At 45.0% G+C, this 64,888-nt stretch overlaps 2 long non-coding RNA genes across 2 annotated transcripts; both read right to left on the bottom strand.

Annotated features, from left to right (window-relative positions):
* Positions 1-4,390: 4,390 nt before the first annotated feature.
* On the bottom strand, positions 4,391-35,319 carry LOC143693748 (uncharacterized). The gene is made up of 11 exons (XR_013181689.1): positions 35,083-35,319; positions 33,625-33,898; positions 29,943-30,026; positions 25,731-25,815; positions 24,538-24,624; positions 21,152-21,233; positions 17,469-17,537; positions 16,005-16,175; positions 8,612-8,743; positions 7,114-7,231; positions 4,391-5,203 (listed from the first exon to the last, which is right to left on the bottom strand). It is a non-coding gene; the product is annotated as an uncharacterized LOC143693748 (long non-coding RNA).
* Positions 35,320-37,751: 2,432 nt separating this feature from the next.
* LOC143693747 (uncharacterized) lies at positions 37,752-45,292 on the bottom strand. The gene is made up of 5 exons (XR_013181688.1): positions 45,199-45,292; positions 44,056-44,194; positions 43,820-43,914; positions 40,232-40,326; positions 37,752-39,071 (listed from the first exon to the last, which is right to left on the bottom strand). It is a non-coding gene; the product is annotated as an uncharacterized LOC143693747 (long non-coding RNA).
* Positions 45,293-64,888: the final 19,596 nt, after the last annotated feature.

Raw genomic sequence — 64,888 nt, 5'->3', positions numbered from 1 at the left:
CCCAAAACAACCAGGAAGAAGAAAAAAATCCTCCTGCCTCTAACCTAATAGGATAAAAAAAAAAAAAAAAAAACAAAAACACCAAACCAAACCCAAACCCAACAATTTCTTTTAAAAAATATGGAAATATTTTTTAAAATAGTTTTTCATATTAATATTCACCTTTCTATTTATAATGCGTATTGATGTATATTTATACATTTCTATTTATAAATAAATTTCTATTCTATATTACATCTCTCCCTAGTACTTAAATTTATTTCTCTATTTTTATACATATTTTTACATAGTAAGTATATATTTGTTAGGATTTTTGCTTCTGTAACGTTTACATTATTTAAAATAATTCCCCTGCCCCTACCCGGATAAAAGCCAAAAAGAACCCCCTTTAATTTCGACTGCATTTAAATTTGTAAAAAAATTATTTTTTTTTCATCTTTATATCCACATTTATATTTCAAATGTATATTGATGTGTAATGTTTATTTTTACATTTATAATTTCCGATTTTTTATAAGTTTATATTCTATTTTACATCTGTTCCTATTTCTTCTATTTATTGACATCTTTTTATTCATATCTTTCTATATTTCATCTATATTTCTGTGTTAGGATTTTTACTTCTGTAACTCTTCCATTATTTAAAATAAAACCCCTGCCTCTACCCAAATTCAAGCCAAAAAGAACCCCTTTCTTTTCAACTCTATTTCAATCTTTTTTAAAATTGTATCTTTCAGGTTCATGTTCAGATTTACATTTAAACTGTATATCAATGTATACTCTTATTTGTATTCTATATTACATCCCTTCCTATTATTTCTATTTCCTTAGGTTTTATATTTATATCTTGATTATCTATCTCAATATTTAGAAACAGGTAAGAGTAATATCTATATTCATATTATTTCAAATAAAAACCCTGCCTCTAACCCAAGAAGAACCCAAAAAACCCCAACCCTTTCTTTTAGACAATATTTGAATAGATTTTACCCCTAGGTTTTCCTATTGATAGTCACATTTCTATTTATAATGTGTATTGCTTACTGATCCATTTCTCTTTATCAATGTCAATTTATAAATCAATTGATATTCTATATTCCATCTATTCCGAGGACTTATTTCTATATTTTTATACGTAGTTTGATTCATTGATTATCTATTTCTGCCTTCAGATTTTCACTTCTGGAACACTTGTATTATTTCAAATAAAACCCCTGCCTCTACTCAAACAAAAGCCAAAAAATTCCCTTTCTTTCCAACTATATTTACATCTTCTTCTATTTCTATTCCCATTTCTCATTTATATTGCCACATAAGGTCATTTCTATTCTATACTACAACTCTTCATATTACTGACATAGATTTAGATTTCAATTTCTATCCATAGTTTCGTCATTTCTCTTTCTAGACTTATGATAGATTTCTATCTTAAGATTCACATTTCTATAATACTTCTATTGTTTCAAATAAAACCCCTGCCTCTAACCAAACAAAAACCAAAGACACCCCTTTATCTAAACCATATTTAAAACTCTAAAAATCATCTCATTTTTCATCATTCTCTTCACATTTACTTTTATAATTTTTATTTATTACATTTGTAGGTATTATACATACTAGAGAGAATACCTTTTAATAGAATAATAGATATATAGTATTTTTATATCCTAGATATTCTTTTACTTCTATTTCTTTATATTAAATATTTAGAGAGATCGGTATATGCGTTATATATTTGGAGATCTGGATTTTTATTTTTATATTATTTCTATCTAGAAAAAAAACCCCAGCCTATAACCTAATAAAAAAATCCCAAAGAATCCCCAATTCCTTTTAACTCTATCTAAATATTTTTATATTTACAACCGATCTTTAGATATCTTTGTATACATATATAATAGACTATCGTTTCTATAGATTAGCATCTGTTACAATAATATACTATATAGTATAGTTTTATGTGTTTATCTATTTGTTTTCTATATTTATGTTTACCACTATCATTTTATATTTGGTTTTATATTGATATTTATTTCTACTTTAATTAATCTATATATTAGACCGTATCAATTCATTAACCCAACGCATCAGAACCACACAAATACCGCACCTTCGGCAGCACCGGTACGCAGCCCACGCTCATCCCATCGCAGCGTATCCAAACCAAACCTATTTCTAGGACTAACAGAACAAAGACCCCACAACATTTAACCCTAAGAAAAACTCAAATCAACCGAACTGTCAAGACATTTGAAATCCCACTATAACTAGCCCAAAAGCTCCGTACATTCTCATCATAAACTTCCTCCTCAACCAATGGCTCAAAACCCCAAAAAACTCAGATACACATGGAAAATGACAGAACTGCTAGTCAAAACAAACACCCGTGAAAAATTCAATCCAACCAACTCACTAAACTCAAAACCCTACAACTGACCCTAAACATTACTAAAAAAAGCCCCCAAAGCTCTACCTTGAGGCTAACTCACAAATAATAACCAATCATCTAGAAAGGTTATCTTCCAAATTTTAAAACAACTCATTAAAAGCATGAAAATAAAAAAAATCGAAACTATTAAAATACTAAAAAATATCACTACCCAAATTGAAAGACACATTGCCTCTAGAAACCCACCGTCTACAAACGCCCCTGTCCCCCAAAAGAAAACCAGAAACAAAACAGCAAAGCAGAAAGAAATCGGAACTTAGGAACGCTAAAACCAGAACGTTCAAGAAGTTCCACCATATCCCTGATCGTACACCAACTACAAACAACGTGAAACGATACAAACAATTCTTAAAGACCGCCTTAAAACCACTACATTAAAAACCCTTTCAACAATTCAAAACTGCATTGAACAAAAGCCATCTCATAAATTAACACCCAAAACTCCAGCAGCCCAGATGGCCCTACCAAATCTCTCTGTTGATACACACAGTAAACAAAACCAAAATCCCAGGAATACCTATCAGAAGTCTAGGAAAGAAACCTCTTGAAATTTATCCTACCTCAAATACAAACCAACCCGTCCAGAAAGTTAGCTTCACTCAAAAAAACTATTTACACAGAGGTAATAAGACCAAGAAATAAAACAACACACCATATAACGAACCACCAACGAATACAACAGCGAAGGAAAAAAAAAACCCACGTTTTTTTCTTTTTTTTTATTTCAACTAACTTGCTTTATTAGCTAGAACCAAAGATTTTGCCAGGGCTGTAATAACAACAACAACTTCTTTTTCTTCTTCTCCTTCTGAAATGTCCCTTCTCCTTCCCAAATTCCTTACAACTTCCGAGTTTGAATCCAAGCCAAAAGCAAAATTCGTGCACTTGTGAGTCCGGTGCTCCTGTCAGATTCTCTGTCTCCCTCCACATCTTCTTACACTTTCAGTCTGAACGCTGTCCTGCCCTGATGAGTTTGACAGAAGAATTGGCACATGTTAAGAGAGCATTTCCCTCCCTCCCTCCCTCCCTCCCCAGAGCTGGTTTCCTTAGCGCATTTCAATCGATCCCAAGCCCGCAATGATGCGCGCTCTGCCGGAAAGGGGAAACACGTGCTAGTGAACGGCAGCTCAGAAACAATTCTTTTCTAATGTTACCTGCTCTACTTGACTGCTCGCTAACACAAGTCTCATTTTACCATTGCAGGGAGAAGGCTGTAGGAAAATGTCTGATGAGCAGCCACAAAAGGCCTCACTCCCTGCTACACAGCCTGCAACAACCTCGGCAGAGCGGAGCAGCCAAATCACCGCGCTCTCCTTGCCGTGGGCAAGGGTAGAAGATGACTGGGGGAGGCACATAAAAAGAAGGGAAACGCTCCTATAAATGCACAGCCATTTGCTTTCAGAAGCCCAGAGTTCAGGATCTTCTCTAGGAAGCCAGACGTGACATGATATTTCTAAGATTTTCTTCTTCATCGAAGGAAATGTACGTACATACACACTCTTACAAATGTACCTACGGTTTTGGGTTTTTTTTTCTTCTGAAGCTCCAAGAATGATTTCCCACCTTGATTCATTCAGAAGAAACGGCCCCTGTGACTCAGGTCAGAAGGGCGGCCTGCGTTTTTGATCATGACAGCTTTTGGCTTTACCCTGTGAGCAGGAGCAGCAAGAGCTGAGGCTCAGCAGAGGCTGACCCCGGCCAGCCCCTTCCTCCCTTCCCCGTGTCACAATGACTTCCAGGCAGAAGGATGCAAAGCAGGTTTGTGTCTTTTCTCTTCAGTGCCAAGAGGTAAAAGATGTAGGCTTTGAAATAACTAATGACCCTCTCTTGGAACTCTCCCAAGGACAGTTTGAAAGCAAAGATAGAAGATTGCTGCTAAATCCATATGGGATAAGGATGAGAGCAGCAAGGATCCGAGGCCAGCAGCGTTGCCAGGCAGTGTCACGTCCCTGCCACCTTGTGACAAGGCACACAGCTGCAAAGCCCCAAAGCCTGCAAGCCCTGCAGCTGCCGCACGGATGGACCTGGTTCCCTTCCCAGGTGCCCAGAGGGACACCTGAGGGCAGGTGTCGTCCCCCGCCCCCCGAGGGCGCACCCAGAGCCCCGGGCAGGGACGGAGTCACTGACGGCTCTCTGGGGACGAGACCCTCCCTGCAGGTGACACCGGCTTGTCCTCTCCCTGTGGCACAGGGACCTCCAGGCTCTAGGACCAGCCTCATTTTGTCAGCATCCAGGTGCTGTGCTAGAGCCAGAGGGGTCAAGGCTTTCCGGAACCATAGGATCCGTAGCATCCTTGCGGTTGGAAAAGCCTTCTAAGGACATCGAGCCCAGCTGCTGCCCCCCCCCAAATCAGGTCCCTAAACACCACATCTTGACATCCTTGACATGTCTCCAGGCATGGGGACTTCCCTGGGCAGCCTGCTCCTACGCCTCAGCACCCTTTCAGTGAAGAAATTTTCCCTCCAATCCAATCTAAGCCTTCCCTGCTGCAAGTTGAGGCCATTTCCTTTGGCCGTGTCACTTCTTACCTGGGAGACCTCGGTACTTCAACCTTACCTGCTCCTTCCCTAGGCGGTCTCTGGCTTGGCCGGAGGAGAGGAGGAACACTCCCACCACAGGAATGGCAGCTCAGGAGGTCCCACACCAAGGCCAGGGGGAGCAGCCGTCCTCGCCAGAGCTCGCACGTCCCTTCTTCTCAGAGATTGGCTCTGCTTTTCCTCCCGGGCAGGTCTCTGCTGAGTGCTTCACAATTGCCTGTTTGGAGGAGGGGGGGAAAAGAGGTTAGCCAAGTTTTTTATCCAGACTTAGCTGCTGGCTTTGCCTCCTCCTGACTTCCTTCTGCTAAGAAAACAGCTGCCTTTGGACTTCTAGGGGCAACTTGCACGTCATGCCTGAAAAGGAACTACAGAAAAGCGCCTCATTTATAAAGCCTCAGCCAAGAAGACAGATGCAGCTGCAGCTTCGCCATGCCCACTGCCTGCAGAGCCGGCAGGCACCAGGCCAGCTCTGCTCCTCCTTCAAGTTGTTCCCAAAGCTGCTGGAAGAACTGAAGGCTACTTTGCTCGGCTTGTCCCGAGAAAGAGCTTTGAGTGTTGTTACCCCTCCAGAAAGGAAGGGCCTTTCTGTCTCACACGCTCGGTGACACAAGGCTACGCAGCCTCTGCTCCAGGTGGGAAGGGCTTCCTTCCTCCTCTGGCACCTGGCTGGCACAGGGCACAGGTTGCTCAGAGGTCCTGGGGCTGCCCCATCGCTGCAAGTGCTCAAGGCCCGTCGGTGCTCTGCGATGAGGCTCTGAGCAAGCTGCTCGATGGAAGCACGTCCCTGCCCACGGCGGCAGCAGCCTTGGAATGAGGTGATCTTTAGAGCCCCTTGCAACCTGAATTCTTCCATGATTCTGGGAACTGAAAAAACTGCAGAAAGAAATCTGTAAAGGTCACTAAATGCATAAAAGCACATCCCCATCAGCATATTTTTGAATGAAAAGTGTATTTACAAAGAGGGAAAAGTATTCTATGTATCTGCTCTTGCTACCTTTCAGGTGTAATTTTAGCTATCACGTCAAGTTTTAAAATATTTTCTTTTGAAATAATAAGCAGTGTTCAAATTTTACCATTTTTACACTATTGCAGAAGTAAAAATTGCTGACAGTCAGGCCATGTCATTCTTTATGGAGCAGAGCCATAATGATAGAATTTCTGGGACAGCAATTTTACAGGATATCATGCCACAGAGAGCACCAAATTCCAGATCAGTTGGCAGTTCAGCTCCTCCACATCAAAAAGCTAAACTAGGACAAGACAGCCTCGGGGTTCACGAATGGCAAGGCAGTAAGAGCCACACCTTAATAATATCATGACAATTGCCACAGATCTGTCACCTGATCTGTGGCAGCACAGCACCCTGGCCAAGGGGAAGGTGTCCCTGCCCAGGAACCAGGTCGTTTTTAAGGTCCCTTCCAACCCAAACCATTCCATGGTGTGACCCAACAGGAGAGTTGTAAGGGAGAAAAATGCTGAATTCCTTTGGAAGGATAATGTTTTGGCTCTCTAGTAGCAGGCTTGTGTTGGCAGGATGGTTTTGCTCTTGCACTGACCTCGGCTGAAGGCGTCTCACCGTGCAGAGAGCGGTAACAGCCGGGTGCACACGCTGTTCTTGGGCAGATCACACGGGGCCAGAGAGCCCCCAGCAGTTCCAGCAGTGACAGGAGCGGGTGCTCCTCCCCACATCTGGAAATATCCATCGGGGATTTTTCCAGCAGATGGCAACAGCAGACCAGTGTGTACTGCAAGGCCAGGCTTTGCAGGCTGCCTCAAGCCTGCCTGGGCTGTACCCAAAGCAGCTCTCGGGTCTGCTTCTCCTGCTCCTGCTATTGAGCCTAGCTGGTACCCCGGGGCATGGTCACTGGAATATAGGAATAAATCAGCGCTGCAGGAAACTGCACCACAAACTCTGCAGCTCTCGCTGTGTTTGCAGGGCTTAAAACACACCTGGTGCATTTGAAACAGATGAAAACTATGGCTCCCCCTAAATAAACATGATTTCTTCCCCTAGATATCATTTTGAAAAATAATACTTCAAGGGGTGATCAGAATGGGAGCACAGACAAACACAAAGAATAAAAATGACAGTCTTTGATGCTTTATCAAAAGGTGTGTCTGCCCTACCATGTCTGGGAGCTGGACCCAACTTTGCAGCACATTCTTGTCATTGCTTCTGAGCCATCTTCACCAGCCGCTCTCGTGGCATTTGCCATGCCATTTGCAAAGTACAATACCAGTGAACCTGGAAGACAAAACACAAGATCAATTTACAGCTGGACGTTCAAATCTTTTTCTCCAAAATGCAATCAATGTGCAGCTTTCCCCTTAAGCTGAAGTACGAGCCAAATTCATAGAATTATTCAGGTCAGAAAAGCCCTTCAGGCAGTGAAAATGAGCATTTAGGTGTGGTATGAAGCTTGGGTAGACTGAAGAGGCCGTAAAAGTCGCTTTGGAAATTACAAATAAAAAATGGAAGCAATTAATTAACAATGAATCCTGCGGAATTAACAATCTGCATTATTAATAATTAATTAATAATTAACAATCCCCTGCGGAAACACCACAAGGGACAGCTTGCAGGGGAGATGCCTGACAGCCAAAGCTGTGCTTCAGTGGCATCTAAGGTGGCAATTTTGCAGAGTGCCTGTACACAAGGTTGTTGTCACTGTGATCAGTGAGCGGTGGCCACCCCAGAGCAGGAGGTGTTGTGGCTCACAAGAGCTGGCTGTAAAAAACACAGGTTACTGTCCCCAGGCACATCCCAGCGGTGTGGCAAAGGTGACGCTGGTTGACATTACTGTTGGGTTTGCTGAAGGGGGCAGCTGCTCAGTCCTCCTCACTTCACTGATGCTCCCAGTTGTGGTGCAGGTGAATGGCACCGCTGGGCTGTGCTTCACCTCCCTGGCTATTTTCTGTGCAGGGAACTGCAATGCCATTGCAACTTTTCTGCTCTCGCATAATTCTTCCAGAAAAAAACAGGACCTTGAGGGGGAAAGTGTCTTGTCCCTGTCCCAAATCGTTTGTCACTTGTGGCACGCTTCCTGTACGTGTTATCTTCACGTTAACTCTGTTTACAAGTGCTATGAATAAACCCAAATCCAACTGAGAAAGTTCCTCTTTGCTCACATTTCAGTACAAGGCTGGAACTATCACCTTGCAAAGAACTTTCCTCTACCAGTGCTGGATGCAAAAGCAAAAAGCCAGCCTAGGAATGCCTGCCATACTCCAGCACACAAAGCTGCTGCTGCTGCTTTTAATGGCTTAGGCTGAGGGCTTTTCTGTTCTTCTTTTGCTCTGCTAATGAGAAGGACTGTGAGACCTCTTTGAACTAGCTACAGATATGAAAGATTTAGTAAACATGTATTCTTCATCCCATTTCTCTTAAGAGTTAGTCCTGACAGATGTCTTCTCCCTCCTGAGGTTTAGACTATAGTTTGATTTTTTTTTTGTTTTCCCCTTTTTTTACCCCTTTAGCCCCTGAAGCATTTCCCACCATGCTGGGCAAAGGCCCAGCAGTAATTAGACTGACTGAACACTGGAAATGTAGACAAAAGAAAAGGCTGGAAGTTACTGTTGCTCTCCAAGCTGGCACTGCCATGACAGCCTACGTTTCTGAGAGTACCTGTGCACTCTGGGTGTGTGCAGACCGTGGGTGCTGCAGCAGCCTGGAGCTGCAGGCTCAGATATCCACAGCGAGCTCCTGGATCCTGCAGGACAAACCCACCTCTCTCTCCCTGCTGCTCCCGTGCTGTGCCTGTGGAGCAGGGAGGGAAGGAGAGGTACACAGGTTAACACAGTGGCAGTGCACAAGCTGCCAGGTGTCACCCATCTGACCTGCAACAAAGAGGAAATCTTATTTTTCAAAACTTCCCATCATGCCACACAAAACACTGAATCTTTCCAAATCTGGAAGGGAGAGCCTGGCATGATGCCCCCCAGGTCATATCTTGCATAAAGAGTTCTTTTTCTCCTGCACAAGGCTCCATATTCTACTTCTACAGATAAAGAAATATCTATAGAAACTATAGCTATTCACTAAGCAACCTTCAATCCTAGCAGCCAGGCCTCTGGATGACTGTGCTTAACTCCTGCTTAGCTCAGGCCCTCTCCCCATTCCTCAGGCTCCAGAAACCACTGAAACTCCCACGTTTTCCTGGTGGCTGCCTGCTTGCAGCTGCCCTCCTCTCAGACACGGGGTCACTGCCAGGCTCCCTAGTGCACAGGGTGCAGCAGCCTCCACGGGAGCACTCCTTTGGTTGAGAGTGATTAAAAGCCTGGGGGAACACAAGGTGAGCGATACCGTGGCTCTGAAGGTGCAAGAACCATTGCCCTGGAGATGTGGCGGTCACCTGGCTCATGCTGAGCACGCTCCCTGGCCGCCTCACCGGCGTGTTCAGTTGGAGAGATCCATTCCCACGCGCGGGCTTGGTCCATCTCTGCCCCTGCTGTGAGAAGGGGCTCTGGGGGGATGCCCCTGCCTGCTCAGCACAGGCTTCACACACTCTGCCATCAGCAGGGGCAGCCTTTGGGGCCACACCAGCCTGGCACAGGGTGAGTGAGCCATTCTCACAGTATTAGCATCACCACTGATGAATCCTCAACTTGAACCCCACATTTCACCAGAGCAGTTCTTCCCAAATTTTCTGCTAACAGCTGTACAGTGCAGCTCCTCTGCTGTTTCCCAGCTACAGATGTGTGCCAGCACAGAAATAGCAGTGTATTTTTTCCTCAACATCTCTCCAATAAACACCTTTTGGCTGTAATATTGACATTGTCGTGACTATTAAGTCATTGGAGACTCATCCATGCTAAAATGAAATAAACCCCCTACTTTGAAGCACTCAATTCTCTACCAAAGCAAGTGTTTTACTGCTGTGTACTTGGGCATTCTGGGCAGCTTATTTTCATTCAGAAAAATCAAATGAGCTTTCCCAGTAGAAAACCCCTCTCCAGCAGCAGAGGATATGCTGGCACTAGTGTAATTAGAGACATCAGGAATCAGGTAACACCACCAACACCGCTTTATCTTTATCAACTGAAAAAAACCCCAGTTAAGTAAATGCCTTAAAAAAGTTAAAGCTGCTGAGGTTAATGCATTGTGGGGGTTGAGTGCACTTTGTGTGGTAAATTTATTTGCCAGGTACAGCATGAGCACAGTAAACCATGATGTTTGTCTGGAATTCATGAATATTCAGTTCTGGGCAGCTCTAAGAACCAGACTGAGTTAGAACACAGTACATGGTAGTATAATTTGTTGGAATAAGCTTGTCTGCTGGAGAAAAACGTTTTGAAAGATTTTGGATGTTTGAGTAAAGAGCTGGCAAAGTCTGCAATCCAATTCCCATCATGAGGTAACCTATCATCACACACTGGCTCCCAGAACAAAATCTGGCAGATCTGGAGTTTACCACATTATGTCTCCCAGTCTGCTCTCGTAGCCTTTCCCTTCCTCAGCCTCGGAGGCTGTGTGGTGTTTTCCGGGCAATGCTGAGAAAACAGAACGCTTTGCCGGCGCGCTCCTTACTTTTGGTTATTTTTAAATCTCCACAAAAGCTCCTGCTTTCTTCTGTAGCCAATGCCTCTTGTTTATGGAAGCAGTTCCAATTTATTTTCTATAAGGAAAAAAAATCTGCTGCCTCGAAAGCACTGCAATATCCACATTGTTCTCCTGCATTGTTTTCCTTATAAAAAAGGAATTCTTTGGAGCTGCAGAGGCATTGAGTCGCCTTCACTCACTCTTTGTTAACCCCTCCCAGCTCTCAAACAGTGCCTTTCAGGCAGTGACCTTTCCTTTTGGTGAAGGCCAGCCTGTTATTTTGGGTTGGATTTCCCTGCCGATTGTTCTGCGCTTCCTCCTGCGCTGCTCCGCGGCCCGGCCGCTGCCCTGTCCCCGCTCCCAGGGGGATACCCAGGGTGAGCACCACCCTGTGCTCCTCCCTCCAGCCCTGCTGCGCTTGGGGCCTGGCTGTAACCACAGGGAGAGCCCTGGCAGCCTTTCCCATCTCCACACTTCTGATAACAGCCACGAATGATAAAGCCCTGGCAGCAGTGGCCATTTGGACACGTGGCTACAGCATAACCATCCTTCAGGAGCTCAGAAATGTACAGCAGCTTCCTAGAACTGCTCTCGAGGAGCTTTGCCCATGGCTGTCATGGGAGGACACACATAAACCCCTGACCTTTCCTGGTGAAACAGCTGATCCACTTCTCTGCATGGGAATAAACACCTCGTTCATATTCTGTGACAGGAATTACTTGTCACCCAGTATATTCTCCTTCTTGTAACAAGCTTTTCCTTAACGTTACAAACCTCTGGGAAGGACATGCAGAACCCATCCCTTTTCTCATAGTACCTCTGCAGGATCTGAACCACTTTGGGTCACTGTAAAATGCTGAACCCACAAGCAAAAAGCATGAGACGCAAGTAGGATTCAGGATGAGACTTGAAATCAGCCAAAACCTCGAACGTAATCTTTAAATGGAATCTTGGCTACCTGAAGGAGAGAGGTGCAAAGTCCACCCACTCCAGGGTTTTTTTGAAACAGCCAAGATGCAAAATCCAGATTCACTGTGCTGAAGGATCTCATCTCGATTTCTAGATGCTGCTGACGCTGAGCCTGGCACCAAGTCCTGTCAAAAATAAACTGGGACATCTCAAATACACTCAGCAGAATGTATTTCCTTTCCATGTCCATCTTGAGGACTGCTGCAGGCCTAGGAATCTGGAGCTCTGAGCAGACAGGCTTTGTTTTTAGGAGCAACATGTTCTGCTGCATTCATAAGAAAATGTTCTCAGAAATTCCAGCTCAGCAGCTCCTTGTTTTGGCCTGATTTTGGGATGGAACCTGAGGGGAAGAGATAAGGTTTCTCGGTGGCTCGTGAACTTGAAGTGCTGCTTTTCAGCCAAAGCCCGTCTAGACCCTGCCCTCAACTTGCATGTACAAGGCACAGAGACAATAAGTGGAGTTTTCCAAATACTCATGTAATTTTCAAGTTGTTTATATTTCAGAATTCAAACTGAGACAAATTGTATTTCTTTACCCAAAATATTTGTAAAATTTTTCACTTCTGTTTCTTTCCCAGTAATAGTTTCCATCTGCCACTGACTGCATGGAAAACTTCAATATCAAAATTTTAAGAAATGCTTATCTATTTTTACATCTATTTAGTAATTTTACAAACTTCAGATAAAGGAGAAAAAAAGATGATTCTAATATAATCTTTTTTCTTGTACTTATTTCATTGAGAGGTGTGATAGGAAGCTGAGATCCTGTGCTAGCCAAACTTTTAATGCACTACACTAACAATATAGGTAAAGCCTTGAATAATTTGAAAAATAATAAAATAAGTGGGCACAAAAAGGAGAAAATGACCCTCCCACCAAACCCTTCAACACTGGCAAACACCTACTGTCTTCAGAAAACAGAGTGTGAGACAGAAGGAAGGTGACAAAAAGGAGAAAAAACAACATCTAAAATTTCAAAATGTTTCCTGAAGATTGAAACAAGATGAAAATTTATACTTAAGGAAAATATTTTGATGCACCAAATATTTTTCATACAAAAGTCTCTGTTTTGCAGGATAAATGTCTAAGACACAAATGCTGGCCATCTGTAAGAGCAGCAATGAGTGAGGCAGCAAGATGGACAAGGTGTGGTGGCAAACTGCCTTGGCACCCTCTGGAGGGCTGCACTGCAGGGAGCTGGCCCTGGGCCCAGAAGCAGCAATGCCACGTTTGTGTTGTGAGAAATGCAAGGTGCTCAGGCCTGGGAAAAGCCCTCTTCTGGTGTCCACACCGCCTGCTCCAGAACTGCTTCAACCCCACATTTCTCACTGCAGCCAGGATGAAACATTTCCTCATCTCTATTTCTGCTTAGAGGGAAATCACTTTCTCCTCCTTGTGAGTAATTTGGGCTACAAATGCAGCAATGAATATGCTACCTAGTAGGAAAAAGGGAAATAAATATGTATAAGTGGCTCTCCTGCTCTTTGTGTGGGCTCGTGTGTGCCTGAGCACAGGCACACATAAATACACACATATCTTATGCCTACAGAATATCTGTGTGTGTTCAGTGGCTCGGTTCCAGTGCAGCTACAAACACCCGTGCTCGTTAGAGGAAACTGTGTGCTTCTTACTTGAAACCTCTCTGAAACCTCTAAAAACATAAAGGCACTTGCCTCACACAAAGCACCTCCCCTGAGCTGTTTTATCAAGCACTGTTTATACTTGGAGTGTACGTGACACCGCTCACTTGAGACACCATCATCCCAAAGTCCTCCAAAGCTTATTCCAAACTATCTGAAAAAGACTATTAACATTCTTCTTCAACCAGTCTTTTAGCCAGTTCTGAACACATCTCCTCACCCACTCTCCGATCCCTCTCCCCAGAGCACGTCTATTCATCCCACTTACGAGAAGCAGATTGACCTCTGTCATCTCACCTTCCACTGCCTCGGTGATGCACGGCGTGCTCAGAGGGGGGACAGCCACCTGTGCTGGCAGGGACAGAGGCAGGACAGCCACCTGTGCTGGCAGTGACAGAGGGGGGACAGTGACCCTGTGCTGGCAGGGACGGAGGGGGGACAGTGACCCTGTGCTGGCAGTGACAGAGGCAAGACAGCCACCTGTGCTGGCAGGGACAGAGGCAGGACAGCCACCTGTGCTGGCAGGGACAGAGGGGGGACAGTGACCCTGTGCTGGCAGGGACAGAGGCAGGACAGCCACCTGTGCTGGCAGTGACAGAGGGGGGACAGTGACCCTGTGCTGGCAGGGACAGAGGCAGGACAGCCACCTGTGCTGGCAGGGACAGAGGCAGGACAGTCACCTGTGCTGGCAGGGACAGAGGGGGGACAGTGACCCTGTGCTGGCAGTGACAGAGGGAGGACAGTCACCTGTGCTGGCAGTGACAGAGGGGGGACAGCCATCTGTGCTGGCAGGGACAGAGGGGGGGACAGCCACCTGTGCTGGCAGTGACAGAGGGGGGACAGTGACCCTGTGCTGGCAGGGACAGAGGGGGGACAGTGACCCTGTGCTGGCAGGGACAGAGAAGCTCAGGCAGAGGACACAGATGCTGTGGCTTGAAAGGAAGTTGGGGCTATTCTGATTTACACAGATCTTTAATGCTGAGGACTTTTTGAGAACTAAAGCTGAATTACAAACTGCTCAGAGCTCCCCAGCAGCCGTCTCTTTGTTCTAAAATGAACGACTGTCTTTACAGAATCTGAGATACCTGCTGAGTGATTGCATACCCACACACATGGCACAAGATCTGCCCCTTCCCTGCACCCCTGGCAGTGTCAGTGCCATTCTCATGCCCAGCCACCTCCGTGGGCCCACTCCAGACGTGAGCTGTGAGAAATGCAGCTGTTGAATGACAGGAAAGTGAAGGAAGTGATGTGGGGGGCACCTCTTTCCAGCACTTCAAACACTGTTCAAACAGTTCTGCTTCTTCTGCCTGTCTGTCCCTCTCTCTTTTTATTTTTTTTCACATTTAGGCTTTAGTGTCTCTCTCTTTTCCCAGGGGTACATGTTAAAGGAAGTTCAAACAATCATCAGGCCATATGTTATATCAGGCCATTTCCATGGTATTCCAGCCTTACTTGAAGAGATGATGTATTTGATAGCTTTTAGCTAGGCTCTATCACTCTAAATTTCCCCCTTTTTTCCACTTTGCACTTATGATTTGTGATGGGCAGATCTCAAAAGATGAGAAACTTGGCTTGGATAAGCAACCCTCTGTTTGAAGTTTGCATTTCAATTTGCAGCGATGGGGGTCAATGCAACCAGCCTATGAATGACCTGCCTGAGATTCATGGAATTTGAATGACCAGAGACTTTGGCATATTTAAGAAGAGGAACAAGCTGTTAGCTGTATTTCCAGCTAGCAGAGCTACCTTGCCCCAGAATCAAACAGACTAAGGGCATTTATTGATTTTCACTCGCATTAGGGGAAATAAATCAGAGCTGAAGGCATCAGAGGATGGTTTGACTTTGGAGCAGGACTCAAATGCTGTATCCCATGTAAAGGCCTTCGGATGCTCTGGCCAGACAAGGGGCAGGGCAGAGATGAAAGCTGTGAATGCTTTACAGGTGCTGTCCTTTGAGACAGTGAAACGTGTGTACTGCCCAGCTGTACCAGTGACTGCAAGGACAGCCCAGTGCTGTCCTCTGGGCTGCAGAGTGCACTCTTGGCTCACCCTCCCTGGGAGACTCTGTCATTGTTACTGGGAAAACCTTAACTGCTCTTCACTGACATTTGGCACCACTTTGGAATCAACTTTCCACAGAGATAGATCAACTACAAAATTGGCCTTGACTGGATTTTCTCACTGAGAATGCAGACAGTAGATGAAAATCAAAGTCTAATCCTGTTGCCTGCAGTAGCAAAGCACAAAACAATGCCTATCTGGGATGTAGCATCTCTCTTTTTATTTATCTATTGTATGTCTGTGTCTGAGACAAGTATGTTCTTGCTCTGTTTCCAAGCAGAAAAGCAGCACAGCAAATACCTCTGATGAACAAAACAAATGTATCTACTTTTTTTGGTAAGGTTTTACATCAGCTAAAAAGAAATCTGGTTACAGACAACAGGAGGGTCTGACTGAAACTGGGTGGAGGGTTGATGGAATTTTGATTTGTCAAAAAAAGTTCTCATCAGGGAGCTCTGAGGGTTATAAGCAGGAGACAAAGCAGTTCACAAGTTTTTTAGCTCAATTTTTGCAGACCTGACAAGTCTAGCTGTAAGCATTTTGGGGCAGGAGCTGGGTGAACATGACTGATACTGGCCACAGGTATCTAAAATGGCAACACAAAGGAAATAATTTCTCCAGTGCCAGCAAAATGGGCGCTGAGCTCTTTGGAAGGTCTGGCCTGAGAGAGTGGTACAATGAAAAAACAGAATGGTTTCCTCCAATGGGTGGTACGAGGCTTGGGGCAGGAATGTTTGTGGAGCACTCAGCCCTGGGATGAAAAGGTGCTGTAAAAGTTCAAAGTGTTATTGTCATGGCATACTTACTCAGCAAGGCAGGATATCAAAGGCTTGCTCCTCCCAGCTGGCTCGGCCTTATCTCAGGGAACGGCTGGCGGGTGCTGGTGGCTCCCAGGGACTGCTGCTGACAGAGGAGTGAGGGCGCTCCTGCCAAGGCTCCAGCTCCTCCATCCATGCTGCTTGGTTCCCAGAGAAAGCCTGGAATGAAAACACAGAGCTCTGGCACCTGGCTAATGGAGGCACTCAGTAAGGCTTCCACTCACGATGGCAGCAGTGGGAAATAATTGATACAAATTGCTCCAGGCATTCAAGGCTGCTGGTCCCCCTTCCCACAGGCTATTTCTAGGCCCAATTAGGCAGATGAAGTGACACCAGAATTAACTTGGGTAAGTTAATTCTGATGTCAAATGTGTGGGCTTGCCTTTTTTTCTTTTCTTTTTTTTAATGCTTTTCTTTAGATATATGGCAAATTTCTGAATTACAAAAAGCAAATAAAGGGATTTTTTTCTTTTCCCCCTCCTCTACTAAGTGATGCTCAGGCACTGAAAGACTTGCTCACTGCAAAACCACTTTGGGCTGATTGCTGGGGAATTTCCTCTCAACACCTTAAACACAGAGCAAATAACAGAATATGAAATAACACATGTTCTTGGCATCAGGCTGCACCACAGCTCCTCCGGGTCTGTCGCAAAGCAAAGCCTACCAACCCACTCACCAGAAGATCAAATACAATTAACTAATTCATGATATAAATATTTTGGGTGGGGAGATATGAATTGGCTTATCTCTATTATTGTTATCATTATTATTAGCTGCTGTTTGCTGAGACGGAGTTTTTCAAAGCCTTCTTTCACGTTAAGGAGCCCAAATTCCCAAGTTAAATCCCACCCTAAATTTTATGGTGATAGCTTTTGCAAGCTACTGGGGAGCACAGGCAGGGAGGGAGGTATAACTGGTGAGATAATATTCATGGCTGTTATTACCAGAATTTATGGACAAGCTACTCCTGTGCTATTTGAATGTAATTCATACATTTAGGCTAAGGGGAGATCTGTGAATGTTCTCCAGCAAAGCCCCAACCTGTGCAATGTTTTCCCAGATAAGGAGCTGCTGCAACTACCATGGAAAAAGTAATTAATGCTTTCCAATAATAAATTACAAATCCGGGGCAGAAAAACCTAAAATATCATCAGCTTCTCAATATTGAACTGCTCCAAGTTGCATTTATTTTAGACAATCCAGGCTGTAACCTTACCTCAAAATACTGAGTCATAAAAACTATTTACATGAGCAGAAGTCCCAATCCCTTGAGAAAGTCCTTTGAAGTGTAGTTTTTAGACATAAAGTCTTCATAAGGTGCTTGCCCTGTCAGCTCCCCTGGCAGGGTTTGGAGCTCCTGTGAATTCCTGCCTCCTCGCCCACTTGCCTGGCTCACATCTAAGCACCATAGCCACCTTTTTATCTCCAGCTGTGCTTTGCAGTCCATCTCACCATGGCACCTCTTGAAGCAGTACCAGCTGATGGTGCTGAGTGAGACCCACTAACCAAAAGATCTTCAGTCTGTAAAAAGCAAAAAAACAGAACAAAACACAATATGTGTTAATAATGCATTTACAGAGACTTAAGGGAAACTTTAGCAACTGCTCTCCACCAAGACAACAAGCCATGAGGAAAACACTGAGCTTCCAAAATGGCAAAAATGATACTCTCACAGGCACAACATCAAGGGAGATTTGTCCTCTGTCCTTTCCTGTAGCACAGATAATGGATTCTTCAAATCCCTGTCTCAGCAGCTTCATAGCAGGACATCCCTGCAAGGTCACTAAAAGCTCAGTCTCACAGAGAAAAGTCACTTCTCCACAGTCTTTCAAGAAGTCTTTGTAAAAAGGGACAATGCAGCAGAGGAGGGAAAGGAAACTGCTATAAATATCTGAAAGGGTCAAAATGAAAAGAAAGTTGGAGTTTATCTACAATGTCTTTGTGTTGACACTAGATATTCAAATTTTCCTGACTCTTCTAATAGAAATTACTCCAAAGAAGTAAATGCTTTGCTTCAGTCTCATTTTGTCATGCCCATAAACATACCAGAGACGAGAGGCACCTGGCTGAATTTGGATAAAAATAGATGGGATTTTGAAAAGCGGGAAGAAATGCCTGGGAAAAGTCACCTACATATGGTCTTAATCATGCCAATGGATAACCCCCACATTACCCTTTAAAGGTCATCTGATAAACATCAACATCGGGCTTTTCTCACAAACCCAACACCTCAAATGGCTTCAGGCTACTGTAATATGGCATGAGAAGTTAAATTGGAAGCATATATTTGGTAATAGCACCTCTGAGAGGGAGTCTTCAAAAGCCTGTGCCCCCATTAAAGGATTAAAGTCAGCACACATATCAGCAACTGCTCTCCATGCAAAGGGAAACAGAACAGGAGACAGAAATCAGCATTTTGTTCTGATTAGCTTCTTTGATTGATCTAATGGCTTAATTACCTTTTATTTTCAGACATTGCTGCAAGCCTGCCACTGAGGGAAGTACCATAAAGAATCCCACTATGAAGCAGAGATTTCAAGCTCTCCCTTATGTCTCGTGGGTCTGGTAGTGACCTTTCCAGAGCATCTGGTGGTGACACACACAGAATTACACAGTCTCCAAGCAGCTGGTACTCTTGGGTCCAATTGTTTTCAGCGGTACCCAATATCCTAGTTACAGACTTCGAGGTAAAATCATTCAAGAATAAGAATGGGGTCATTAAACACTCCTGGAAATGTGCTAATTCTGTATGGAACAGTGCAAGATATATTAAAAAGAAGCAGGGATAATTAGTCAGTACATTCAAAAGCACTTCCTTGTTGTTTGGGCAAATTTCCCTTCTGGAAGCAAATCTATTCAATTTTCCCTGACTGCCAACATTTGGAGGTTATCTGCCCCAAAGGCAAAGAGATCAGGTTGTCCAAGAAATAAGGATGAAGGCAAAGGGCACACCCTAAGGACTGAAGACTGGCTGAGAAATTGGAGAGTTTAAGGGAACAGAAACTCTCTGTCTCAAGGTCACTGATGATTTTAGGATGTATTTAAATGGGGAAGAACACTCCTAACAACAGTTTTTTATACTTTTGGTTCTTCTCTTGCTCCTGACTCAAAGATCAGGGCATCTCTCCACTTTCCAAGTAGAGCTCTGAGTTATGCTCTGGCACTTGTGGGTTTTAAGAAAGGACAGATGGAAGTAAAATTTTGCTCCGATTTTGAAAGCCTCTTGCAGCCAGTCAGAAAATCCTCTGCACATGGGTTTTCATGGAATTCCCTATTTGTTCCATCCCAAATTCATCTTTTCGGTTCACAAATCAGGAAACAAAATTTCCTCAGTGCTGGCTGTACAATTCTTGTCCAAGAAGTGGTGATCAGGCTCTGCACTCCTTTTAGCAGATTTCAGGATTTGTACAGCCTTAATTTCTGAATCTGTCAGAGGTGAGCAAGGCATGACAGAAGCGGCCTTGCCTTCAAACAGGCACAGTGACTTTGAACTCCTAAATTTTCTCTCTCTAAAGTCCTAAATTATCCTCATGGGGTTTCTCTCCTGGATTCATGAGAGCAGTAGAGTAGCTAATTGAATTTTCTTTCCCACCTCCCACTGAAGAGGGACATTTCTGAGCCCTTTTCTCAGCATTTCTGTGTTTAACAGGTCCCACCCCCACAGACTCCTATCTCAAGAGCATACAAGCAGGAGCAGGCTGCTGCAGCAGGAATCCAGAAGCTGGAGCTGTCAAGCAGAGCCTTAGTAGATACCAAAGGGGCTAATAAAAGAAAGGGTGTTTGCTGTATTTCTGGCAGGGATGGCTGCTGAAAAGCCTGGAGAGAAAGATCCGAGACACCTCAGCCCCAAGTTCCGATGGGTGTATTTCCAGTTGATCACTCTGTCCTGAGCTACTTCCCACTTGAGGCCTCTGACAGCTGGACAAAGCAGGCTTGAGCCGTGCCTTGCTCTGAGTGAGTGTGGAGAGATGGTTTCAGTCTGACCTTGCCAGGGCAGGCCCAGCCTCGGGGCGCTTGCTGGGCTCCAGGGAGGATTTTCCCCCTGAATCGCAAGCGGCACAAACGATTGCTGCAGAGACAAGGGCTGGGGAGACAGGAACCCACCTTGTGATCTGCAGGGCCTGGAGCTTCAGAAAGCACAGGAAAATACTTGTGTGTGCTGATTTGGTGGGGGGCGTGGGGGATTGTTAACAGCTAATTACAATCTGAGAAACAGAAGCAATATATTTAAGCACACAGTGGACATATTCATGATTATCCTTCTATATTAAAGAGATAAAATTTGGCAAGAGCAAATGTGGGCTTTGTTTGGCTTTTTGTTCTCAAGTTCTCATATTTTCTTGAAGACCATCAGATGATGAGATGCAGAAGCACACATACAGATATAACATGGTGCACCAATGAACAGAATATAATACCAGGCAGGAAAAGCAAATCTTCTACATTTGAATACTTTTGTGCATTTTTCCTCTCTACTTTTTTCTCCTGTTCTTAAAACAATTAAAAACCCAATTCAAATAATGGCAAACTCCCTTCAGGATTTCACCCAGGATTTCCATGCCATACAACAATAGTTCCCCTCCCTCACTTGTTACCCTGCCCTCTGTTTCTTCCCTCTAGTCAGAATGGTTGCAGTGCTAAATAGTTAAAATGTCACTGGCCTTTTCCTGATCACTTTTCACACCTAGGACTGTTTTATTCCATAGATTTTCCTGAGTATTTTTACTTTCCTGAGAAAATATTTTGCATGAGTGTGTCATATGTTAATGATAAATACAGTGGCTGGTATTTCATAGAGTAAATAATGGGCCTTTTAAGATATTGCAGAGAATTTCTGTTCTGCTTTTAAATAGCAATCTTTCCATAATTATAATGATGACAACAACAGCAGCAGCAACAACAAAACAACAACAACAACAACAATAATAATAATATTCTCAGTCCTCTACCAAGTGTATCAACTTGTGTCAGAGATGGAGAGGGATTAATTCATCATATTCATGTTCTCCTTTCTCTACAGGAGTAGAAAAAGTGTGACAACAAATCATGCTTCAAGACCTGCTCCTGAACCCTCTTTTCAGCTGGCCATAGCTCATATTTGGGACTAAAGCAGGGCAAGCAGCCAGGCACCTTACCTTGTACTGCTCAGTACCAGTCTGGCTCCACATTTCTGCATTTCCTGGTAATGCTCAATCAGGCACGATTGCAGAGGGGAGCCTGCAATGAGTAAGAGAAAAATGAGATGTCAAATCTTACATTTAGAGGATTTAGCAAAGCATGTAAATAAGTTATGGCATTGATATCCTGACAGATTGCTCAGCCAGAGGACTGGAAATGGAAAATGAAAAGTCTATTGATTAAATAAATTAATTTTGAAACCTAAAAGTGGTTTTAGTAGATTAATATCCTCTTACACGGAATCCAAATTTTTCTCCCTTAGGTAAACTTATACATATGCTCAAGTTCTCCACCTCAGCCAGTCAAGCCTTTTTTGCCTTACACAGGGGGAAGCTGTGATGGTGATTTCAAGAAGCACAGCATGTGCCAAAGGCCGGGAATCCCAGATGATCCTACACAAGCCCGTTCCCAAAGTCCCTCCTGGCACACTGAACATGTTCAACCAGGGCACGGCAGGGAAAGCCAAAGGAGCCCTTGCTGGGTGAGCACACCCATCCATGTTCTCCCAGCACACCCCTCTGCTGGCCCAGAGAGCTGCACATGGGACTGGCAGAAACCTGCTGCCCCACACAGGGCTGCCTCACTAGATTTCTGTTAGGGAGCAGGAAACTGCAGCCCTTTCCGGGACTGCTCTCTGCAGCAGATAACTCTGACCAGCCTTCAGCAGGTGGAATGTGGGCTCAGAAGGTGCAGGTTCCAGGTGCAGGCCTGTTGCTGGCCTCCTGAACAACATCAGACAGGTCATTTCATGCCTCTGTATATTGCACATAATGATACTCAACTCTGTGAAGTGCTCTGAGTCTCACTGGGAGAAAAAGTCTGTAACACGCCCCCCCAATATTTCATGAATAATGAATTGCAGGGATGATGGTACATGAAATGTGTAACAAAAACTCATTTAAAATCTCAGTGCATGGCAAGTTAACAAAACATGGGTGAACTGGAGGCTCAATTCTCATAATTCTCTCACTTGTCTAATAAAATGGCTTTTTGAAGTCTGGACAAGTGAAAATGGACTTACTAATTGCATCGTGCTCATTTCTAGATGGGAAGATTAGCCACGGGAGCCAGGTAGGGGCTTTTTTGGCTCTTGACTGATTTAGTCTAAGTGGTCAGGGACATTAGTAGGATGTATTAGTGGGAATCACTCAGCAATACCAGGTCTGTCTGAATCAGATAAGAAAAAATTAGTTCTTTGCTCTTTCTGGGCTTGATCCTTTTGCAGGTTCAACTCTTTCAAATGTAGATCAGGTTGATCCTAAATCCACTATGCTGTTTTACTCTGGAGCCACTTTTCCTACCTGATGACTTGAGACTTGGGAGTGGGTCTGTCTGCCTGCTCAAATCCGAGGTGGGAGAGAAGGGGCTGCTGTGCTGGGATTCTCCAGGTGCTGAGCAATCCCAGCAGTGCTGTGCTCCATGGCTGTGTGTGCTCCATGGCTGTGTGCAGGGTGCCTCTCAGAGAAGGGGCTGCTGTGCTGGGATTCTCCATGGCTCTGAGCAATCCCAGCAGTGCTGTGCTCCATGGCTGTGTGTGCTATCCCAGCAGTGCTGTGCTCCATGGCTGTGTGTGTGCAGGGTGCCTCTCAGAGCAGGGACTGCTGTGCTGGGACTCTCCAGGTGCTGAGCTATCCCAGCAAACACGCAGAGCCCGAGTGCTGTGTGTGTGATCTGGCTGTGTGCAGGGTGCCTCTCAGCGTGCTTTTACATGTGGTTTGGCCATGCTGAGGCTGTTTCACAGCTTGCTTTTACATGTGGTTTGGCTGCAGCCAGGCTGATTACTGAGAGCCTTTACATGGAGCTTGGCTGTGTTGTACTGAGCTTGGCATGTTTGGGATTTTACTACTCCTGCACTAAGACAGGGCAGGTCTCAGTTCTGGAGAACAATTTAGATAAAGTGAGGAGTCAAACCCAGCCTGGCACTGCTCCCTGCAGCCCCACAATAAAAATCCTCAAGCACTGTAATGCCCTAGTCTCCCCACCACAACCAAAGCACTGCTGCCTGGCTCCTGAAGTCGAATGTTTTCTGTTTTAGATGCAGGGGATTAGATGTAAATCCTTCCCTCCATTTCAGAGCTGGAATCCAAGTGAGATGGCTTTCAGCCACGTCAGCTGCTCCACCTTGGTGTGGGTTAAATGTATAGTCAATAATATATTACATAAAGAATGAGAATTATTAAACTTTTTCATAACCAGCAATCTATAATCAATATTTCTCCAGGCAGTTTTAGCTGTATATTTTTTAAAGTGACAAAATTCCCTGAAATTGTTATTCCTAATCCACACAAAACATGCTGGCAAACCTTAATGAGTAACTCTGAGCTATAGAGATGGAAGTGTTATTTTGATGCAAAGATTCAGGCCTGACTTTTGTCTATCATTAGCTCCTTTTGAAACATTTGTCCACAGAATGGCCCTTTACAAACTCTAAAAACTTTTGTCAGTGTAGTATTAATCAAGCTAATTCCTTTCAGAGAAATAGGATTATTCACTAATTTTTCAGTCTTGCTCTTCTTTCCCTGTACATCTCTGGTTTTCATTGCCTGGATCAAAACTCCCATTACCTGCAATTTTCTTGTTTTATGCTTCCAATGGAAGATGGAACAAAAACCTTCCAGGTTTCCTATCACACAGCTGCCAGTGCTGTTCTAATATTGATTTTCCTTCCTTTTATGTGCAGTGACTTAGATTTACATGGACACAGGTTTATATCAATTATCTCACAACTTGTCTTTACTTTTGCCTATCAGGTCTCAGAGGAGATAAGGCTGGGAAGGAAAGTAAAGGGGTAATTACAGTTATAGTGAATTCACATCCAAGAATCCACCTAGAGAGACAGATATAATGTCCAGGTGCTATTGCAGGACTTAGCAACTTAACAGGGCATTAGATGTCACTTAAAACTTCTCATCTCATACCAGGGAGTGAGCTGCAAAAAGACTCCAACAAGCAGAATACTGTAATAAAGCACAGCAAATGCTACTCAATGAGCAAGTTTTCTAGAAACAAACATGCTCAGCAGGTGAATTAGAAAAGGCAGAACAAATCCTTTCACCTTTGGTCAGTTCTTGAAACAGTAATCTTAGTGAGTCATCAGAAGGAACAAATATTTTCTCAGTGAAAATGTGAAGGAAACATTCCAGCCATTAATGCTTTGACACAGAGAGAGCATTTGATATTAAAAAAATTTTAAAGGTTTGTCAGTAGTTGCTTTTTGCAAATTTGGCCTTTTGGTGAAAGTGTTCTGCGTCCAGTCCCACTGCTGTGACCTGAATGAGAGCAGCATCTTCCAAGGAAGTTGAGTGACTGAGCACAGCATTGTCTGGATGCCACTGTATTTTACCTTTTGTATTTTCTCTCAGCTCAGAAAACCTGATAGAACCTCCCTTTCCTGAGTTCAGAGGGGATTTGCAGAATTCCCTCTCCCAGACTGGAAGAAAAATGAAAAAAAAAAAAATTAGAGGAACATCTTACTTAATTCCATCAAATAAAATTTTTGATGATCTAAATGCATCTCTTTTGGTTTCAGAACTGAGATTTTTTTTTCCAGTTAGCATTTATAGAACAATTTACAATTTCAGTTCAGTTTTCATAAACAGGTACAAAAAATCACAGTAAAAAGTATTTTCATTCAAATGATGATATGCTTTTAGCAGAAGAGATGCCCTTCAGATCACTTTGCAGGTTTTTTTTGTTGGGTAGAGCTCATGCCGTGTGATGAGGGGACACTGGAATTGAACAGCTTTAGCCATGTTTAATTTATCTTTGGGATCATGCTGTAAACAACCCACATGGAGATACCCGGGCCTCACATGGACTCATCAAACACAGCAAGTAACACTGCTGAGGAAACCTGTGCAGTCCTCTCAGACCAAATTCCTGCTCAAGCCTCTCAAGGTAAGAGTCAAATTAAGCTGTTTCCTCTGCTAAAAAATGTACTGGCACCACTGGAGGCAGAAAGGCTCAGTATTCCCTGGGGGCTCCAGCTGTGAGTTAATGCTTCCCAAACCCCTCCACGGGTTGGCTGGAATGAAGCCAGGCTTTCTTCACCACTGTTATCATATCAGTTTTAATCAGAGTCCAGCATCTGAAGTACAAGGATTTGTTTTCAAATTAACCACATACTGCATCTCTTTGATCGGAAATTTTTACTGCCACTCGTTCATTGGATCCTCAGGAGATGGGTTTGGAAGTTTAAGGAGTTCAAAATCAAGAGTTTGAGAGTTCTCTGCCAAAACCGAGAACTTCTCATTGTGAGGTTTGTCTCCCACCTAAGAAAAGATAGAAGCCCTTTTAATGTATTTTGGAAAAAAAGTCATGACTTTTCCCTCAAGAACATCATTCCAATCTACACTTGCAGGAGAGCTGCTGGCAGCAAGCTTGGGATACAGCAGAGGAGCTGCCTAAAACAGAAGCAATGTTCCTTCAGTTTTGCACCTTTTGTGGGTTCTGGTCTTTTCCTTGTAGGTTTCAGAGATAATGAATGAAAACTTGGCCCCTTGTCCTTGGAGTGGACATGACCTCAGCTGCACTTACCAACACCTGGGATCAGGGCTCTGCCATGCCGTGTCTTTGCTGGGGAGGGATGCAGGGAACAAGGGTACCACAGGTAATGCTGGATCTGCCAACAAGGAAAGGAAAAGAAGATGAGAATGAAGAGCAAATTCAGCCTTGGGAGAATGGACACCCCTAATCCCTGACAGAAATAAATGAGGATGGTGCCTGTCCATGCCCTGACCTGAGACACAGGCTGGAGTGGCTGAAATGAGGATGGTGCCTGTCCATGGCCTGCTGTGAGACACAGGCTGGAGTGGCTGAAATGAAGATGGTGCCTGTCCATGCCCTGACCTGAGACACAGGCTGGAGTGGCTGAAATGAGGATGGTGCCTGTCCATGGCCTGCTGTGAGACACAGGCTGGAGTGGCTGAAATGAGGATGGTGCCTGTCCATGCCCTGACCTGAGACACAGGCTGGAGTGGCTGAAATGAGGATGGTGCCTGTCCATGGCCTGCTGTGAGACACAGGCTGGAGTGGCTGAAATGAGGATGGTGCGTGTCCATGGCCTGCTGTGAGACACAGGCTGGAGTGGCTGAAATGAGGATGGTGCGTGTCCATGGCCTGCTGTGAGACACAGGCTGGAGTGGCTGAAATGAGGATGGTGCCTGTCCATGGCCTGCTGTGAGACACAGGCTGGAGTGGCTGAAATGAGGATGGTGCCTGTCCATGGCCTGCTGTGAGACACAGGCTGGAGTGGCTGAAATGAGGATGGTGCGTGTCCATGGCCTGCTGTGAGACACAGGCTGGAGTGGCTGAAATGAGGATGGTGCGTGTCCATGGCCTGCTGTGAGACACAGGCTGGAGTGGCTGAAATGAGGATGGTGCGTGTCCATGGCCTGCTGTGAGACACAGGCTGGAGTGGCTGAAATGAGGATGGTGCGTGTCCATGGCCTGCTGTGAGACACAGGCTGGAGTGGCTGAAATGAGGATGGTGCGTGTCCATGGCCTGCTGTGAGACACAGGCTGGAGTGGCTGAAATGAGGATGGTGCGTGTCCATGGCCTGCTGTGAGACACAGGCTGGAGTGGCTGCCCCGGCATTGCTCCAGCAGCCACTGCTCCACAAATAACAAACCAATGCAGGCAGGGGGAGCCACTTATGGAAACCTACCAGAAGCACAAAAAGATTATGTTTGCCTCTCCTTCTACCCAGCCAAGCCTTCTGCTGGACACAACAGCTCTGCACACCCCACACAAATACACGTTGCTGCTGGGAGAATGTATCACTGAATTCCAATAACCCAATGTGCCCAGAAGAGCAGCTCACCATGAGCTGCTGTTTTGCACTGACCACTTCAAATGCTATAAAGATACTGAATCCCAGGAGCTCAGGGGAACAAAACCCCAAAGGTGACATGTCAGTAGATGAACTCAAACTTTAAGAGCTTTTCCTATTATTTTTCTACTCATTAATGATAGATTCAGTCTGTATAGAAATGACTTCTTTCTTAAGTGCAGAAACACTGGGGCCTGCCTAACCTAGCTGGAAAACTCCTGAGGCAAAGGAAAGAGGGAATCTCAGTGAAAAAACCTGCCTGTGGCACTATATCCCATTGGAAAATTCAGGTTTCACATCTGCCTTGGTTGGCTTATAAATAAAACAATAAAAACAATTCAACAGTTTGCTCTCCTAGTCTTACCCAGTTACTTGTGTTAGAAATTTAGCAGCATTAATAGAGAGGTTTTTTTGACTGCTGAAGAAAATTTCCCATGACTTATGCTGGTGTACACTCAAACAAGAACTCTGAACATAGTCCATGTTTGAGGCAAAGAGAAAAATGTAAGTGCTTTAAATCACAGCCATGCTTTGATTTAAAATTCATGTATAGATGGATTTTTAATTTGTGAAAGCCCTAGACAAGATGCAACATGACCCTCCACAGAATTCTTCCCAGGCCTCAGTGGTGAGCTCCTGATTACTATGGTTCCCATGTTGCATCCAATTTCATTGTAGTTTTGAGTGTGGCCTTCCAGCAAAAATCACCATCTCAGCAGGTTATCCTGAAATACATCTTAATAAATCACAGCCAGTATTGAGACTAAAAGGGGGAAGAGAAAACTTCTCACCAAGCTGTAAGCAGTAGCCTTGAAAATGAAATATTCCTGCTAAATTCCCACTAAATTTTCTCCTGTGAGCAGGCTACATTGAGTAGATAAGGGAGTCATTGCTTCAACTGGATTAAACAGTTGCCTCAAATTTGAGTTACATTCCGAAGAGCTAAAGAAAATAGCTGTTTTTTTCATTAGCCATACAACAAGCAGATTTCTCAGCTGGATGTCCTACATTTCTCACTCCTCAACAATTTAGTCCTAATATATTGTCCTTTCCTCCTACTTAGATATTATTTCAATAATTTATCAATTTAATTACTAATTGGTTGATAATTGTCCATATAATCTCTGTATGGAGACAGTCAACCCTCTTCTGAAATCTGGTTTTAGGCTTTACCATAGCCTTGGAGGATTTGGGGTTTTTCCCCCTCCCAAGAAGCAGGAGTACTTTTTCTGTCACTGTGGAAGTGAATAAATGCACAAAGGTTTAAAAATGTCCCCTTTTGGTCATTGAGGGGTTTATCAATGCAACATTTAACACTGTAATAGAGGATCTGAGACAGCTCAGTTTTGGGCCCATCAGACTTATGGGGACTAGTTAGCATTGGCACTGGATGGATTTGGGTCAGGGAAAGCTTGGGAAAAGCCAAAGCCTGCATTCACAGAAAGGTGAAAGGAGCACCTTTTTCTCTTTCCCCCTTTTCTTCACTTTACAACCTTCTCTAGATTCATATGCAGAAGTGTATAAGTTGTAGATTCTTTTGCCTTGCCAAAATCTCTTAACAGAGGTCTATTGTGTGTGTAAATATCCCATCTTTTAAGATATACTATTCAAAATTTCCAGGAGGTAAAGAAAGGAAAAGAAAAAGGTTGCTTTTCACAAGCAAGGCCTGGAAGACATAAAATCAATTGCCAATGTTAAGTAGAGGTGAGTGCACATAAGTATGATGGCCCAGCCCTAGGGGTAGGTCACAATTCCCACATTTTAGGGTTAAAAGGTTGCATTGATAAGCAGCTCCATATATATATATAGTTAGGAGGTAAATGACAAAAAAAAATCCTTGGAATTTCTAGTTCCTGGGCCAGGACAGAGTCCAGGCTGTCAAAAAGATTCATGATACCAGCCCAGTCTGGATTTTACAGCCCAAACTGGGTCTGTTAACTTGGATCCAGAGAAAACAGTACAGGCCAGGGTACGTAGGTGGCCTGTTCTGATGGAAACATTTTCCCCACTTCTGCCACATTAACAATCTGTTCCTGAGTCAGACAGAAATCTGCCACCCTCCCTGACCCATCCAGTCTCCTGGACAGAACTGTCCTTGGCATATTCCTTGCTGCCCACCCTCCCTGATTTCCTCCATGCTATCCTGTGGGATTCTCAAGAACCCTGGGAAATTAAGGCAAGGACTCAACGGGAGACAATTTTGCTGACTACAGTGAGCTTTTATAGCCCGAGAAACAGGTCAGGTTAAGGCTTTTTTTCTTTCTCCCTCCCTGGACACAAGCCACTGCAGAGCTTGTATCTGAGTATTTGGTTCTCATGTCTATTTATTTACTTAGGAGTGGCATTCCTGTTTTTATAGCTTTGAGTTTTTAATTTTCTCGTTAGCAGCATTAACAGGGTTCATGGCATATAAAGCGAGCTGTGGCATTTAAAAAATGTTGGTCTAATGTAACACCAGCCTTTTTTTATATACATGTTCAATGGCAAACTCCTACTGACAGGCAGAATGCATTTCTATGTCTGGGCAAGTTTATAGATGGTGTTCCCACCTCTGGGCCATAAGGTCACAAATTTGTTTCTGATTCTATTAAAGAAACACTCAGCAATGGTAAGTCTGTGTGCTTCTTTTCTTTCTTTCTCTTTCTTTTTTTAATGAGGGGGACTGTTTTATAAGATCCACAATCTTTAAGATACTCCAAGGAATCTGTTAACTGCTGGGCTTTTCACCCCTATGCCCTGGCCAAATAGCGCTGACTGGAGATTTGAAAAGCTTTGTCTGTTAGCAGCCAGATAAGACAGATTTTGGAGAAATCTTGCACGACTGAAAAAAGAACAGGCATTGGCCCTGTTTCAGTGGGGTTCCATGGGATTTACCTCTGCACCGAAGGGATGTGCAGAAATTACAGATTCACAGTACCTGTTGTTGCTCCTCTTTGCTCAGCAGATCCTCGCTGTGACTCTGAGCACGTCCCCAAAGGCTTTGCTGCCTGGCCCTGCACACCTGTGGGATGGAGGGAACAACATTCCTCCCTTCCCTGCCTCTGTCTCTTTGCAGGGGTTTAGAGGCAAGGCAGGGAGAGATCCATAAAGGCCTTTGCAGCACACACAAGAATAAGGATATTTACTGAACTCATGGCCAGGACGAGCAGAAAGGTGAATGAGAGGCACCCTAGGAAGCAGCAGCCCCGATTTTTGTGGGAGTTAGTTGAGGTGTGCTCCCCGTTACGCCGTGCGGCGGCTCCAGCCGCAGCTCCTCAGCACAAGTGTTCAGTGTGTCACACCCACTCTGCCTCGTTCAGCAGGGAGGAGTCCCAGTCCCGCCTGGCTGCAGCCGTGAAATCCCTCCGTGCTGGGACACACGCTCTGGGCTTTGTGGCTACGAACATCCAGAGCAAGGGCCAGCAGAAAGACTGAGCTGACACGGTGAAATCAAGAGCATGGGAGAGAGGGAATGCTGGCGAGTTTGGAGGAGGGAGGGAGGATAAACTCAAGTGTCTGCTGAAAGAATTCCATTGGAATTCCATTGGAGCATCATCCATTACTGTCCAGAAGGCAGTCACAAAGAAGCAGAAGGGCAAGAAGTACAGCCTTTGCTGTGGGATTCTTTGGCTTATGGTGGTTTGGAGGATCAAGGCTGGGTATCACATGCCTCCACTGAAGGGAGATGCCCTGGAATGAAGCGAGGAATTTCTAGGCTAGGGAAAAGGCTGACCATGTTGAAACTGAGCACAGGAAAGAGAATTTGGCTGCAGAGGCTGACTGGAGGACTTCTAGCTACATGAGAGGACTCCAGGTCTATTATTTCTCTAATTTCCTTATGCCTCCAAGGAAGCTTTTGCTGGAAATTTGCTTCCATTTATGGTAGGACTGGAAGAAAGAGGGCCAGACTGTGACTGAGCATCTGGCAATCAGAAATAGGGTTCAAAGGAGAGGAAACTGCTCAAGCAGGATCTGACAGTGCTATTCTGCACTGAAAATTGACCCCTGCAAGCGACAGGCTGCCACTGCTGGTCATTCCACGTGGGTATTTCTGCAAAGGGACAGTTCAGGAAACTCTCTGCAGCCTGGCTCCTGTAAGCTGACCTTGCTCTCTGAAAATTGTCATCACCACAGATTCCTGAGGCCCAGCCAACTCCTAACTGATATTGTGTGCAGTATCACCTGCCTCAGATTCTCTCCTCTGTGATAAGGATGGGTCTGGCTACCAACAACCACAAAACCATTACTGAACATCTTTGCCCAGAGGAGACATTTCTTCCTAACTAGTACTTGCATTTTTCTATGCTGTATTTGGTCACCTGAAATATAATTGTTTATGATCACCATGAAAAACCTTTACTGAAACAGGTTTCAAGTCATCTTGCTTCTCCCGAGAAAGGCAAGTTTTCTTTGGCTTTGGAGAAACCTGCAATCTTCTTAAGCTTTTAAAGAATCCTGACAGAAAATTGGTTAAAATAAAGATGTACAGGTATGGAGCAGGTATGTATCTCCCACGAAGCACAGGCAGCTCTCCATTAGAACAATCTACTTCAGTTCCTGTGAACTCTATTAATTTGGTTACTGTTGCAAACCACCTGGACAGTTTACAGCATCAATTCTGTGAGAAAAGCAGAAGCGGGTTTATTGTGTTTGCATTTTGGTTAGAAAAGAATCCAAACCAGCCAGGGTGGCTTGTCCATGAGAGACAGGATTAATAAGCAAGCAATGATCAACTACTCTGCCCCACATTTAGGCTTTCTACCTTATTAAACAATACAGACATTGTGATTGTTCCAGAAATGCTGGTGAAACGGATTCAAGGTAACAAAGAGCCTGTGGCTTTTTCTGGGTTTGGTTGGCACCATGACACCAAGAAAGAAGTTGATCACAGTTTTCTATATAGAAAACCAGCAGATGTTTACCTTTCATGTTTATCCCCACCCACAAGAGGTAATTTTCCATGAATGCTCTGTACCATTAGGCATTTTTAACAAAAATGTCCTGCATATGTGAGCCCAGTGCTCAAACAACAAAGTACAGTGACAAGCACTGTTACTCTTTACTCCCAGCAGCATTCCCTACAAAGCACAGTTTATCTGGCAGTGCTGCAACACTTGGGGCTTGCTTCTGGGAGACAAGGATGAGCCCCAGGGCTGCTGTGCACAGCTGGTTTGGGCTGGCTCCATCAGCTCCCACAGCACACACTGCAAACCCCACAGAAGTGGCTGCTCTGCAGCACAGTAGCAGACCTGGGGTGTGCCCTGGACCAGATCCTCGAGGGGTATAAATCAAAAGAGCTGCACTGCAATCAGCCCAGCTGCTGCTGTTTGTGTCACCCCTGGTGTGGGACTCCCACAGTCACCCTCCATGGCTTCCTTAGGGACAGCCACAAACATGCCACACACCTCCAGCCCCTCCAGGAGCCACCCCCTGTGCTCTCAGGGACTCTGCCCCTTCCCTCTGCCTTTTCTTCCCTCCAAAACTGGCATCACTCAAAATTTTGGCCAGGAGACCAATTCTCCAAGCTGAAAACATCAAAGCCTATCTCTGGTTAGATCTCATCCCAACCCTCCGAGTCTGTTGACTTGGAAAGTGAATAACTAATAAGGCAGCATGCCATTGTTTTCTGTTTGTGATAATGGAAATAAATTGTTGGCTCCAACTCAGGCACTGATTGTTCCTTTGATATCACTGCCAGGAAGCAAAATAAAATGGATTTTTAAAAGTCACCTTTCACAGAGTGCCACAGGCATTTGAAAGATGAGCCTTTTTCCATGTCAAAGGCTCTACCGCAAGTGCCAAATACAGGAGAAGAAAAAGATCCAAATCCTTCACTATTAAAAAACCAACAAAACCAAAAGCACAGGAGGGCGTGTGAGAGCAGGATGGCCTGGGCAGCAGGATGGCCTGGGCAGCAGGATGGCCTGGGCAGCAGGATGGCCTGGGCGGGCTGGCACACCACAGGTGTCCTGAGGGTGCTCACGAGGGAGCAGCACGGCTGCCTCCATGCTGAGGAGCACTTCCTGAGGAATACAGAACCCATCCTTTGCATTCTCTCCCCCAGTAAAAAAAGCACAGGTAGGCTGGATGAATTACTCTGTCTGCCTGGCAGAGTCTCTTAAACTAATAATAAGAGACTTTAGGAACCAAAAAGGCAGGGGAGTGCTTTGCCCCAGGACTTGAACCACTCATAAATCTTGCTCATTTGTTTCTTTCGTGGCTTGGGGGTTTTCTCAAGCTACATGAAGCAGCAATTTCATTGTGCATCCAATTCTTCCCAGCCTTTTGGTACCTTCCCATGGAATTTTAGGGGCAGGCATTCAGGCATTTGGATTTTTCTCAGGGTGCTACCACTCCTACCTACCATGTCAGGCATTGGCAGCACTGTGACACACACACACACACACACACACGCACAGGGAGGAGGCTCCTCTCGGAGTTTGGATGCAGATCTTACACCATCAGAGCACGGCGCTGTTTGCTTTACATGATGTGCTGCAGTTTGATTTGGCTCGGAGTGGAGGATGGAGCACAGAGCCAGATTCAGATCTCAGGCCAGACACGGATTTTGGGTTTCAGCTACCAAACTGCATCATGGTTTGGCAAAGCTGTGCTCTCACCTGCTCACATCACGTGGAGAGCACCTGTGATGCGCTGGAAAGGAGGTTGCTCGTGCTGTGAGAAGCTCCCAGCAGGAACGCCCGGCTACGAGAGCCTGCTCTGGCTGGCCCCAGCTGCTGCAGAGACACTGGAACATGCTCAGAGGAAAATGCTGCTCTGAAGAGAAGCTGTCAGGAGCAGAGTACAGCTTTGGGCCTTTCCTTGGTGTCACAGCTCTCTGAACCTTTTCATTTCTAGCACTGGCACTCAGATGCACAGCAGCAGCAGCACGACCTGAGAGCAGACCAGGAGAAGTAAGAACTATATCACTTTCTACAAAAGCCTGCTTTTGAAATAATTCCCCACACTGCCTCCAGCCAGCGTTCTTGGCCATCATTTTTGGAAGAACATGCTAAAGGACCCTTTTTTTCCAAAGCTCAAACCAATACCACAACTTGAATGGCGAAAGATCTGTGTGACAAACAGCGTGGCCTGCTAAATATGAAGGCTGTTGGACGTGGATTTTAGGCCCGTGCTTGGCTCCAAGTACATCCTTATTCTGCAAAGCATTTTAGCAAATGATTGCCTTCAAGGCTGTAGACGAGAATGGAGCAATTTAACTGGGACTTTATGAAGTCCTTATGACATAGGTACTGTTCTGAACATAAAGGTTTGAAGGGCTCCCACCAAAGTACCCTGGAATAAAATAAAGACTTTCGATTGGCTTCAGCAAATATTCTACCAGGTCCTAATTTTTATACTTATTGCTAGCTTACAACAGGATATTTAGAAAGAAAAAAGAAGGAACTTTTTTCTCCAGATAATACCATCTACTCTATTTCTGGAAATTAAGGGTGTGATTACTGACCCATAAGTACTTTATGATCACACTTTGGTTTGAACTTTTATGAGTGTATGTAGGTTTACTGACTCTAGCACTGCCCAGTAATTTATTTCCCAGGTGGGCTACGAAAGTCATCTGGAAGAAGGCAAACAGTGTCTAAGGGCTTGCTGTGCAAAGGGGTGATTGTGCTAGCTGGATTTGTGCATGGGTGTTTTTGGAAACAGTTTTCAGAGGAGAGACTAAGTTTTCTAATAAAATAAAACCTTTTCCTTTAACCCAGAAGCAGTGCTTCAAACTTACTTATTTCATTGAAAGATTGATGATTGCTATCTGCTGCTCTTTTGAGGACAGAAACTAGGTTCAAAGGCAGCAGAGAGCTATTCAGACTCCAAAAGCTGCTGTGACAGAAGTGTGAAGGAGCTGAATGCCTCTGCAACTCTGTCACCCTTCTTTCCCCAGAAGAAAATCAGACTCAGGGGCTTGCCCAAACTTTCATGCTTTCATGCACTGAACAGTGTGACCCAGAGCTGTGGCACCCCCAAGGGCAGCACAAAAGTTTCAGGTGCCAAAGGCAGCTCCTCTGCGCTCAGGGATTGCCCCTTTGCTGGTGGGAAAAGCTGTCGGTGATGCTCACCTGAGGCAGCTGCGGATGCTGTGGCACTCAGCAGGGCGACTCCGTAGTGCTGCGGGAATCCCAGAGCACCGGGCTTTGGATGGCAGCAGCTGGCACACCTGTAAATCCCTTGTGAGCATTGATCTGCCTTGGCTGAAGAGACAGAAATGAAACGTCAGACCTGAAAATGCAGTCAGCATCCATGTTCTGGCACATGAACTACTGGGGATATTTACAGCTCCCTGGAGACCAAGGAAGTATTACACTGTGCCATGCAAATCCAATATTAAATGAAATTTCTGCTTCTGCAGCTGATGTGGCCTCTACTCATTCCACCCAGCAAGTTCCTGGGAATACTTCAATGCAAAGAAAAATCGACTTTGTTCTCTTAAAAAATCTCTCTTTGGCAATATCTATGAAACTTCAGGAAAGCGATTCCCAAGGCATCACCTCCTGGACACAGCACAGTTCAGATTGCTGCGACACTCATGCTAAAGTTATCTTGGTTCAACTTGAAAGCAGCACCTCCCTGAGGACTCCTCAATTTTGGAATGAGCAATGCCTTTCTGTGTTCTGGATTATTTTTAATCTTCTGGACATGTTACAAAGATCAATTTATAGTCTCACAGAGATGGTAAGGACAAGGGTTTGCAGGCAGACAGAATGGGGGTTGGATGTTGTTGAGTAGTGAATATTATTATTTCTGATTTTTCAAGGCAACTTTGACTTCCTTGCCCTGCTTGCTTCATTTCAGGAAAAAAAGTGGTGGGAACTGGCTCAGATGCTTGGACTGCAATGCAGCCGTGCTCTCTTAGCCCTACACAGAGTTTGATCCATACCTTACGAGCTGTGCAAGTCCTCCCAGCTCTGGACACGTGCTGTGCACTACAAACACACAGAGGATAATAACAGCAAAGCTTCCTTTGACTCCCTCTGTCACCATTTTATATATACCATAATGAATTATGCCAATGTCATTGTTCCCAAATTACTTCAACATGGAAGAGCACCTTGCTTGTAATTTTGAGACATGCAGCTTGATAGCATTTCCCATATTATGCAAGGCTTCCAATGGAAATAGCAAGGACAGAGTTTGAGCAAAACTACAGCATGTGCCTCCCATAATATGCAGCTCGGTACATTTTAAAATTCTCTATTCATTCATGTTACAGACCCAGCAGTTCAAACATGTATGACAGAATACTGCACAGACATGCAGACTGAATCTGTATACATTTCAGAAGCCATAAAAAACAGTGAGCAGAATTTTCTCCAGTTCTACTAAAATCTCCCTTGAACCTTAATTAGTAAATTGCAATTCCTGACACTTAAAGGGACCTTAGTACAATTGTTCCCTTAATTCTGGCAGATGAAAAGCAAGAACTACAGAGTTTTTTGTTATTTCCAACTAAAAGAATCAAATGGCCTAGGTTTGCCCAAAGTTTCACAAACACTTCTGCAAGAAAGCATGGCAGGGCACTTTTACAAAATGCTGGTAATGCCCACAGTTCCACACTCCTGAATTAAAAGCTCTGCCACTTTTTTTTTTTTTTTAAACTTCCACCATGATTGTTTTCATATCTTTGTAAGCATGGCCAGACTTTTTAGACTGGATCACTTTCCAGGAATTACAACAAAGAATTTCAACTGGTGGCAAGTCCCTCAGCTGCCATTTCAAAGCACACAGGTCCCCTTCAGTCCTTAGAGAGGCCTCAGTGACACATCGAGACATTTATAAGTGTGGCACGTCGCCGGGTTATGCTGGAATTTCTGTGGGGATTTGCTCAGGTTCTCCAGCTCCACCTTGCCTGTTTGTGTCCCCATGGAGAAGCCCAGAGTCTGGGGTGGGGGGACAAGGCTGTGCCCGGCCTGGCCTGTGAGCCCAGGCACTGTGAGCAGGAGGGCCAGCAGGGCCATTTCCAAGCTTGCTCCTGGATCTGAACCATGGACCAGAATGGAAATGCTCATGGGGGGGCACCCTCAGTGGGGAGATCTGCTACAAACACACAACAGATGATGGAGGCTCGAGAAACACACACAAAGAATAAAAGTGACACTTTCAAAACCAGGGTCAAAGCAGGAGCCAAACCAGGATTTTAGCTAGACTACTGCTACTTCTTGAACTTAATCTTAAATCTTGAAAATTCATAGCTTTTCCTGGACATCTTTTATGCCATGGTTAGTACTCTGTAATGTTAGAGGTTTGACTGTTACAATAAACGTCCCAGCTACAGACATCAGTGAAACGGTGAAGTTCTATTCCCTGAGCATCTGCAAAGCTTTCATTTTCCCTCTCCAACAAAACCAAGATGACCTTCTCTTCCCCTTCCCCTGAGACTTCTCTTCCTAGGGCCCATGGGGCTTTCTTGGCCTGTCCTAGCCCCAAATCAGAAGGCAGATGGATTTTCAATATCAGCTTTATGGTTACAAGTACCCCCTTCCCACTAAAATACTGAGGATTTCTGTGGTAATTCTGCTTCCAGAATTGTCAAAAGCATGCAAAAGCCAGGCTTGTAACACGTGAACACAATTTAAAGGGATAAAAATCCAGAAGGGAGTTTTGTCACAAAGGCAGAGTTTTACTGAGATATGGTATAGTCCACAATTGGACCCTCCTATAAACTTGAGCGTTTTCCCTTGTGGAGGTCAGTCTGTTCTTCAGACACTAAAAACAGCAGCCCTTACTCTCTTACCCCATCTCTAATAGCTCAAATACTGCCAGTGCCATTTCAATTCCCTCAAGAAGAGCTCTGACAAGAGCACCAAGCTTTGACTTCAGCTTGGCCCAGAGATCTTCCCTGAGATGATCTTTTACACATTTCACAGCCTGGGCATTGCAAGCATCTGTGTCTGCATCAAAGAGGTGCAGACCTCTGTTCATCTATGAGAGTGAGAATCCCAGTTCCCCAAGCTGACACTTGTCACTCAGAACCTTGCTGGTCTCTTTCAGAAGAATCATTCTTCGCCCAGAGCATCAGAAAAGTAACGATGGCTCAAGAGTGCAGAGATGGTGGCTGGAGCCCGTCCACAATGAGGCCCTGTAGCCCATCTCCAGCTGGTCCTGCTGGCTCCCCAGGGTGGAGGCTGGCCCTGCTTCACACTCTTGCCGTGTTTGCAGCAGCTGTGCTCGTGCATTGCCTGCACCGGGGTCCCTTGTCCCGGGCCTCAGCTGGGGACAGCCCTGCTCCTGCTGCTCCCTGGCAGCAGGGCTCAGGCATACCCTTGAGAAAGGCTGTTTGGGATTCTGGCTGCAAAAACAATCCTTGTGCCTTCAGTCCTGGCAGTGCTGCTGCTCTCCATGCGCTGTAATTTTCTTATAAAGCAAGCACACTTCATTTTACCCCTGACAGCAGGCAATCCAGGGCCAGCAAACCACTGGCAAATGCCTCCTATATTCATCTCTTCAAGTGTTTTGGCTTTTCTTTACTTTCAATTTGCCTGGAGGCAGACATTTGAGATAACAGCTGTTATGGTGATATTATCAGTCAATCTTTGTGTCTGAGGATGCCAGGAAAATGCCTGTGGAGAGGACCTCTTGGGTTCTTTGGTTTGAACTGCTCTGGGGCAAATCCACTCCTTTGTCAACGCTCTGCTCCAAACATGAGAAGAGAACATAATGGGACTGCTTTCTGCTATGGGATGATGAAGAAATGCCTTTTCCTGCTGACAGAGCACAGGTTCCCTTGCTGCTCGTTGACCATCCGGAGCAGTCCTTTGGCAGACCATGGCACAGCTTTTTCTTGCTGTTGAGCAGTGTCAGAGCACGTCTGCCACCGGCACCATGCCCGTGATTCTCTGGTGATTTGCTTGCTGCAGAATAATGGGGGAGAGCCCAAGAAACCCCATTAGAAGGGATCTCTACCCTCCCGTGGAAGACTGCAGGGCTTTCTCGGGTCCGGTTACAGTGTTTGCTGGGGAGGAAAGTTTCTTGGCTTCCTGAGGTGGAGGGCTCAGTGTCAAGAACCATCAACAAATATGTCTGGAACTCCCTCTGGACAAAGCTGAGCCATCTGCAAGAGGGCCAAAAAGATTTATTGGTTCTTTAGAGAAGATGGCATGACACCACCAGGAAGGTGTTGGCTTGGGAATTATTGCTCTGCACTTAATTTTTTCTTTCCACAGAAATACAAGATGACAACCAAAACTTTGTAGCTTTGGAAACAAACTGGGCTGTGCCCCTATTTGGTGCATTAATGACAATAAGCCAGTTTTTCCTGTTAGTTTGATGAAACCAAACATGCTTTGCACTAGACAAAACTTATTCATTATGCTTTGATTGAAAACAATTTGTATCTGAAGATCTTAAACTACTTTACTGACATCAAATCTGTGGAAAGAGAAGTAGTCACACCTAAGAAATGGCCATGATTCCAAAGAAGCAATGGAATACAGGCATTTTGTGTGTCTGCAATCCCAAAGGAACGGAAAATAAACATTTCTGCTTAGTATTTAACTGCTTTCAAAATTTCTAATATCTCTTAATTATCTTGTAACAGCAGATTCCCCTTTTCCATTTCCTTAACATTACCAGAAGCTGTTTTGCTGGAAATTAGAAGCCCAGTTCCAGTCTGCACCCCACATCTCCTGACTGTGGGCAAAGTCTTCAGGCTACTGTGCTGTGTTTGCTCCCTTGGAAAGCGAGGAGGTACCTAAAAACAGGGTTAAGCACTCCAATAGCACAGTGACAGAGCTCACACAGGCACCTGTGCAGTGGAAGAAACGCATGTGAAAGAGAAGGGTGACCTGGAAGGCAAGCCTTGAACAAAGCTCACAAAGGTTCCATCCAAGCAAAGATTTACTGTTCCCAAGTAAATCTGGTGGTCTGTTTCCCAAAGGAAGCTTTCTCACCTTTGAAGCACCTGTTCCCAAGTATCACCAGGTTATTAAAAGACGCTGGCATTTCTGTGGGCTTGCAAGATGCACAAAGTAGGAGTGTGAAATTAATTTCCAGCCCTGGCACTCAGGTGCAGCAGTTTGGAACAGTGTTCAATGCCTGCACAGGAGAGCATACTCATGCTCCAAGCACTGTCAGGAGCTCAAAGCCAGCACTAGCAGCCTTTCTTTGGGGTCTTCCAGCGACACAAAGGACATGCTGCCTGCTCCAACATGGTGGGACCAACCAGGCAATCTGTACAACAGGAACTCACTAAGCACTGCTTTGCCCACTTACTTTCATCACGGCTGATGTGGTAACAGAAAGGATTTGTTCAGCACAGGTGAGCTCCTCCTTCCAAATGGCTCCAGGCTTTGGGGAAATTGCAGTTTCTGGAATTGAAGTCTCACAGTGAGTAAGCTTTGAGGGATGGGAATGCAATTGTAAATTTCCTATGTCACTGTGGCAGGACAGTTGGGGCTAAATAAACTGGCTGAAAAATGGTGGGGTTTTTTTTGATTTCTAGGGAGGTTGACCCAAGGAGAAAAAAAGTTGTATTTCTTGTGAAAATCTGGGTAGAGGTTTTGTCCATGAGATTTGCGTTATCGCACAGATGGACTGCCAAGAGGGGAGGGATACAATTTCCTGCTGTGCATCAAAGGCTGGCCATGGCTGAAAACAAAGATTGCTCTTAAAGAACCAATATCTGATAAAGGCATCCCACTCTTGGAGCTGAGCTGCCAGAAAAAAAGGTGAGAAGAAATTCAAGGTTTCATTACTTTAAAGCTACTGGCTGTTACTTATGGTTTCATTTGGATGCTTTCTCTCAGATATTATAGTATCAAACACCCTCCAAGCAATCTTCCACTAAGATGTGGTTTGCTGGATAACAGACAGTGCCTTTCTCTGGACTCATCACCTGGAACCCAGAAAAAAGGGCTGTGCAAATCTGCAGCATGGAAAAATAGAAAAGACAAACAAGGAAACGTCAATTAAGATTAATAAGATAATACATGGAGTAACTGGCTTGGCAGTCGTGCATTTCCTTTAGCATTTTCTGTGTAATTCACTTCTGTGAGATAAATACAGCCTTGGAAGGCAAGAGGAGATGACTGCTGAAATAGAAATTTTCATAGAGAAGGTCTTTTTCATACTTTGGAAATTTTTTTGAGTCAACAGTAACCTATTCTTTGTTGGGCACAACAACAGACAAATATCCCACACTCAGGGGCTGGAGTGGAAATTCAAACACCCAAAAAGGTTCTTGGACACACACAAGTAGTCTTTGTTGGTGGCACCTGTGATGTTCTTCCTGAGGTTTTTGGGCTCTAGGGGAAGAAAAAGAGGGGTCTTACAGAAGGGAATCTGGTAATGACTCTAACTGCCTGGAGAGGAAAGATCCCTTCTCCAGAAAACAATTCTGTTTTTCAAATGTAATCATCTTTAAACAAAATATGGAAACAGTCTGAGGGAAGAAACCAAAACAAGGTGTCTCCTGCACATCTTTTCCCAGACAGCATCTCTCATCACCCATGATTACCTTCCCCTTTCAGCTCTAATCACTTCTTTCAACACAATGGCACCACTCATGATGGAGCTGGGGAAAAAACCCCATCCTACCCAGCCCACAGCGTGGTATGAGCCGTGGGTTTGAAGCCCTGAGGCAAGGAAGCCGTGGATCCGGGGCTCCCAGGTCTCCCAGTTGGCTCACTCAGGGATACCTACATGAAAAAACCCAACTGCCTGCCAGGAGGGCTGGCCAGGAGCCTTACACGAGGCAATCCCCTGTGTTGTAAGAGAAATGTGATGGGAATTCAGGTGTCTAAATTCCTGTACGAGAAGAGGAACTTCCCATTTCTCTCCTATCTGATCTCTGACGTGTGCACCTTGTTTGTAGGGAGGGAGCAGGAAAAGTACATTTTAAAGGATAAGCAGCTGGATGCTGCTCTTCTCATGCTTTGAATTAGAATGAAGTGCCTTTTCTGCTCCAAACAGTGCTAAGAAACGTGGCAGATTTTAAATAGGCTATTTAGCTCCTTTTTTCCTTTCAATAATTTATTTTTGAACTGGGATATTTTTCTGCCTGATGTGTCTAGCTGCACTCCTGTTCACAGACATAACTGCATACAGGACTCCATGTTAAAGAAATAAACCTGGGAGGCTCTAGGAGGCTGGAAGGGAGATGTGTAGAAAATGGATAGCATTAACTAAGACCTCTCACTACTAGGATGGTAGCCAGAGAAGATTTTGGGCCAAGAGAAATAAAGGGCTTACCACTCAATTAAGTCATGGAGCCAGACATGTTGTAGCCTTGTTCTGGGAACCTGATCGAGGGCCTGGAGGACAAAAGCAGACTAGTGTTGCCCTAAAGAGATCACCACCCCTCCTTGGGAACACCAGAGCGCTTCAGCATGGAACAACATCCCAAAGTCCAAGGGCGTTCCTGGAGGGCAGGCTGACACCTCGGGTCCTTTGTTGCAAACAGTGCTTCAGATTTCTCTTTGCAGACATGCTGGGTCCCATTCAGGTCCCTTTGCAAGCTTTGCACAGCTCTGGTGGGTTCTGCAGCGCTCAGAGAGAGCTCAGGAGCTTGCTGGGTTACCAGGTCACCCTGTAGGGTTACTGTGCCCGTCCTGGGAGCAGGGCCTGTGGGAGGGGGGACAAGCAGCCTCTGGGTACTGTCTTTCCCTTGGAATTCACTCTGAGTGCCTTTTTTATCAACCAGAGGAACAGCGAGGCTTCAGGAGCAGCTCAGAGGGAGAAGGGGCTGTGTGTGGGGGTGGTTTACCAGCACGGGATGGGCCCTGATGCCTTGGCCTGTGCTCCAGGGAGTCTGGCTGGCTGGCACCAGCACTGGGACATTTCCCGCTGCTCCTTCTGATGCAAGACAGTCACATAACCTGTGAGCACACGTCTTTCCTGCCAGGGACTGTGTCACATAACCTGTGAGCACACGTCTTTCCTGCCAGGGACCGTGCCATTGTCTCCTGCTCCCTCCAAGCCAGCCCGTTACTTCTCAGTGCCTCTCTGTGAGGGCTCTGAGGGCAGCGAGCGGCCCATGCCTGTGTCCATGGAGCAGTGCAGGCAGGAGGCCGGGCAGCCTCGCTGTTGATGTACTGCAATGGCCTCGTGCTGCCTGCAGACACATTCACATCACTGCAAGCCCAGGGACAGAGTGGGGAGGAGTGCTGTGTCTGAGCTCCTGCTCTTCATGCACACGCTCCCACACTGAGCTACATTTGTCACAAGCTGCAAACGAGAGGCGAATCAGCCTGGCATGCAAGCCCTGCTCTGCTCTCCCAGCCTGGCATGCAAGCCCTGCTCTAGCAAAAGCACTGGATGCACGAGACCCTGCAAAGACCCACTCACACCAGTGGGAGGGTGGTTTCCTGGAATGGATCTGCTAGGCTGATCCTCCAAGATGCTACCAAGTGACTTCATATTGACCTCAACAGTAAGAACACCAGAGGGACAATGTGGCATTTTCAACAACTGCTTTTCCCCAAAAGTATTTGATCTGTGAGGGGTAAAATCAGCACTTAATTGGAACATATGTCTGAGGCAGGCATGATGAAGAAACTATGCAATGCATGTATTTTAATTTTAAATAAATCAATATGATAATTTGGGATCAGGTGGGATTCTGCAGCTGGAAGAAAAGAACAAAGGGAGGCCATTAGTTATACTTTTAATAAATCAATTTGTTAATTAGGGATCAGGTGGGATTTTCCAGCATGAGACAGAGGACAAAGAAAGCTCATTAGCAGTGTTTTAAATTGATTGATGTTTTAGTTGGTGTGGGATTCTCCTGGAGAATGGAAAATATACCAAACCCTATCCCTGGAGAACATACTTGATAAGAAATAAGAAAGTTTTCCTACTTACTTGGGGCATCTATATTTTCTAGGCACTCCATAGTACAACACAAGTGTGGTCAGGCTGGAACTCTTCAAAGGTTCCAGGAAACAAAGAGAGAAGACCTGTAGTGTATTCAAGGAAATAAAGAGCAAAGGTCATTTCAGATTTGTGGGACTCCCCACAGCTGGGAAATTGATTTCAAAGCATTGCAGTGCATTCAGAACCACCAGACATGTTTGAAGATCTGGGTTCTTGTCCTTTACCTGAGCCTGGCACAGGAAGGTGTCAGCTACAAGGTGTGATGGGTTCTGCCAGGTTCTTCTGCAGCAATGAAGTTCCCTGGGCACTCAGCTCATTTCCCCTGAGGCATCCAGACGTGGACAGCATGGTGTTGTGCAGCATCTGAAAGCAAAACATTATCCAAGACAGGGAGGCAGGAAGGAGGGGGAAAAGAAGGTTAAAAAGGATGGCATTCCAATTGATACCAAAGGACCAATTGGATAACATTCAGCCTATTTATTCTTTGATGCTGCAATGGAGGAGAGGAAATCAAGGCCATCAGGACATAGTAAGGAATGCCAAACACTGCAGGAAGCAAAAGGTTTCATCATAATCAGTGTCCACTTGTTCCCTCCTGTGCTGTGTGTTTAAAGGAGCTTTAGAGACAGTTTTACTTGTGCAGCTTTTCTTCTTGTCTTGTTTCAGCTCTGTCCTCCCAGAACTGCACACAGGCAGTGCTGCTTACTGCTGATGGAAAATAACATGTCCTGTGAGGTTTGTGATTTCCTGAGGATGCATCTTCCCTTGCTGCCTGCACAACAAGGTGCACGTGAGAATTACCTCCCAGGAAGGCAGCGGCTCCTCTGTGTCACTGCCACATCTGCCTATAGCTAAAAGGAGTGCAGGACTTGCTGCAAATTTAAAAACCATCTCATTTCAAAGGCCGTAAGATCAAAAGTTCAGATTTTGTAGGGAATTGCCAAAGTGCTGCTCAGTGCCCCAGCAGGCTCCTCATCTGTGATACCCAGGAGCCGTGAGCAGCCTAACTCATGGTGCTGTTTCAACAGACATGTAAAACCAGAGACCCAGGCAGCTGCAGCAAGACATAATAAAGATATTCAGTTTGCATACAAGCCTCAAGAATTTCCTCAAAGGAGCTTGAGTTTATTTTCTCACCTCAGTGTAAGGGTGAGCTTTAACAAAATGGCGGCCAGAGGGGCGCTTTAGTCCTCAGCTCAGAGGGGCTGTTGTGATGGATGGTGGATTCTATTTCCACAGAGGAACAGGGCCTCAAGTTTTGATCAGCTATGTAAACTAATAGAATCTTGCTCAAAATATTTGTGGCCCTTCTTTTGTGAGCAGATTCTCCACAATAAGTAGAAAAACACATCCTAGACATGACTTACAATGCTACTCTTCTTCTGAGAGGAGAGTCACGCTGAGTCCAAGCACAGCAGCATCTTCAGAGGTTCAAACGCCACAGCCAGACTGAGGCTCTGCTGAAACCTGACCCATAAGACAAAGGGCAGTTTTATTTTCCAGATTTTTCAATAAAAATTTTAAAGTTATTTTAAGTCTCAAGAATGCAAATAAAAAGCCAAAGATTAATATTTCAAGACTTTTTCTTGAAGCAGTAACTTAAAGAGAACTTCATTTCTTCAACTGAAGATCCAGAATCTGATTCCCAATAAATTTTTTTTAAAAGAAAAAAACTTTGGGACTTATTTAAAAATATTTTTCTGCATGTAATCTTAAAAAAAAAAAAAGAAGAAGAAAAGTGGTGTCCTTGGCCATCAAGACAAGGCCAGTTTCTTGAAAGTTCTTACCAAGACTTAACAAACATGAGCAGTCCTGTAGTTCCTAGTCAGGCACATCAGCTTGCTCTTCTCCTTCAGGGGAAGTGCTGCATCCCTGGAAGTGGCAGACAGAGCTGCAATTCAGAAGAACATCAGTCATCGGAGACACTCAAGTACATACTTGAGTGCTATTAGCATAATTGGGACACGAGTGCATAATTGAAGTTAAGTATGATTAAAGTTAAATTTCTTTAAGATAAATGGATTAATGCAGATGTTTAGGTAATTTTAAGCAATAAGGACAGCAAGTTTAAACAATTTGTCCAAATTTGTGAGTGATTTTTACAGGAAACCACTATTTCTAATCTCACAAGTCCCAATCTCAACCCCATAAATGCCTAAAAACTTGTTATTCCTTAATGCTGCCTATTTTGTGCATGTTCCCATGATGGCTTTGGAAACCTCATCAAGGAAACAAGAGGGCTCCTTAGGCTCAGCTTGAGGAGAGGACTGGGCCGAATGGGCCAAAAGCTTCGTTAGTGAGAGGTTTGTCACGGCAGTTTCTGGGCACTGGCAAGCTGAGACACCAAGGGTATGTGCCTGGCTCCTCTATAAAGCCAGGGGAGAAGCGGGGCTGAGCCGTGGTGCCTCTTGCCCTGGGTACACAGAGCCCAGTGCTGGCTGCAGGCAGTCAGGAGCCCCCGCCACAACAACCAAACCCCAGAGGAGAGCCCCACCCACCACGGTCCTGTTCATTAATTGACAGTAACTGCTTCCTCTTCTTTGCAGTCTGTGATTAGAATTTGAAAACCAAAGCCATTAACCTCCAAAATGCTCAAGTGACAGATACTCTGAGCAAACAGGGGGTCTCACTCCCTTCAGAATCCACCAGAGACAAACACAGCCTGGCCTCCAGCCCAGCTTTATCTGAGTCTTCCACTTGACATCCACTTGGGTGATGTGAAGCTCTGCTGGATGGCCCCAAATTTGCCTCTAGACTGTTACTAATTGTTCTCCTTTATTCTTTCTGCAGAGCTAGCAGAGACACACCGGCAGTGTGCTGGCAGTGGGAGCTGCCACTTTGGGAAGAGTTCTGATTAAAAATATACATTGCTTTGATCAGTGCCTTCCCTGTAGTGTAAGATAAACACCATCAGCAGCTTTGGCTGATGTTCATTCCTGAGGCACACGCTGTGAACTTACTGCACTACATTAAGCAAAAGTTTAAAAGGAAATTATTGTAGCCAGCTAGGATTTGGGATTATCCTGAGACTAGAAATCTTAAAATCTGAACCAAAGCAAAGCAGCACTGCCTTCCCTCCTCTGTCAAGCAGGGTCTTCCGCAATGGCAAGTCTGAGAGATTAGGGCTGACATTTTTATAGCTGGACATTCATGTCAGAGGTATGTTTCATAACTAATTTAATGCTTTATGTCTTTTCATTCAGCACGAGAAATCTCACAGATTTACACCTCCCTTTGGATGGTGAAGCTTGTTTGAATCTCCCAGCTGGAGCCTGGAAGAGCTGTCTGAAGTGTAGCAATGGCCTTTATATCAAGATTTGAAATGCTACTTTTCCCTCTTTTTCCCCTTTTTCTTTTTCTTCTTGCCCTTTTTCTTGTGAAGCCAAAGTGATGTCTAATTACAGGAAACTCGTATTAGCACATATAGCCTTCATGGAATTTCTTTTTTTTTTCTGTACTTCAGCTTCGTATGCAAAATTTATGTTTTGGAATTTGTTTAAAATTTTCTCTTGCTCAAGGCCTACATTTCTAGGGAAGAGAATGCAGAAAAATTACATGATTAAATATGGCAAGAGAATGGAGAGTAGCTTAATGATGCCACTCAGAAGCTCATAAAAGAAAACACAGGCATTAGAGGAAAACATAGGGCTATACTCTGGTTTCTAAAATGGAACTTCTAATGGCATTTTATTATTTCCTAGGAGAAGGGCAATTTCTCTGCTCAGGGTAGGAACCAGCCCATCTTTCCTCTGCCATCCCTAGAAGTGGGCCAGATCCTCAGTAAATGCAAAGAGGTTGAGCGTGCCCAAAGCCAACGGAGATGCAGGCGATGGATTCTCCCAGTCCCTGCTGAAGTGGGGGCAGTGGGTGGGGCTGCTGCTGAGCGTGGCCCAGTGGCACCAACACCTCTGTGCACCTCTGCTCTGCCCATTCGAGTGCCTTTTGCAATAAACGTGCCATAAAACTGTTTTACAAGCCAGGTCTCACTCTGCTCTCCAGCTTTTTCTCATTAAGGACATTGCTGCTTCAAGGAAGTTCAAGCTGCAGCACATTTCACATCTGCATTCCTTGACGTGTTTGGAAATTATTTTAAAACAATTGGGAGAGGAGGACCAGGTCTGGGGGGAGCGAGGGGCTGAGTGCTTCAAAGAGAAAGTAGATCAGTGTGCAAGCCCCAAATTACATAACTAGCCCCACCAAGGAAACGAATTAATTTGTTTCCCAATGGCTTATTTCTATAACCCTTTAATTATAGCCAACTGTACCACCAGCAATATAGCATGGGAAAATGTAGAACTGTTAAGCAACCTGGCACTCCGCCCTCCCCAGAGCGACAGCACAATCGTTAAGCAACAGCTACATGCTGGGACATCACCTTCTCTTTGTCTTGCAGAGCTACACTTCAATAATGTGGCTATGAAAATGTGACCTCAAACCCAACTCCTTTTCTGGGCTTTTGTGCGCTCCTAAACTCTACCTCTCTTCTGGGCCATAAAAACGGGACAGCATGTGACCTGCTTGCAGCACAGAAAGGGATATTGTTCCAAAATTTGCTATTTTCCCATTGCCCCTGAGTCATGATCAGCCCGAGTCCTGTTAACTGCAGGTGCTGCCCAGCCTGTGCTGCCTCCTCAAATGCAGCGACTTTAGGTGGCTCTGTTGACTTCAATTAAAGCATTTCTAATTGTTCCTGATCCCGCAGGCACCAGCTGAGCCCCTGGCTCCTGCCCTACACAGGGCCAGGGTGTTACAGCAGCTCTCTGCAGCTCTCAGGGCCCCATGAACGCCACCCACGAGAGCCATGAGAGCTGCCCACGGTGCCAAACAGCAGCCCAGCAGTCACAGGGAATATTCTGCAGGTGAGAAATCACAGAATTTACTGAAACATTCCAAGCTGCTGTTTCAGTCCATGTTCAGTCCCCCAGACAAAAATATTTCACAGCTATCTGTGTATGGGGACAGTGCTCTCCCTTCTACTATGGGGCTGCAAGAAGGGCTGTGTTATAAAGGATGGAAATCCTCCCTAATGTTTTTATGTCTGTTATAAAGGATGGAAATCCTTCCTAATGTTCTATGTCTGGATTGTCTTTCAGTACTTACCTTAGTGGACTCTCTCAGGTACCATGATCTTCTCAGGAAAGGGGTAAGCCTTGGTGCCATAGCAGCACTGTAATATGAACAGCTTTATTTAGGGACAAAGATAACTCACCTTAATGCTAGATTTACCCACAGATATGCATATCAATGCCCTACATATGACCAAACCAGAACAGATTAGCAGAGAGGCTTTGGAGCCTCCGTCAGTCAGACTCTATCCATCAAGCTGGTTATCCTACAGACAGGCATCATTCCCACCACATGCCCAAAGGTTCAGTGCAAGGGCTGTGCCAGGTGTTTTGGGAAGGCCTTCTTTGATCAGGAGAGTCTTTCCAGGCTCTATACTCAAGAATATCTCAAGGATACTCTGTTCAAAGTTCAAAAAGAGCTCAACAGAAAGCACAAATTACCCACAAGAAAAAGGATTATTTAGCAAGTTAATTGAGGCTTTCTTTGCCTTTATATTTAATTTAAAGATGGCATGAAGTGAGTTTTAGCACAGCACTCCTGCAGAGAGAGATGAATCAATGCTCTAATTCTCTATCTTCTCCACCCTTTGAGGCAGCATTTCACCAGCCATGTCTGTGGTGCCTGAGGATGGCCTTTAGACTGAGTTTGGCCTCAAAAAGAGATCAAAAGAAAATTGGCCATGTCCTTCAAAAGGCAGGCCCTCTCCTCCCCTTTCTCACAGAGCTGCAACAATGAAACCAGGCTTAGAGTGAGGAACATCCTCTCTAATTCTGTATGTACGTTTTGGCTCATAATCTCTGCTTGCCAGATGGGAAGAGCAGGTTACCCAGTTCAAGGAAGCTTAATTATTTCAATCTCAGTTCTGAGCTAAGAGTGGGGAAAAATTAGGATTTCAAGAAAAAGTGGAGGTTTTGTATTATGCAGAAACTAAAATACTGAGCCCCAGGCTAGCTGCTAATATACCAGAAGCATTTTATCTCACGGTTTTATTATGACTGAAGAGAGATACAAGATTACTTTAAAACCTTGGCTATGGCTGCAATAAATAAATAAATACGTTTCCAGCCCTCATGGTGGTAGAATAATGCCATTAAATGTGAGCAGGGTGTATCTACCCCAAAAGCCCGAAAACAAGAAGAAGTAACAAGACAGCAACATTCTTGAGCAGCATGCTGTAATTCTGGGATTTGTCATCCAGACCAAATTAAGGCTTGCAACAATGACATCTACACGGACCCATGCACCTCTTGCTGACATTTCAGATGCTATCCTTCCACTGAACACAGTAACTGTGTGGCGATGTAGGGGACAAGATTGGTCTGGAGGAAGCACAAACTGCTTGAAATCCAAAACCCAAATTCCTGAATCTTTACAAAAGTTTAGTTAATATATGTTTATATATTTTTCTCACAAAATATCTTTTCCTGATCTTGGCTGGAGATAGGGCAGTAGCTTGACAAAGACTATTTCCATGCTGTGTTTAGCTCAGCAAAAGCCTAGACCTCCAAGAAATCTCTAGGGAAAACAGCCTTTCCTCCTTTCACTGGTTGGTTGTCAATCTTCTCTGGGGTTCCCTGATGATTCTTCATGGACTTAGCAACATAAAATCTTTCACTGTACTTCAAAGTCCTATTTTAAAACAAATGTTCTCATTCAGAAATGCAGGATCAGAAGCCTCCCAGGTTAGTCTGGACTCAGCTGGCTGGAGCTCTGTGAGCTGGTCTCTGATGGGAACATCCTACTCGACAGCTCTGGGCTGCATGAGCATTCATTTATTTATTTCTGCACTGCGACTCGGTTGCCTCATTGCATCTTGCAATAGCCAGAACTGACAATTGGCAGGCAGATGGGGCTTCTAATAATCTGCTCTTCTTTAGGGAAATGTAAGGAAAATATCAGGTGGCCAAAAAAAAAAAAAAAAAAAAAAAAAAAAATCTATGAGAATACCAGGAGAGACATTTCCATATCACCTGGAAAACAAGGACATGGTCTGGAACTGATTTCCATTCTCCCTAATATTTCTCAGCAGAACAAAACATCTGTGAGCTGCATTGCTGTAGCCAGCTGGTTCTGGAGAAAGGCTGGAATTCACCCCACCAGGACAGAACCTTCTCCAGCAGGAATAATACCACCACAAAACACATCAAACCAGAATGGGTCTTGCAACTGTTTGCAGCTCAGGAAATCAATGTGCTGCACTGCTATTTGTAACCAATATAATTTTATCTCCACTCTGTGCCCACTTTCTGGTAACGCAGCATAGTCATGTTGCTGACAGTGTGTGCAAATGGGGATTTATGGTCCTCTGTGCTATGGCTAATGAAGTTAACAGGGAAAAAGAAAACCAAAACCAAATTCTGTATTATAATTATTTGGGTTATGCAGCTGCACAAATGATGCATAGAAAAAAAAAAAGACCTAAACTTTTTAACAGGAAAAAAAAAGTGGAATCATATTGACTGAAAAGTATACAGTTCAATTCTGCAAGAAGAATATTTTCAGTGGAGGAAAGCCAAATTAAATCCCTGTGGGCAAAATTTACCAATAAATAGATTTCCTTTTTTTTTTTAATTTACAGAGAAAACTTTGGTGTTTTCAGCTACCTAATGAAAAATTAGAAAAAGAATAGTAATGAAGGAGCACAGGCTCTTTCCTGGTAACACCCATCTTCAGCTGAGAGGGCCATTTTCTGATCACAGCCCCTGTCAACAAAATGATTTTGGGCAGCCTAGGGCACTTTGGCACTGTGGGTACAGATGAGGCATCACTGGCAGCTCCTATTCCCTGTGTGGGCTCTCCCTGTGGGCCAGCCTCCAAAGGGAGAGCCCATCAGGAGCTCCCCAGAAGCCGCTGCGATGGGGATTTACAGCTGACCAGGCTGTCCCTGGTGCAGCACTTGCTGAAGCACTGCAGTTTGTTTTTTGCCCCCCATTGATGCCATAGCAGATGTGTTCAGGCTGCCGAGGATCTGGCCGGATTTCAGGCTCCCCGAGTTACCTTGTGGCGTGTTCCTGCAAGCGGGCTGGGAGCGCGCCAGGGCGGGGTGAGCGGAACAGCATTCCTGGGCCCTTAGTAGTGCTGACCATTGTCCTGATGTGAGTGCATCGAAACCTTCAGAGGCACAAAGGTGACTCCCTGTCATGTGCAGCGCTCCTTGGAGTCCTTTCAGGGCAGAGAGGACCAGCACAGTCTGTCCCTGCACTCGGGACACGCCGCTGGCTCCCGCGAACGGGCGATGGAGATTATTGTGCTGAATAGTAACAGTAGATGAGGCGCTATCTTCCCCTTTAAATTGAGCCATTCAGTTTGTCATGAATGGCTGAGTATTCCTTGCTGGCATCTGGGACTTGGATTTCAGCGCTGGGAACAGAGTGAATAGGATCAATGATGAAGCTGAAGTACAAAAAGAAGGAGCAAAAAAGGGCAAAGGACTAAAACCGATAGAGACAAGCAATTACAAGGTGTATTAATGTACACTGGGCTAGGCTGGAAAGAAGGAAGAACTTATTGTTATTCTGGGGGATTTTTTTCCACGGAAGATAAAGGGCTTGGGAAGTGAATATTTGTTATTTGGGCAAAGCCCTGGCTGCAAAGAATAAAGAGACCTTTTAGAACATGGCAGCTGCCTCTGAGCCTGGAGCGTGGTACTTGATACTCCAGTCTCCCTCCTAGGGCTTTTGGGGCAGCTTTTGAGAACTGCAAGGAAGGCATTCAGAGGGGAGACAATGACAAATGTCAAGAAGGAGAGAGGAAACCTGGAGTTTAAAAGACTATTGAGTGACAGGTGGTTAGATCAAAGGCAGACATTTACCAGGTACTTATAATTGCAATGCTAATCAGGTTAATCATAGAAAGCAGAGCCCAAGGTCGGATGCACAGTCAGTCTTAAAGCACACACAAATATATATTTAACACACACATGTACATAAAAACCACACATATGGATGTATTGTACTTCAAAAGCTGTTCAGTCAGTCATCGCCACCCATTCTCATTTTGTGCTGGGATTTAAAGGAAGAGGAGCTCTCTGCAGGCAGAGCAGCTGAATGCCTTTTTGCTGCTAGAGCCAGTGAGACGTTTTGGAGAGAACACACAAGATGGGGCTCATGTACAAATCACTGGGAAAAAACAGTCAGAATTTGTTTCTCTATAAAAAGGTAACAAATCCCCCAAAATCTGCCCAGCAAGACTGTTTTTGTTTTCATGGCTTTTAGCACAGAGAAAGGAGAATCCTTACTAAAGGATTTTTGAACAAAATTTCTTATCTTGCTGATTTGGAGGGCTGAATTTTCCAGGACCTCAGTACCAGTTACACAACCAAATGAGCATCAGCTTTTCTAAAGGCTGCACGATTTTGCAAACATGGGCTTAACTTTGAGCATTTTGCTTACCAGCCCTTTTCAATCTTATCTCTCTCACAGGCATGCTCTCTCTTGTTATCGTTCTTCCACCCATTCCTTCCCTATGCCACACACAGATTTCAAAAAACAAAACCAAACCATTTCCTATGGGAATCTCTCCACACTCATTTTCAGCAAAGGCCGTTTTTGTTCGCCCTCTGTGGAGTGCAGCAGTCCCAGCTGTGTGCTGCAGCAAGAACAGCTACAGCAGGAATTAACTGTGTCTAGAATAATTCCCAATACCACAGCTATGTCTGATTTCACCAGCAAAACCAGTCCAGTGTCCTGCACTCCCTGATCTAGAAAAAGAAATGCTACATACAACAAACTACCACCCACAAACTATTAATGAGAGAGCACAGCAACACTGACTAATTGTGTACACATCCAAATCTCCTCTCCCAAAGACTGCCAGTAACAGAAGTTTTTGTCCATAAATCAATAACAGAAGCACTACATCTTACTACATGTCTGGACTAACTCCTGAAATTATAGGGTCTCTGTCAAGAGTTTTAGGAACATGTACTACAAATAAAGGCAACTTTTGAAAATGATATTAATTATCTGGGAGGCATCAGGTCTGTAAGCAAAGATGGTTCTGGTTATGGGGTATAAACTCCCTAGCCAGCCACCATCAGAAAGCAGTTTACTCCATCTAGAGCCACTCCATTCATACTTTAGTACCATGAATTTTGCTTATTTCTGCTAGGTGCTGTAGAGACATTAAATACCCGCCTGGTGGGCAGAGGATGCTCATGCTGACGGTGGGTTTGTTGCATCTCCCAGCCAAGATCAGATGCGGTGCCCATGGGGCTGGAGGTGCTGGAAGGGCAGCCCAGCAGAGAGCAGGAGAAGGACAGAAGGACGGGGTTAGGTCACAGCCTGAGGGCTGCCCCAGAGGCTGCGTGGGCAGGAGCACCAGGAGCACGTGTGCCAGCACAGATGGTGCGGGCAAGCCCAAACAGCCTCTGCAGAAATGCTCCTGTGATACTTCCTTTGGCAGAACTGGAAAGAAGGGGAATGATGAGGGAAGGGCAGAGAAAGACGCACACGGGCACACAAAGCAAAATGAATTTCTGGTGTTTACAGTGAAATAGCAGCAAGGCCTGGTGGGTTCCCTTATTACCTCGAGCCAAGGACAAGTGAAGGTACCATCTCCCATCTATCATTTTCATGCACTGTTTTTCACAGGGGGTTCATCAAGAACACAGATCAGATAATGCACATACCAAAACCTGACTATAAGGGTCGGTTTCAGAATCCTTTTCAAATTAATGCAGCTGTGCTTCTACATGTCTTTGCTAAGTGAAGGCCTGTGTCATCATTATATTGCAAACAAAACAGGACTTTAAAAGGTTAAAAATGGGCCAAAAACCATAATATGCCAGTTTTTTACCTGGAGCAAGCTTAGGTTGACATTCAGAGGTTCAGGTCTGAGATAAAAGTTTGGGTCTGTCAGCATAAGCATCCCATGAACAACTGAGCCAATATTCAGCCCAAAGAGCTGAAAGAGTTCATTTGGAGCCAGTCTGGCCCTGCAAGGGTTCTGCCGTTTGGGACAGCATCCAAAAAGCAAGCAAAAAGAGGCCTCTGGATGTTTAGTTTTTAAAATTATTATTATTATTATTATCATCATCATCATCACCATCATCCCACTGTGGGTTCTAAACAAGCTCAAATCTGGGGAGACATGCTGAAACAAAACCACCTTTCATTTTGGGAGTAGGGAAGATGTGAAACTCCAGTTTGGCCCTGTCACTACTATGGTGATATCTTCTAAAAATGATTTAAGAATTACAGCAAACTCTTACCTTCTCCCAGCAAACAAAAATACTGCTTGGATTATTTTGCAGTAGCTGAAAGGTTAAAGGCTTTTTAGACAATGAACAGGTTCAATTACAAAAGATCAACACTATTTTGCCATCTGCTGGATCACAGAATCTTCCATGTGCAAACTTATTCTCTTCTGCTGTATCACCCTGCATATCCTGGGGGGAAGCTCCTGCTTCTGTCAGGACTTCACAAAGTCCTTGAAAAATCAGTGTTCCCTGACCATTTGAATTTCCTTTTGCATAATTGTCAAGACTTCTCCCTTCAAGTTATTTTGACTTTTAGTCAGTCTTCTGGTCATTTGCAAGTATTTTTGCTAATAAGAGACTGAGAGTGTGGCTTATTATCTCCCCTCCTTTATTTTACATTGCTTCTGGAAGGGAAAAATGTTTTTCTGGTGAGGCTGCAAAAAAATCTGGAGCTGAGTAGATTTTGCAATTTTGTTTTCCATCTCAACCACAAGGTAGAATAGATATATGCTTCTGCTCCACCTTCCTGAACATGGTCCCATGTGTTATTCTGCTAGAAGGTGGCCCAACTTCCAAACCTCTGTGTATTAGCCCTGCTCAGTTGTAGGGAGGGGAAGGGTCACTGAAACCTCAAGCAATAACTGATATCAACTCCCTTTTGTTTCTGTTTTTATATGGCACGGTTTTAACCACTGGGCAGGGAACCAAAACTTCCCAATAAAGAGGACTGGAGGGAAAAACTTTCTCTGTGCTTGAGTGCACAGGTCAGTCCTTCAAAGAGGTGGCACCTCACAAACCTGGTGTAACAGGAACACAGGGAGGGAAGGCAAACCTGTGGATGCTTCTCTGCTTCCCCCAGTTCCCTCTGCCTTGCAGTTTAGCGTCACCTTTGGCCTTGTGGCACCTCCTGAAGTCACAGCCAGTCGTGGCTACAGCCTACATCCCCCTGCTCGTGCTCTCTCACTGCTGCTCACCCAGACAAACAAAGCTGATGGTGGAATGACTTATGGAACTTCAAATGAAAGTCTGCAACCTCTACAAGCTTCCTGTGCATCAGCGAGCTCCTGCAGGCTGAGAAGTGACTCACTGAAGAGACGCAGCAGCCCTGTTCCCCTCCGTGTGCTGTTACTGCCATGTCTGTGTGTTTGTTACTGCCTCTGCAGCTCTGCCCTGCAGCTTGAAGGCAGAACTGCCTGTCAGACAGACATCCCTGATCCAGCTTGCTCCGAGGTGGCCATGCCACTGTGGCTCACTGTCAGAGGGTCAATGGCACTTGGCTGAAAAACCCTGCAGCTCCCAGTGAACCTCTCCCCAGATCTCGACTTCTGTGTCACCACACCCAAGAAAGGCAATTTAAACACAGTGCAGGTGTGGTAATGCCTGCCAAGCTCTTGACTGCAGTGCCAGGCATTGCCAGTGCCCATCTGCTCTGACAGACACAAAACTTCAAAATTCATGAGATCTTAGCATGACTGAACAGTCTCTTAAAAGCTTTTGACTAAACAGAAGATCCAGATAGCGAGGAAAGAGGAAATTCCTTAATTCTGAGGTATTTCAAATCTGGAAGAAACTTCTGGTTTGCTTTAAGGTCAAGACTGTCCCATTCTATAAGCCAAACAAATTCCCAACCCTGTGTGTTACAAAGAGGGGATATTTCACTCAGCCTTGGCTTATCTTGCTCTGCCTTCCTCATAACCATCATCAGCACCACTACAGCTGAATGTTGTTTCAGCAGGAACTGTGGGAGACAAGTGTAAGTGCTGGAGTGACCAGGAATAGAGGGAGTGGGAAAGGGAGGAAAGGAAAGAGGAGGAGGAGGAGGGGGATAAACACGGGGGTAGTGGGAATCTGGAGAGCAAGAAGTAGAAATTCAGGGGTGAGCTGTGGCTGTGAGAGAGGCTGGAAACCCAGCTGGAGGGATGCCATCTACTCGAGGGCACCAAACCCTGGAGAATTCTGTTCTCTGAACCAGTGGCAAACACCAACTGTCTGATTTAATTACCTTTTCTGTCATTAGCATGCATCAGCAGGGAACAAGGAACACACACTCCATCGTGTGATAGACTCCTGTTGTGTCCATGCTATGCACAAACATAAAGCTCTTGGCTCCCTGAGAGGTAGGACACAGAAGTCCCATCATACCCACAGGGCTTTGAAAAGTGGGAAAGAAAAAACCTAATTTTTATTTGCTTCTTGCTTTTTATTTATTTGCTTTTCATTCTTTCCCAGGCACTTTCTTCCTTCTAGGTCAGCCAGTTTAAATTGGAGCCCGTAGCAAGAGATCCATTTCTCACCAAACAAACTTCTCTACAGGAAAGCTCATGTCTTTAAATATAGTTTTGAGCAAATTTTCCCTCTCCTCCCCCATCTGAATTTGGTTGTTTTATTTGTCAGCTGATAATATGGACAAAATTGTGTCTCTCCCCTAGACGGGAAAGTCAGTAAAAGAGCTTCTCAGGAGGGCTGGGGCAGCTTGGGAATATGTCTACCTTGGCAGCAAAGTTCCAGTTCCTCCACTTTTTGAGGCTTAATAAATTCCTGCTCTCTTCAGTAATAATAAAATCAAATCAGTCTCCTGGGGAAGAATCCACTCCAACAGACTGTACTATTTCAGTCATTCTGAGCTTTCATTGGTGGGAGGTATAAAAAAATAGGGTGATAAACTCTTCCCAAAAAAAGATAAAAATAAATCCATCCTAAAAATGGGCTTCATCCTTCTGCCCAGTCCTTGTATGGAGTGAGTGTAATGGATGATTAGCGTGTGAATGGACACTGTCCCCAAGGCTGCCAAGTACCAAAGGCAGAGGTTTGACCTGAGTACAGCACTCCAGGATCAGAGAAGGTGCCCGTTTGATTTGTACCCTCCATGGATCCTTCATGGCACACCTTAAACACCTTGTGGCTCCAGTGCCATGTCTATTTTGTACACATTCCTGTAGGAAACCCAGCATCATACCTCTGCTCCTCCACATCCCACTGCCCAGAAAGTTTGGAAGGAAATGGAAGGAGGGCGTTACACTCTGCACAGACCAAGGAGGATTTTGTGTCTAAAGTCCCACATTGTTCCCAACTTGCACGAGTGAAAAACCTCCAACAGCTGGAAAAAATCCATAGGTTTTCCATCACAGAAACCCTGACATTTCATAAAGGTCTCTACACTTACAGTGTTGTTAAAGCATTTTATGGAATTGGCAATTATTGTTATTGGGCAAGAAACTGATTCTCTTCATTCACTGACAAACTATGATGAGTTAATCTGAAATGCAAACACAGTGTAACTATTTTGAGACAATTAAAAAAAAAAGAAAGAAAAAAAGTTCAGCTCATACCAAATGAAATGTTGCAGTCAACCTGACATGGAATATTGCATTTTAGGGACAGCATTTCACAAAGACATTTCAAAATCCAGTTGAAAGAACTGTGTGAAGTGAACTGTGTGAAATGAACTGTGTGAAATTTTCCTGGAAAATAAATTTTACTTATGTATATATTAGTAAGGCTTAGGTAAATATATCAGTAGCTCCTTGTATTTAAATGGGGAAAACATGCAGAAAGGGCACGTTACCTTTTCATGAGTGGAGGGCACAGGCAATGCACCTCCTGTTCAGCTGCAGCATCCTGTACAACCCCACCAGGCACAGGAGACATCCAGGACATTAAAAATGCACCTTTGGAGCCACACTAAATATAAACCTGAACTGCAAAACTGGAAGTATTGCCTCAGAAACTAAGAGGAGGACTAAGAAGTTTACAGACCAGACAATTTCCCCTCTCCTGAATTCCAGAGAACGAATTTCTGTGAATCAAAATTTGAATTCCACAGTCAAAGGTTAAAAGAAGTGGAGGATATTGAATAGCACTACTTAATGTCAGTTTGGCCATTAAACTTGCTAAATATTGCATATTTGTGTATGAACAACTGGTATGCTTAAAAATAATGGAATATATGCTGAGAAGGAGTACAGCTGCCTTAGTAGGTGAAGTCAATATTGTGGGTACGTCAGTAATGAAAGACTGAAGCTAATGTTCTTAACAATTGTTTCAAATCCAGACAAAATCCTAAAATAATAAAGGAAGCACAGATCTCCACCATAAACACACTTATTATTTCCACATGGTGTTTGTGTGTGTTTGTACAGTATAGGAACCGAGCTGGCCTTCAGGAATTGGAAATGTTTCACATTCCATAGACACAATGATTGCTCACATAGAGGCCTCAGGGTTTGTTTCCTGACACACTGGAGAGTCCAGGAGCCTTGGGGAATTCAGAGTGATCTGTGTAACAGTCCCCCCTTGCAGCAGGGTGACGGTGCAGGATGGCTGTGCCAGTGTCCCCCAGCCAAGGCCCAGGGCGGGCTGTGGGGCCAGGCCCCCGCAGGAGCACAGGGACATCCCTGCTCCCATCCTCAGCCACCAGCACCTCCAGGGGGGCTTGGGACATCCCTGCTCCCATCCTCGGCCACCAGCACCTCAGGGAGGGCTTGGGACATCCCTGCTCCCATGCACGGCCACCAGCACCTCCAGGGGGGCTTGGGAAATCCCTGCTCCCATCCTCGGCCACCAGCACCTCAGGGAGGGCTTGGGACATCCCTGCTCCCATTGGGACATCCCTGCTCCCATCCTTGGCCACCAGCACCTCCGGGAGGGCTTGGGGAGCACTGGCACTGCTGAGAGCTGCAGCTAACCAGAGCACAGGGCAGCCAATGCTGGGAATGATCCATGGCATCCAAGAAGGCTGCTGAAGCCCAGGAGCTGACTTCCAACGCCTAATGAAAGAACTCACATGCAGGTTTTAGCTGCTTTTAGACAATAATACCTCATTGGTTTTACTTCACCTTGAGCTCCCTAAATCTCATTACTGATCCAGACAGGACTAAAGGGAAAGGTATGGATCAACCCACACCATTGACATGGGATAATGAATGGCTCCTTGGTGAGCAGTGCTGCTTTGGGTGATGCGAGACCTAGCTCTTGTTTATAACGAGATGAAAAGCAGAACCTGCTCTTTTATGCTCCTGTGTACTGCAGCCTCTTGTACTCCTGGATCTGCCTGAGCTACACGGCCCCCATCCCTGGATTGCTATAAATAATCTATTCAGCTAAATGCTTTGCCATCAGATGCCACACGAGAAGGGCTGTGTAAGAGCAACAAATGTTTTTAAAGTAGATATTGAACCTCAGTCTCAGGAGCAGCAAAGAGCTGTGTGTTGCCATCCCTTCAGACCCTGACCTGAAGACAGAATGCACCAGCACGACGCTCTTTTAACTTCTGGAGCCAAATAAAATATTTTTTGGCTATAAAATTTAGCCTAACAAATTTCTAAACTCTTAACAGTTCAAGATATTTTCTGATACAGTGTTTTCTATGTGCATGTGCAGAGTTGTGAATGCAAAGTAACCGACCACCTTTTTGAATGTGTAAATGAGCAAAGTAGCTTTGGAGGATTCTCCTGTAACCCTTTTCTCCACCTGCCTCTGGATCCTTTCTCCTTTACTACCTGAACATCCCTCTAGGGCAGAACCTTGCAAATGCCAGTTACTCCTGAGGGAGGAAGGCTTCAATGGAACAGGAAATGAACCATTGAACAGATTGTTTTAACCTTTTTGTCACTGCTTTTGCTCTGCACCTGCTGACTACCCACATACCACAACACTGGAACCTGTGGGAACTCATGTAAAACCAATATGTTTAAGGCACCACAGCAGAAAACAGCACCTTCTTTTAGTGGGATTCATCCAAATACTGCCTTGCAACAGTAAAATAAAATACATCCAGTAAGGCAGCCATGAGATGCATGCTTTGAAGTCACAAGCAAAGGCATCACTCCATGGCTACTGGCTGTGGTCACAGGAATCTCTCAGAGCAGTCAGGGAGCAATAATGTGTGTACAGCTTCCATCAACCTCTCTGTCACCACCTTTCTACATGACTCTAGAAAATTCTGCTCATGCTCAATTTTTTCCCAAAAGGATTCAAGTTGAAAATGAATAGAAAATAAGACCTTTGATGACTATTTAGATGTAACCTCTGTCTCAGCACCCCCTGACCTGCCAGCTGGAAGATGCTACAAGGGACTGTCACAGAAGATTAAGACATTTTCCCAAAGAGTGTTTCCAGCATAACAGAGGGGAGGTTCCGCTTCCTGCTGCTTGTTGTTTAGGCACTTTGGACTTTGGAGGTAAAGAAAGCTGAATTTCATTGGACATTAATCAGCACAACTGTGGCAACAGAAGGGCACAGTCAGACTGGTACTGGTGGTGGTCTGACCCCAAGGGTGCAGACCTAGAACTTCCAAACAGTGCTTGATCTGTACTTGTGTAACTCACACCTGATGAGCACATTCCTTTAGCATCTTCCTACACTGATCCTGCTGCTTAAAAGGAATAACTGCAGCTGAAAGCAGCCAAGTCAGCCCAGTAGAGAGTTCTTAATTCTGGCACTTTTATCTCCAGAAGTGTCTTAATCCAAAACCAGGCTCTGAAATCAAGAGATGTGCCTTCCCTGGAAGCATCGAGCACTTCCCAAAGTTTGTTCAAGGGTTTAACCTAGTCTTACTGAAACCTCCAGGAATTTCCCCATGGATTTCACAGAACCACAGAGTTGTTAGGGTTGGAAGGGACCTCTGGAGACCAAGACCAACTCCCTTGCCAACTCGGGGTCACCCAAAGCAGGTGACACAGGAATGGGTCCAGGTGGGTTTTGCATTGTCTCCACCTGAAAAGGGTCAAGCCAAATATTTGAGGGGTAGCACAAGACAGGATGCAGTTTAGAACCCAGATGTCCAGGGAAATGTGTGGAAATGGCTTGCATGCTTCACAGAGCATAATCTAGCCTAGAGTTTTCCCCACTTTGCATTAGAGCTGATAGGAATCTTTTCTGTCACTGCAGCTGCCCATGCAATAGACCTCTGACCATCAGAAATGGGTGCCAGGGATGAAGCTTGTGAGTGTCAGGGGCTAGCTTCAAAACATTTAAAAAAAATACAACTGTAAATCAAGTACTGTTTCCCTAAGATGTATTAGTGAGAGAGGCTGGTGGATATTAACACTGTACTGCAAGGGCATTGAAAACAAAACTGGACAGATCTCCTCGGAAAAAGTCCCCTTTCTTGAACAAAGTCCTCTTGGCACACTGGTATACCCTGAGAATTAGCAAACAGAGAAGGAAATTCCCTTTTGCATTGGCCAAGATTTTGAGGGGGGAAAAAAGAGTCCTTATACTCAAGGAGAGAAAGTGTACACTCAAATTAGTACAGGTATAGTTGTGTGTAAGAGCTGTCCTCAGAGACAGAAATCACATCACAGTCTTCCACCTTTGCAATTAACTTGAACCAAATTCCTGCCTCAAGATCCATTTTTCACAAGTTGCCACTTGAGATAATTTGTGTGCTGGGTAAGAACGTGCAAGAATTACAAACAGTGAGCACAGCAGCTGTGAAGAGGCCCAAGTGCAGCCCTGGCTGGTTTGGCAGTCCATCTCTGGGAATGTGCATTTGCACTGCTGGATAAAGGAGCAGGGGCTGGGAGAGCTGCTGCAGTGTGTGGTGAAGCGCCAGCATGTGTGAGGTTTTCCAGCCTGGCTGGAGAGTCCTGGGCCAGAGGTGCAGCGGGCACGTGTAGGACTGCGGGAGTAGAGGCACCTGAAGGGACAGGTACTAGTGAGGCTGTGAAATACAATAGTGAGGTGCTGAGTTAATGCTGCATGATCTGATTTCATTACTGGGAGCTGGAGTGCTTGGACATTGCTGCTATAAAGGTGTGTTTGTGTAAGAGAGCAAGCCATGTTTCCCAGTTTCTGCATTTTTCTGCATTATTCTCTCCTGTACCAATGGTATGAAGTTCAGAATAAAGTTAAGACACCTCACACTTATCCCAGTTGTATGGCAGATGCACTCTCCACCTCTATTTTTATGCTTTGCCACTCATGATTCTGTTGGTGTGAAATACAGTGCAGTGCTGGGGGAGGGACAGGGGGGCAAACAGAGGACAGAGCAGAGCCTGGATTTCCAAAGAAGAGAGGTTTTGGCTGCCACCTGACATAAGTACTTGCAGCTGACAGCAGCTCAGACATGAGGCTCAGCACTGGCAGGGCAGCTCAGCAGCTTTGCATCACTTGGTAGGGCTGCAGTGCTCAGATGATCGCCCAATTAGTGCCCCAGTGACAATGGGTGCAAATCCCACAGCCCCTGGCCAGAAGCCTCAGGCAGAGGACAATTAGTGTGCCTGCTCCGTTCCAGCACAAAAGAAATATGAACTATTTCTGACCTCTTCTGTGCCGTGCTCCTGACCCGTGAACAGCCATTATTCTGCTGATAACAGTTTATTTTTCACTAAGCAGAGACTCTGCTCCTGGGCAGCTCGGTGCTCTACCCAGCGCTGGGCAGCAATAACAATGACAGAGCCGAGTCCCTGCCGCAGGACACTGCTCCTGTGCCAATCTGGGAATGATTACCTGACACTTCAAAACTCATCACCATCATGCAGGGCACTGTTTCCCTCTGAAAGGTGGCTTTCCTGGGACAGCATGTGAAGAGCTGAGGGGTCAAAGCACTAGGCGAGGATTTAGCACTCTCTGTGGAGTTTTTATCAGGGCTAACAGCAGTATCATGCATTTCCAGATGAGTAAACCTAACCCAGAGCCTGGGTTCACACACACCACCGGGGACTGCAGAGCCCCGTGAGGTACCTGAGCCATCTCTCATGGTGGAGAAGCAGAACAGGGGAGGTGCTGCTTTCCCTTTTTTCCTTACTTGCATTTAAATATTAGATGAGAAAGGATGACTAAATCCTTTTTGAAACAAGAACTAGTAACAGTGCTGAAATAATCACCTGGGCCAGAATTGAGACGTTCAGAGACCTACAGAAACTCTTTGCCATCTTTACTGCACCCATGAAGCATAACTCCAGCTTGCCAAAACCCTTATTGAAATTCCTTTCTTTGCAATATTCCCAAAATATCAGCATGCTCATACTTATTTTAAGCAAGCACAGAAACCCGATTCCAACAGTCAAATTGTAGAGTTTCTGAGTGTGGGTCAGAGTTAAGTTTGTTCTCACACAGAAGCAGATTCTCACATGAAATTATGGAGCACAAATGTGGACAAAGAAGGCAGAAAACACAGAGCAGCTGAAGTCATTAAGAAGGGTCAAGGCAGTGCTCTGGACTTTGAGAGCTCTCCTCATCAGTGAGGGCTGCACAGCCTGAACTACACCATGGATGATTTTATGATTATGGTGGTAAAGTAGCAGAGCCCTCAGCCAGTTGAAATCTTCCCTCCCTCAAGCTTTACACTCATGAAAGGGCTGAAATGCTGCACTGGAACGCACTGTGGCTGCTTTACAAGCCTGGCACCAAAAAGGCTTGGCAGAGTCAGGGTGCAGGGGCTCCCGCTGCCCTGTGGAGCTGCTGAGCTCCAGGGCTCCTGGACCCTGGGCTGGATCACGCAGCCCTGCTGCTTGCTGTGCCTGCCAGGCTCCCAAGGGCTCCCCTGTCCTGCAGGCACAGCAGGAGCACCGTGCCCTTCTGAAATCCAGAGTAACAACTTCCAACCAGGAAATTCTCACCCAAATAGCTGCACTGAGCCCTGCATTCCCAGGTTACTGTTTTGATACAATTATGGCAGAGGACATTTCACCTACACGGCGTCTCACTCTTTCCACAGCAGCAGCAGCAGCACTTGAAATTTGGTCCAAAGTGGTTAAAAGTGATAACATCTTGGTGGTCTGGGGTGGAAAAAAAGTCACTTACTGTGTGTTTATGCACATCTACTTCTATGTGAATGCTGAAGTTCC

This window comes from Agelaius phoeniceus, chromosome 3 (genome assembly GCF_051311805.1).
Source record: "Agelaius phoeniceus isolate bAgePho1 chromosome 3, bAgePho1.hap1, whole genome shotgun sequence".
Lineage (NCBI taxonomy): Eukaryota > Metazoa > Chordata > Aves > Passeriformes > Icteridae > Agelaius > Agelaius phoeniceus.
This window is presented reverse-complemented; position numbering and strand designations above follow the sequence as displayed.